Below are 72,089 nucleotides of genomic sequence, written 5' to 3'. Positions count from 1 at the left end.
ATATCGTATGCACTCAGTATTTACTTTTTAAAATAAAACTGAATAAGTATGTCTCCCTGACAAAGAGATTTAGACTTTGGGGGAAAGAAAACATGGTAGCTCCTCTTAAGGATTTAGAGTGCACATTTCCAAGTGGAGATATTTTGGGAATCAGGAAAACAGTGGGAGGTTGCTTTATCTGCAAAGTAGTTGAAAAACCATTTTTCTTTGGGAACAATTTGACTTGGAACCTCCTGAACAATAGAAGTGCTAATTGGAAGTCATAAACTGACACAGATGAGCCTTTTCCTCCCTCCTTTTTTATACTTCAGAAGAGTTGCTAGAATTCTCTGAGAAGTACAGAGGGAGGGCTATTTAGGGGAAAAAAGGAAAAAAAAAATATCACTGAATTTTGTCTCCTGACAGCTTCTTTCAAGTTTGCTCATTACCCCTCTAAAAGAGGAAGTTCAAACCAGTGAACAGTCATTTACAATCATGTCTTCAAAATCGCCACAATGGGCTCACTGACTCTGCCCCAGCCCCAGGCACCCAAAGCAATGAGTAATCCTTTTGTGAAGAACACAGTGTCCTCACAACCTCATCTTATTCCCCTCAAAGATTTGAACATTCTGGTATTTCTGGGGCCTCACCACCCCAAAGAGCTGCAAACCAATACTTGTCATTACTGATTTTGGTATTCACATGTAAACATGGTGCTCTTGGGTTCAGTCAGTCTTACTAAGAACCTCACATATGTATGATGTCTTTGGGGGTTAGGTCCAAGAGGGGGCTCCTACTCATTGGTCACTCTAATGAGAGAGATGATGAAAACATATAAGAAAGAGTAGAGAAAAGAGCAAATGTGACCTGGTTCTGGATTAAGGGGAAGCTTCCAAGGATAAGGAAGTGATGGGCCCATTGTCTTTTACCCTGGAATATTATATTCTGTTCTGGTTGAAAGAGTTCAGGAAAGACATTAGCAAGTTAGAAAACATCTAGAGGAAGGCAACCAGAAAGGAAACAAGTTCAAAGCCTATGTCGTATGAAAATTTGTGTAAAATATTAGATATATTTAGCCTGGAGAAGAGTCAGTCAATAAGCATTTTTAAGGCACCTACTACATGCCAGACATTGTGCTAAGTACTGGGGATACAAAGAGAAGCAAAAGCCAGTCTATATTGATTCCAAAAAGCTCACGATCGAATGGACAAGAAGTTGGGAGTAGGGAATGATTTCTGTTTTTAATATTTGGAGGCTTTTTATGTGGAAACAAGGTTGGACTTTCTCTTTTTAATTTCAATGGGTAGAAATTTTGCAAGTTGTAGAGGGGTAAATTTAAGATTTCTGTCAAGGGGGGAAAGGCACGATTAATTAATCATTCTTAATTAACATTGAGATCTTTCCAAAAATGGTGCAGATGACTTTGAAATATGGTGACCTCCCCAGCACTGCAGGTTTTCAAGTAGAGTTTCTATACTCCCTTGTCAGATATTCCATGCTGGGAATTCCCCATGTGTTTGTTTTGGGCTAGATGGACAATTATGCTACTTCCAACTCTGAGATTCAGAGATTTGGAGATTCTGAAATTCCGTGATTAGTGACCTTCATTTTCTGTCCCAGCCTGGGCATGGTTCCATATATAATAATTTCAACACTGAAGTTTAAATTCCTATTTGTCTGGGGTTTAATTCTCTCTTCAAATTGATCTTGAAGAAATTTGAAAGAGGAAGGAAGTGTGTGGTCTTGAGTCTGCATTTTCCTATGATATTTTCTTAGGGTGCCACAGTGAACCTGCAGTCTTGAGTATAAGCTCTGTTAAGGCCCATCAAAGAGAAATGGCTTTCATCGTAGGTAATACATTTTTGGGTCACACTAATGCACACAATTAAATAAAGAAAAAATGGACACTCCTGAATAATTTCTTCTACTAACGTGTGTGTGTGTGTGTGTGTGTGTGTGTGTGTGTGTGTGTGTGTGTTGGAACTGTAAGTTTGTAATTTGTTGTTATATAGTTTGAATCCCCCTTCATGTTCTATAGGGCACCATGATGATGTTCTCGGTTTTATTTTATTTTGTTTTGTATTCATTATCTGTTTTTCTTTTTCTTTATCCTGTTTTTTTAAATAAAAATTTCACTCTAGACCTAGAGAGTTGGCAATCTGAACTTTATCCAAGCTGATGAAGATTCACATATTCTAAAGTATTATTGAAGGACTAAGTGATTCAGGCAACAAATGGAATAAATTGAATCAGAGACTCATAAGCTTTGAGCTAGAAGGAATCTTAGAGTCTATCTAAAGACCTAATTTTAAAGAGAAATACAGTGAGGTCCAGATGGGGCAAATAACTGTCCAGGACATAGTTAATAAATATCTCAAGCAGAACTTGAATTCCCTTTCCAACTCTAGTTCTTTTATTAATGGCGCATATTATCCCTAAAAGTCAGAGAAGATAGAAATAAGAAGGAACCAGTTGGAAGGAAAGCTTCATGGGGGAAGTTTGGGTTGCTCATTGAAAACCAAATACAATATAGCAGAAGAATGCTAAGAGTATTTCAAGTAGGAAGAACAACATCAGAAGCAGAACCACAAATTGTAGAATCTTAGAGAATTTGAAAGAACCCAAGCAATCCTTGGATTTAATGTCAATATGGAAAAAATGGAACCTCTTCATAACATCACTGACAAATCATCACCGAGCACAGGCTGATACCCCTCTAATGACAAAGAACTCTATGTAAGATGGAACCCATTCCATCTTTGATTGTCTCTAGTTGTAAAAAATTTCTTTTCACTGATTTGTGTCTCCCATAATATTTCCCTATATCTTCTATTCACTTGATTTTACTGCTGGGATTGAGGACTAAGCAAATTCAATCTTATTTTCTCCCACATGAAAATCATTGATATGTTTGAAATAAGCAAACTCATTTTTTTTTCAGGCTAAACTCATCCAGTTCATTCAATAGATGTTAAAGTTTTTCAAGCCCTTCTCTCCTCAAATCCTGGACATAATCACCAATAATTATCTTAAGAGTTAGCTTTAAAATGTGGCTTTTAGCACCCAGAATAATACTTTAGGTGAGGTTTGGTTATTGCCACATCACATATTAAGTGACTAAATAGAAATGAGCCAACAAGGGCTGGTAGTTTATCCTGCATTAAATCATGTAATTATATCCTTTTCTACCCACTTGACAAGTTAAAAGATATTTTTTTTTTTGTCTTTAGAAAAACTGGACTTTCTCCCTTGATTTGAATATTACCTTGATGTAATTGAATAATTCATTTCCACAAATGTTTATTCATGTCTAATATACTCAAAGCCCTGTGATAGGTGCTAGGGATATATGAGATTATAATAATAGTTTTTGGAGGTACGGGAAGGGAGGAAGCATTTATATAGTGCTTGCTGTGTACTAGGAACTGTGCTTAGTGCTTTTAAAAAAATGATCTCATTTGATTCCTCACAAGGATCCTGTGAGGTAGATACTATTGTTATCTGTATTTTACAGATGATGAAACTGAGGCAGAGATTAAGTGATCTACTCAGGGTCATAATCAATAAATATCTAAGGCTGGGTTTGAACTCAAGCTATCTAAAGTCTGAGTCTCGCAATCTATGCATGATGCTACCTACTTAAAACAGATCCATCCTATTAGGTAGATTATTTATGGAGAACATATGGGTGGACATGGGGAAAATGGCATTGAAGAAGATGCATAAATAATGGTGGAGGCAGTAACCTCCCACAGATCTATGGAAGCACAGAGAACATTATGATTTCAACTGCTTGAATTGAGAAAAGATGAGAGACGTGTTCTGGGATATTAGTTGTGCAGAGAGCAGAAGGGAGGTCATCTCCCGAGTCGAAATGCATTGTCGGACGCCAAATTGCTTAACTCGTTTTTGGCTACTTGGGCTTGGTAGGGCCGAAGGACTAATGTCTTTTTACTCTAAAGAGGAGGGGAAAAAAGAGGAAGAAAAATTCCTCCAGATACAAATTAGCTCTTGGGAAAGAAATGAAGCAATTAACAAGTTTTCTGATTAGGATTTGGCCCAGATTTCTTTCCTCCTGGATTCTAAGATCTTGAAATGTTTGAGTGGTTGATGAGAGTTACTTGGCTTTGAGTTTTCTCACGACGTTTTCCTGACTTTCTGGAAAGATGTGCTCATCGGGGATGTTCAGAAGAAGACATGGTGGAATCCTCTCTTCACCATGTGTGCAATTACCCAGATCTGCAAATACTTCGAGTCACACAAAACTCACCTCCTGCAGGAAAGCTGCATTCAAAAAAAGGATAAGCTTAGAAATTGATTCCCAACACCAGTATTATTAAATGGGTTGAGGGAATAGTTTGGTATAAAAGGAAGTCCGATGTTTTTTAAATGGGGCAATCCAGATACTCTTCTCAACTCTGCCATTAACTTGCTTGTGTATCTATATGCAAGTCAATTAACCTTTCTAGGAGGAAGCATCATAAATGGAGTCACTCCTGGACCCAAGAAAATCTAGCATCAAACCCTGCCTTGGATACTTACTAGACATGTGAAAGGGGGTACATTCTTTTTGTCTCACCCTCAGTTTTGTAATCTGTATAATGGGGATAACAATAGTATTCATGTTACATGGTTGTTTTGAAGATCCAGTGAGAAAAAAATATGCACACAAATACGTGTATATATATCCATATATATATATCCATATATATCACTTTGAAATACTTTGTACACATATATGTATATATATATATATATATATGTATATACATGTCAATTATTACTATTCTCACCAATATTGGATATATGGAAAGGTAAGCAAAGAGGTAGAGAGGTTTTTTAAATTTTGTTTTTGGTATTAAAAAAAATCCAAAATTTCTTCCCTGCTTTTGGCATCTTATCATCTTCAGATACCTTTTGATGAGTTCCTCTGAGCTCTTACAACTATATTTATTCAAAAAACTAAAACAGGCATTTGTTAAATTTATTAAAGTAAAAAACAGGCATTAATTAATATAAATTAAATATTAAAAGAAGTCAGATTCCAACTCAGGTCTTCCTGACCACTGGCCCAGCTTTATCTACCCTACCATGTCGCTTCCTCTTGAATGAATCTCATTGAGATATAAAATGACACAGAAGATAAGGCACTGGACATAGATTCAAGAAGATGTGAGTGCAAATTGCACCTTAAACTTTCAATTTAATCTTCCTCAGTTTACTTATTGATAACATGAAGTGGTTAGAATTAATTGCTTCAGAGGTTCCTTCTAGCTCTACATCTGTGGTTGACCCTCTGTGTTCACTGGGTCTGACCCAAGTATTTTTCCTGTTCTTTTTTCTTCTTCGGCACCACTTTTGTATCTTCCAGAAGCTCAGTTAGAGCTGAGCTATCAGAACCACAGTCAAAGTCCTGAACCTAAGCAGGACCTTGGGGATTATCAATCCCAATCATTTTCTTTGAAAGATATAGGTCTACAATCCTTTCATTTTATAAATGAGGACACTAGGATCTTGGTGCTTGAATGACTTGTTTGTCCCACAGAGTTCCTGTGTTATATTAACAAAAATCATTTGGTTTCATAATTATTTGCCATTGTATAGCCGTGAGTTGTGGAACACTACAGTCCTCAAAGAATTCAAATTAAAAACAAGTGTGTAAGAGGAGAATTGCATGGTAGACATTAGCAGGCTGCCACATATAATGCATAAAGAACTTAGGATAATGGAGAAAGGATAGCAAAGTATGGAAGGTATGAATTGATGGGAAGATGGACTAAACACATGATGAGAATGAGGAATAACAGGTTCATAGCATGAGTGTCACACTGATAACCTTACGGTGTCAAGGAAAGTAGGGAGGGCTCATGTGACATTGGGTAGACCATCTACTCCATCCCTCTCCTTCATGGTGAAATTATGAGAGGACATGGTTGAGAGTAATACAGATTAAAAAGCTTGTGATCTAAATAAATGGAACTAATACACAAATCCCAGACTCACTTGGGTTTCTGAGTATTATTTTATTATTATTGTTAGCACTAGCACTATTATTATATGTAGAACTCAGTGATCATGTATACAGGAGCATGTGGGTGAAATGGTCTCCAAATTCACTTCCAGCTTAAATATTCTATAAAATCACTTTGGTGCTGCTGTTTTGAAAGGTGTATGAATATAGACATCTAATTGGTGCCATTTATCATTATAAAGAATGAAAAATCCTCAATTCCAGAACCAATATAATTATATTCCATATGTCAAATTAATGTGATCTGGTGAAATGCAATGGGAATTTCTCAATTTTTTTCTGCCAAAATTTTCATGAATTAGAAATATAAAAAGTTCCCTAATGGGCCACCTCATTCCTGGACCTCATCTAGTATTTTGCCCTCTGCAGCACTGATCCCACTTGTATCCATTGGTTTTGATATGACTTTCTCAGATCGAATTATATTTTCATATAACAGTAAATAGTGCCAGAACTTTAATTTTTTCCCTCCTTATTTTTTATTTGAGAAAGATAAAGTTAACAAAAATTGAATTGATTTCAAAGGCCTTGGGACTTGGAATCAGAAACCCTGTATTGGAGTGGAGTTTCTTTCAGCAATAAGTGTGTACTAACTCACAGACTAGTCAGCTAGTTACTTGTGGTCTTCTGTTGGTCACATTTACCTTAGGAGGGAGACTATGTTACATATGGGGTCAAAAGATCTGGATTAAAATTGGGTGACCTGCAAAAAGTCATTCATTTTAAGTCTCAGTTTTCTTAAGTGTAAACTGAGAGCATAGAACTAAATCTTATATTCCCTGTTGCTCTAAATTTATAGGCTGTCAACATCTCTCTGAGCCTCCACTCCCTCACATATAAATTTAAGAGAACAGACAATAATTTTGGTATCTGAGATAATAGTTCTGAGTTGATAGCTTAAGTATTATTAGTAATCATGGACTTGATGCTCTCTGAGGTCCCTTCCAGCTTTAGTTCTTTGGAAATATGATCTTTCACTCAACAATTGTGTCTCACATAGTTATTGTCATGTGAGATATATAATGGTGATGATATAGTACTTGAAGCTTTACACAAATCTATGGATCTTGTTGGATATGCAGAATGATCCTGTGAAAGAATTACTTTTATTAGTCTTCTTTTTCAGGTGTAGAGCTGAGTTTAAAAAAAAGTTAGACACCTATCAAGCTCTGATAAATGGTTTTTAGCCCATATTCATGTAGCTTGGATAGAGGGCATGCAAAACAGAATTGAAACTCAAATCTTCTTGATTCCATGTCAAGTGCTCAAGACACTAGATCATTCTTCAATAGATTTCCTTTCCTTTCCTTTCCTTTTTTATTGAAGCTTTATATTTTCAAAACATCTGCATGGATAATTTTCAACATTCACTCTTGCAAAATCTTTTGTTCCAAGTTTTTTCCTTCCCTTTCCCCCAACCTCTCCCCTAGATGGCAAATGGCAAATAACTAATCTGTTAAATATTTTCTATACCTATGTCCACAACTATCATGCTGCACAAGAAAAATCAGATCAAAAAGGTAAAAACTGAGAAATATAACAAATTGCAAGTAAATGACAACAAAAAGAGTAAAAATACTATGTTGTGATTCACACTCACTTCCCACAATCCTCCCTCTGAGTGCAGTAAGCTATCTCCATCACAAGTCTATTAGAACTGGACTCAATCATCTCATGTTGAGAAGAGCCACGTCCATCAGAATTGATTATCATAGAATCTTGCTGTTGCTGTGTACAGTGATCTTCTGGTTCTACTCGCTTCATTTAGCATCAGTTGATGTAAATCTCTCCAAGTCTCTGAAATCATCCTGCTGGTTGTTTCATACAGAACAATAATATTCCATAACATTCATAAACCAGAATTTATTCAGCCATTTCTCAACTAAGGGGCATCCACTCAGTACAAAGAGGGCTGTGACAAACATTTTTGCACATGTGGGACCCTTTCCCTTCTAGCTGATGTTTTTGGAATACACGTCCAATAGAAACACTGCTGCATCAAAGGGTAGGCAGAGTTTGATAGCTCTTTGGGCATAATAACAAAATGCTTTCCAGAATGGTTTAATCAGTTCACAGCTTCATCAAAAATGCATTATTACCCTAGTTTTTCCACATCCCCTCCAATATTTGTCCTTGTCTTTTCCTGTCATTTTAGCCAATCTGATAGGTCTGTAGTAATATCTCAAAATTGTCTTAATTTGCATTATTCTGATCAATAGTGATTTAGAACACCTTTTTATACAACTAGAAATAGTTTTAATTTCTTCACATGAAAATTGTCTGTTCACATCCTTTGATTATCTATCAATTAGAGATTGGCTTGAATTCTTATAAATTTGAATCAGTTCTCTATATATTTTAGAAATGAGGCCTTTATTAGAACTCTTGAAACCCTCCCCTCAGTTTATTGTTTCCCTTCTAATCTTGTCTGCATTGTTTTTTTAATACAAAAACTTTTTAACTTAATATAATCAAAATTATTTATTTTGTATTCAATAATATCCTCTAGTTCTTCTTTGACCACAAATTCCTTTCTTCTCCATAGATCTGAGAGTTGGACTATTCTTTGTCCTTCTAATTTGTTTATAATATCACTCTTTATGTCTAAATCATGAACCCATTTTGACCTTATCTTGGTATCTGGTGTTAGGTGTGGGTCAATGCCTAGTTTCTGCTATAGTAATTTCCAATTTTCCCAGAAAATTTTGTCAAATAATGAGGTCTTATCTCAAAAGCTGGGATCTTTGGGTTTATCAAACACTAGATTGCTATAGTCATTGACTATTTTGTTCTGTGAACCTAACCTATTCCACTGATGGACTACTCTATTTCTTAGTCAGTACCAAATGGTTTTGATGACTGCTGCTTTATAATATGTTAGGTCTGGTACAGCTAGGCCACCTTTACTTGCATTTTTCATTAATTCCCTTGAAATTCATGATCTTTTGTCCTTCCTGATGAACTTTGTTATTATTTTTCTAGATCTATAAAATAATTTCTTGGGATTTTGATGTTATGGCACTGAATAAGTAGATTAATTGGTAGTATTGTCATTTTTATTATATTCACTTGGCTCTCCCTGAGTACTTGATATTTTTCCAATTGAGTAGATCTGACTTCATTTGTGAGGATGTAGATGATGTTTTCCATCCAAAGTTTATTGGGATTACCTTGGATTTTCCAATAAATGTTAAAGTTTTTGAAGCAGGAGCCTTGCTATGGTTATTTGTCTTCCTATCCCTCACCATCCTCTTCATGGTACCCAAGGATATAAGTCAAAACTTGGGATCTACCTAGTGTGAGAATTCTCTCCTCTAATGTACATGTTAAACCCTCTCTGAGCTTAGGTCCTTGAGCTCTTTGTGACTGATGTGACTTGTCCACAGTCGTACAACTTGCATCAGAGGAGAGATTTTAACTCAGATGTTCTTGATAGGAAATCTATCACTCTTCCAGTACATCACCCTGCCTATTATACCTGGGGCATAGTAGAGACTTAATAAAGGTTTATTACATTTAATTGGCTCAGAAGTTGCCTTTCCACATAGCATATATCATTTTGGGTTGATTTTCTATGACTCCCCCAATGTCTCTCAGCCAGACCAAGATTCTCTGTCAACAATGTTAATAAGCAAGCCCCTCCTCGACTGTTTGGAAGCATCCATGCTTTTGGTTTCAGGACAAGGCAAGGCAGTCCAAAAGCCATTTTATGATATTTATTTTTAAAGCATGAATGAAGAAAACATTCCAGATAGTGCTGACGAGGCTATAATTCTCTAAGTGGACCTTAGAAAATAGCAGTTCTGCCCCCTCCTTGCTTCCAATCCAGTGGGGCCTGATTCTTACAGGCTTTGGCAGGAAGGGACATTTGTTGAAATGCTGTAAATTACAGTTAATGTGATCTTATTCAGTTTATCTTTGGCCAACACTGTTGGATCGACCAATTCCAACCCCTCCCCTCTCCTGGCTTCTCATGAATTAAGGCAACTAGAGAATAGCCAGTTGGAAAAGTAGACTATTTTATTATCCAGTCAAAGTAAAAGACAGGAACACACAATTTCACATTGAAAGAAATGGTTTTGATTTTTGAAATGGCAAGATTTTGTGAAATTCAGGAGAAAAAAAAAACAGTCTTGACTGGCACGATTTTATGGATATGGCCACTCTCGTCAATGATGCAGACAGTTGGCAAAGCAGGTTGATTGCTGGAAGTGAGTCAGAAAGATCTGGATTTGAAATCCTTCTTTGACATTTATTAGTCATGTGACCATAGACTTAACTTATGATTCCCTGAGTTCATCAGTTCTAGACTGATTGCAATCTATGTCAGGGAAGAGAACTCTCTAATCAATGAAATACCCTGTTCGTTGATCATTCTGCCACATTCTGAGAGAAAAACTAAATCAACAAGTGAGACAAAATCTTGCTTTCAAAGAAGTGACATTCTAGTAAGGGAGAAAACCATTTATAAACGTAAACTTCATATGAAGAAGAAAATAGGGACTATCTCTGATATTTAACCTACTGTTCAGATATGTGAAAATTTGATTTAACTTCTGAGTTTTGGTTATTCTTCTGTTAAAAAAAAAAAATCAAACAACAGGAATAATAGCACCTAAACTCTCAGGGTCCTTATCCCAGCTAAAAGATTTTATATCTTTAGATATAAGTTATTTCTCCTGAAAGATTTTACCTTGCAAAGGACTGATCACACCTTCCCTAGGTCCTAGAAGTACCCTGAGAGCAACTGAGAATAGTTTTCTCTAATGTTATGAAGTCTACATTCTTTTAAATTCTTCCCCACCACCAGTGATTAAATCTCAATTTCATTTCAAAACAATTCATACCAATTAGCTTCTCTAAAAATCATGAATTCAGAAGATGAAGCAAAAACAGAAATATAAAATGTCTCATCCTTCAAACATAGATGATATATTCCCTATAGTATTTTGTAATATAGTTTCTCTGTAGCATTTGTCCTTTCTCCCTCCTTCTCACGCAGCTTACTTCCAAGTAAGATGGTGGCTTGGTAACTGGATGAGTTACTTACTTCTTGACCAGGTCTTTTCATTTCTAGGCTGAATTCTTATCCTTAGGCTTGCATTGATCCTTCCCTAGGTTCAGTTGGCAACACATACTAATATGGCTTCCAGCTTTTGAACACCAAGTACTTCTCTAGCCTTTGGAGGCTCCCAGTGTTATAGCCATCTCTAACACTCCTTCACCTGAAAAAGAATGAACCATCCCATAGAGGAAAAAGCCCAGAGACCCGTATTCATTACATGTTGGCTCAGGTCAGGAGAGCCTGAGGATTCTCCTCACTTAGAGACTTACGTCATGTCTTTCTCACTCCAACGTGCCAGGAAGATGGAGCGAGTTTCCCCCATTGGATTCATTTGCCTGCTTCTCAGTTCCAGTTCAGCAGCTCCTTTTCACCTTGTGGTAAGAAACAAAATACTTACTTGTGCTCTGAATTCTGTATGAAGGCCTTTCCACTGCATGCTGTCCTACCTTTTTCTATAGACTCTTCCACATGAGCTAATGGCAGATATAATATTCTGCAGAAGCTCCGGGAAGGAGTTCCCGCTGCTTTGTACCTCCATTACATGTGGTTCCTCTCGTACAAGATTATATAACTTACAGATGTAAAATGTTGTAAAATCTTTAAAATTCTAAATACATGTTATTACCATTATTATAACATCCCCTCCAACCTGAATAGAAAATATTCATGAATTGCTGTGACTCTTTGAATTCATCCTGTGACAGCCACTAATGGCTTGTTCATAATCTCCTGAATTTCTTTAGGCATAGTGATGGATGGTTGAATGGCACATATTCCACCCCCTGCTGATCCTGTAGTCAAAGTGTTTCCAGCTTGGAAGGCCCTTCCATAGAGAGCACATTATTGGAAAAGTCATTGAGAAACCAGGACCATTTTTATGCCCTAATAAGGCACTTAATGAAGATGTGAGTGGAATAACCTAGGTTATGAGAAACTAATCTTTCTTTTTCATATCTTTGTCTAAAATATATAAACGGGAGAGATTTATGATATCGTTGGGACAAATGGAATTTTCAAGAGACAGATACTCTTTTAAAGTTTCTTATTTACAAATGGATGATCCATTCGTTTAAATATTTTCAGTGGTCCATGAAAGAACTAATTATACTCCTGCCTCAACTGAATTCAGTAAAACTGCCACTTTGTGTGTGTGTGTGTGTGTGTGTGTGTGTGTGTGTGTGTTCTTGTATATGTGTTTCCTTTTTGATGGTAAATAATAGTACATCAGTGGAAAGAAAGAATATTGGATTTTGAGCAAAATGATCAGGATTAAAATCTGACATTAATTATTAATCATTGACCTTTAGATAAATCATGTTACCTTCTACTGTCACAATTTTCTAATCTGTAAAAAGAGCGGCTAAATCATGACCTCTTGAATCACTTCCAGATCTATATCTTTGATACTTATGATCTTATCATGTAGATTTCAATCCCAACTTTGCCACTCACCATCACTTGTGTGACCCTGATTAAGTCACTTCACTTCAGTTTCCTTATCTACAAAATGAGATCAGACAAAATGACTCCCTAAGTCTCATCTAGCCTTATGCTTACTTGAGTATTTGAAGATTAGCTCATCTTTATTTTCTCCCTTTTTACCTGTGGTTTTAGTATGTGTAATTAATCCCCAATGAGATTTTAGAAGAGTGAAGAATTAATAGGTTTTTTGTTTATTAGAGTGGGATTTATAGCCAACTATTTTCTGCATAATTTCCCACACACTTGGTCAGAATCAGCTGTTTAGAGAGTTGAAAATAAGCAGATTGAACATTTTCAGGCCCGGAGGGTTTTGTATATTACATGGCTCCAATCCAGGCCTGCTTAAATTAAAAAGAGGACAAAAACTGGTTATGGGAATGTATGTAAATTAACACAGGGAAAAACCAAATTGTTAACTTTGCAGCTAATAAGATGCTCCTTTGAAACTAGAATTGGGAAAACTGGTTCTGAAAAAGTGTAGACTCTAGGAATGGAGAAAAATGAATTACTTTCTGCTAGGACCCAAGGAAGCAGATGTAGATGAGGTACCTGTTTTGATTGGCCCCATAAACTAGAACTAAGAACAATGGGTGGAAGTTATTAAGAGATAGATTTAGGAGTGACGTCAGGAAAAGCAAACATGGCAGTCATTAGAGCCATGCCATAGTGGAACTGGCAACCTCAGAAAGAGGTCTTTATCAGATGGTCCACATTTGAAGGTTTTCACACCTACCTCAAAAAGTGATAAGTTCCCTTTCGTTGGAGGTTTTTAAGCAAAGGCTGTAAGCCCCCTTCTCAGATATGTTATAATGGGGAGTCATTTTGTTTTTGAGTCCTTAGCTGCTGAGTTCTCTTTTATTTCTCAAATTCTGTGGTCCTTTAAATCCTCCTAATCCTAGCTAGCCAGATGCTACAGTGGGTAGAGTGATGAGCCTGGAATTCTTACTTCCAATCCAACCCCTGATACTAGCTATATATTTTTTCATGAAGGCAAAGTAATCCATCTTTTACCTCAGTTCTTACCTAGCCTTTACCTACTGGGTGGATGTTGCCTTAGACAAACCAAGACCTGCAAAAGACCTTAGATTAAAAAGGCTGAGGTCTCCAACTGCATCTTGGGCCATCGCCACTTATCATGACCTATGTCTTACCCATGGATTTCAAAGACTCTAGAGGAGAGAGTGAGGCTGATGATTTTGTATAGCTCTGTCTCACTTAAATCCAACTCACTTGAAAATTAAGACATTATCTTCCTGATGTCATTGGTCCTCTTAAAAACAAAGGACAAACAATAAATAATAAATAATTGAGCAAATTACTTTTCCTCTGTCTTCCTCAATTTCCTTTTTTTTAAAAAAATCTTAATAGTATTTTATATTTCCAAATACAAAGAAAATTTTCAACAATTTTGCAAAAAAAAAAATGCAAAACCTTGTGTTTCAAATTTTTCTTTCTCTTTTTCCTTTCCCCCTCCCAAGCCACTAAGCAATTTAGTAGAGGTTAAAAATGTGGACTTCTTCTAAACATATTTGTGTATTCATCATGCTGTGCAGAAAAAAATTAGATCAAAAGGGAAAAACTCACGAGAAAGAAAAAAAATAAAGGAGCAAACAATCAACCAAAAAATAAGATGAAAATACTGTTCTTTGATCCTCATTCAGTCTCCATGGTTCTCTCTCTGGATGTGATTGGCACTTTTCATCACAAATCCACTCAATTTCTGTAACCGTAAAATGAGGATAATACCAGCATGTGAAAATCAAATGAAAATATATGTAAATTAGTTAACATGTTCTTGGCACATAATAGGTACTATATAAATGCTTATTCCATTCCCTTTCCCTACTCTAAAGTTTTCTGTTTCCTTGGATATAGATATCTACCATATTTATTTCCTACCTACTTTTCTGTGAGGAGAAGAGTACAAGACTGAATGTGAAAAAAGTTCTTGGTTAAATTCTGCCTTTTGCAGTTGCTAAAGTTACTAAATCTCTTAGAACCTCAATTTCCTCATCTGTGTATAAATGTAAAGCCTGGCATCAGAAGGACTCATCACACTAACTCTCTGGAAGACCCTAGGCAAATCAGATAATCCTGTTTGCTTCAGTTCTTTATCTGTAAAAAGAGCAACCATCTGTAAAATGGCAAATCATTCTAGTATCTTTGCCAAGAAAAATTCAAATGGAATCATCAAGAGTTGGATTTAACATGAACAACATTTAATTGCCACCAAGCACTCCTGGAAAGTTATTTTCTTATGGACAACAAAAGTACCAGGCATTTTCACTTATTATATGTTTCACCTAAATTCAGAAGATACTAGAGGAAACCCCAAGGTCTCTGTGCTTCTCAGCTAGATGGATGTCTCCAAGCTCTAGCTCGGCCCTGTGTAGATGACAGTGTTAGTCTCTTTAGCCTAGGAATATGGTCTGTGTGGAGTGATCCAATTAAAATTTTGGTTAGACATCCATCAAAGAAAACTTTATCATTTTCCTTTTGTGCATTTCAAAGAAGTCTTATTGACAGTGTTAAGAAGTTGACTTGCTAAGCCCGCCTTAATGACATAACAGTTCTTTATATATAATCAAACATGCAAAAAAATAAAACCTAATATTTTAAAACTATCATACTACCCCCAATATCCTTTAATCCAAGGTAATCCTTGACCAATCTGTAGGTATACCCCAAACCCAGAGTTCTGATACTAAAGGCTCTGATCATCCTCAATCTATTTCTTTGGGGAGGTAAGAAACTTTGCCTATGCAATTACACTCACACACTCCCAGAAGGTTTATGACAAGTCAATTGTGAGAACTCAGGATCCAGACATCGATCCAACCCCTTCTTATTCATCCTTCTATTATTACTTGGCTTCTCTTCTGTCACTGGATTCTGACCAAATTAATTCATCTGAAGAACTGGATCTAGTTCTCAAGGTGATGATCAAGACCCCTGATCATCACCAGTAAAGCAAGACAATAGGTTCAAAAAGTGAAAAAGAAATGTTTTTCTCTTCATTATCCATCTCTCTTCTACTTCATCCTATATCACTTCATGATTGTATCTTTTTTGTATGAAGCCATTTTTATTCCCCTGATTGCTGCTGTTCTCCCTTAGCTTTCCCTACTCTGAACCTTCTTGGTTTACTGGTTATAGATGTCTACTATAATCAATGCCTACCCACTTTTTGTGTAGGGAGAAGAGTTCAAGACTTGGGGTGTAGAAAAAGCCTACAGAACAAACAAAGCTCCTTTATATAAGAGATATTTTAAAATTTTAAAATTGTAGATTTAAAAATGTATCTAGCTCATGATGATTACGTAACAAGAATGATCTTTTTCTTCTTACCTCTGTTGCTTCCCTGCCCTCAAGTTCTAAGAGCATCTAGTTATTTCCCTCCATAAAATATATCCACTTCCAGAAATCCACATCTTCACATCACCATACAAGATAGTTTATTCCATTGCAGGGGACAGGGAGAGGAATGAGTTCTTTAAATCTCATAAAAGTAATTGGCTTTAAATATATAGTGTTGGGGCAACTAGGTGGAGAAGTGGATAGAGCACCAACCTTGAAGTCAGGAGGACTTGAGTTCAATCTGGTCTCAGACACTTAACACTTCCTAGCTGTGACCTTGGGCAAGCCACTTAACCCCAATTGCCTCAACAACAACAACAACAAATATATATATATAGATATATATAGTATTTTTATGAATTTGTAAAGATATGACATGCAAGATGATCACACGAATAAAGTAGTTTTGGAAACCATACTGCACCAAGATCTAGTCATAGACATAGCTCAAAGAAAGCTTTTGAGTTTTAGGTCATCATGTTTCCTGATATCTAGTCTCTCCTCAGCCACTCAATGCTTTTGGACTTCGAGCACAAACTCCTTACAAGCATATTAAGCTTCCCCCATCTGTGACTGGGCTATTCTTCCCCTGATGGACTCAAACATAGAACAAAGAAAAGAGGCTATTTACCCTGAATCCCTTCCTGTGGTCTCTCTGAAGAGTCCCACGGCACTGGACCACACTTTGGGTAGCTACTGTGGTTGGTCCAGTGCCTCTGAGGAAGGGGTCTGACTGATGTGATCCAGCTGTGGCCCTCAAAAGGAGACAATGATTTGAGCTATTTTACTGAAATTGCTCCCAAGGCTGGGGGACAATTGAAGCAAGCAAACGATTCTCTGGTTTTGATGTAATATTTAAGAAAACATAAATCTCAAAGCAAATGTTAAAATCATAAAATGGTATCTACATAAATCTATGGAGTGTGTACCACAGTGTATTTCACTGGAAAGGGTCCAGAGTCCAGAGAGTTTGGGGCTCAGTTGCTACTTCTGACACCAACTTGTTTTACTGGAGGCTAGTCATGGAACCTTTGTGAACTTCAGTTTCTGAAAACTTCAGAAAACCTTTCATGGGTTTGTTGGAAAGTACTTGTTTTTCTGAGAGGAAAGAAAATAGATTCTTTACACTATAGACCACTGTTTGACATTAATTCCTAAGCAAAATCAAGAAAAAAATATTAAGATGTTTAATGAAAAGAAAAAAAGGAAGTCAGCATCACAGAGTTATTGCAGTTTCATCAAAAATAAGTTATACCAGACCAGTCTTATTTCCTTCTCTGTCATTGTTACTAAATTGTACAGCAGGGTAATTTGAAGATAAAGTTTACTAGATTTTGGAGAAATGTTTGTTTAGTGAGCTCATGCTATTCTAGTGAGGGAAAAAGATGGTCCCAGAGATGTGAGTTGAGTTAAGACTATAATAAGACAGATTTGCTGATTAACATCAAAGAATGGTCATTAATTGGTCGTTGTCAACTTAGAAAGAGCTCTCTGGTGAAAGTGACAGAGAAAGCAAAATGGAATCTTTGTCAGATTTGAAGATGACAGGTTCATTTGATTAACAGGGTCATTTCTCCAGTCAATTCCTCTACACCAAGAAATAAACTTAAAGCAAGAATACCATAACAAGTCAAGGTAGATCAGCAAAGGTTCTGAACAATTCACTTCCACATGAGATCAAGCCTTTTCTAAATAACAGCAGAGAGACAACTGATCACTTCCAACCCTCATAGTGCCAGGTACACAGTCAGTACCAAGAGATGAGCAATCATTTGCTTCAAAATCTGGCTGTGGTGGCCTCTATTTGATTCCCTCATAGTTGGGAACCAGGGTAATATTCTCTCCCCACCCCATCTCCAACTTCACTGGCATTAGAACAAATGACATCTGCTCAACTACAAGAAACAAAATAAGGGGTAAAGTTAAGTGAGGAAGAAACACTGTCATGTAAAAATGGCTAAAAAGAAAGAGCCTCTGTATCTAAAGCAAAATTTGGCTAGAACTCTAGCTGTCCTGTCCTCCCCAGGTGGGATTGCTAAGAGTGGGCTCTAAGCTGGATACTTCTATCTCCTCTATCAGATTGGTTCAGGCTGCCCATTCTTGGTGATCTGTGCAGGAGAAAACATCTAACAGAGCAGTTGAAGGGTGAGGAGCAAAACTGGGAGGGAGGACCATTATAAAAGAAGTCTGAAGACAAAAAAGCCAATAATGAAAATTCTAGCCCCATAGGTAATACAAAGCAATATAATTCACAAAAGGAAGGGAAAAATTACTAAGAATTAAAAAAAAAAACTTATAATACAATAAACAGGTATTATACTTTAAAAAGATTTTAAAATTTCATAATGAAAAAGAACACAAAACAAATTCATGAAGTTCCAATAAATAATGGAATAACAACTAAATACCATACCTTGGTTTAAAAGAGAATGAAGTGTTTTACTTTAAGGAAATAATAGAATGACAATTGGTTCAGAAATCAGAATTTTCAAAGAAAGGATGAGCCAAACAACATATCAAACAATTTAGACCATGCAAAAGAGAATCTTTGTAAAATAGTATAAGTTCTGAGAAAGAAATTGAAGTTTAAAAAAAAAAAACTAAAGTGGAATTTTTTTTTGGCAGAAGTCAAGCAAGACAAATTGAAAAAGCATGAGTTTTATGTTAGCCAAAGTGCCCAACTGACCTTGAAATTAGAAGGCATAGAGGTGATTTAAGCACTGGAGGTTTCTTCAGGAGAAAAAAAAGATGAATCAGAAAACCTATTATAATATAACTGAAAATATTCCAAGAAAAATGTCCAGAACTTTTGAAAACTGTCAGAAAAGTTGTGCTTAATAAATGCTTATTGATTGACCAATTGATATAAGCCACAGTTTGCCAACAGAGGAAGAAAACTACACTTTAAATTCAAGAGCATTTAGGACTTAAATTTCAGAATTTCAATGCCAAATAATGAGTTTTTCAAGCAGCTTAGTTAGAAAAGAAAAGCAATTAGAAAAGCATAGGATTATTCTACATCTATGAGAAGTCAGAGAAGAAATTGGAATGTGATGTTGCAAAAGGAGATTGGGATGTATACAGAAACAAATTATTCCACAAAGTTTGATATTGTAATCAATGAAAACATATGGTACTTCAGCAAAAGAGAAGTAAAGAAATTGGCAATGAGGAGAGCATTCAATATTCAAATATTCCAAAGAAGAAAAACAGGAAATAGGTCAAGTACTATTATTAATGTGATAATATTAGATAAAGACTACTAAATGGCATAATGGCTAGAGCATAGGGCCCACAGTTCAGAAAACTTAGTTTTCTGAGTTCAAAACTGATCTCAAAATCTTTACTAGTTGTGCAATTCTGGACAAGTAACTCAACCCCTACTTACTTCAGTTCCTTATCTGTAAAATGAGCTGAGGAAGGAAGAGACAAATTATTACAGTATTTTTGCTGAGAAAACCTTTCTATTGGGTCACAAAGAGCCAGGCACGATTGAGATGACAATAACAACAACACATTAAGAAATCACCTTTCTCACACTTTAAAAGAATGATAAAATAATTTTAGAAATAGAGAGCTTATTGATAAATAAAACACGGCTTAGAATCAGCCAGTGAACAAGAATTTACTAAACACTTACCATATGTTATGGAATTATGGGGATAAATAAAGATAAAAAATATTTTCCCTGTCATCAAGGAGCTCACATTTTAAAAGGGGGAATTAGGGGAACAACATGCAAATAACTATATATGAACAAGAAATGTAGGGGATAAATTGGGAGGTAATCTTAAAAAGAAGACCCTAGTACTGGGGAATGAGGAAGATTGGGAAAGGCTTCCTGCAGAAGGTAGAATGAGAAATGAGTCATGAAAGAAGCCCAAGAAGCCTGGAGACAGACAGAAGGAGGAAGAGCATTCTAGACATGAGAGATAATCAGTGAAAATGCCCAAATCTGGGAAACGGAGTGTCTTGTGAGAAAACACCAAAAGGGCAAATATCACTGGATTACTGAAAATATGGACGAGAGTAAAATATATGGAACATTTTTTCTCAAACAGATGTTGGCCTAATACATAACCAAACAATGTATAAAATTAAGGATTTATTATCCAGAATCCAGAATTCATTATCTAGATCCATTATCCAGAATCATCAATAAATATTAATATAAATTTTTAAATATTCTCCCAATATCACAGTGATGGATTTAGATGTTGTAAATTGTGGCTCAGGGAGGTTTATATATAGAATTCAGGAATAGATGGGACTTTTGGAAAGTCATAAGAAAATTAATCATATTAAAAAAACAATAAAACTTGAATGATCAGTTTAGTAGGTATCTGACAAAAAAATTCAGCATTTACATATATTTAAGAAAACACTATGAAAGTATAATCACAGAAAAGCCACTTTAAAATATTAGTCAACCAGCAAATATTAAAAATGATTTATATGCTGTGTCAAAGATTTTTTAAAAAATGCACAAATACTGTCTTTTCCCTCAAGGAACTCAGATTCTAATGAAGAGAATATGTAATACATTAGATGAAATCAAGTCTAGCCCACAAGCATTTTAAAGTACCTACTATGTGCCAAGCATTGTGCTAAATGGTGATGATATAAAGAAAGATAAAAGACAGTCTTTCCTTTCAAGAAGCCTAATTGAGGAAACAACATCCAAACAATATATGGACAGAATAAACTGAGATCATCTCAGAAGGAATCAATCTGCGTTTATCTTACTGTATTTTAAAACTTACATAAATTTAATTTAAAATTAATCTTTATAGAAAGAAGGAAGAGTAGAATATTCATTGCTTATGGCTAGGACATAGCCATAAAATGAAACTGCTGATAATATCTAAATGAAAGATCTGATGCTGTACCAAATGGTTATAAATATTCAGTGAAATGATGAAGTGGTTACCATATTTCCAGATTGGAAACTATGTCACAAAGCAGGAATTATCCAAGCTATTTGGTTCTGGTTACAAAAGTGGAAAGCTAAGAAGTGCAGGAAGTTAGGTCAATAAAAAGCAGAAAACACTTAGTGATTTAATATTTGACAAACTAAAAACACAAACTTCCTAGGAAAATGTTCCCTTGCTGAGGGAACTAGAAAGTGACTTAAAGGAAAATAAGTTTAAACCTTGGACCATATGCCATGCAAACGTGCAAATGCATTCATCATTTATATAGAAAAGAGCATATCATTTTTAAAAATGCAGTTGATAAAGCAAAACAAACTAGGGGGAACTGTTAATACATAAGTCAACAGAATCAGGATCCCAAAGAGAAGTTAACAGCTAAGAACCCTAGGTTAGATGTAATAAGAATAACAGGGATAAATCATATGGCTTCATAAAATGGATGTCACAGTTCTCACCAAACAACTGAAGGAGATATTTTTAGAGAGCAGAGTTGAACTAGATATGATAAGATTATAGAATAAAAGCTAGAAGGAATCTTAGAGTTCATCTAGCTCAACTCTTTATTTTACAAATAGGGAAACTGAGGCTCAAGGAGATTAAATTGTTCTTGTTCACACAGGGATATAACTTAAATCCTTTGACTCTGAATCCCATCCTCTTCCACTATGAAAGTAGAGTGCTAGCTCTATATTGTTGTTCTTCAATTGTTTTGGATATGTCCAGCTCTTCATGATCCCATTCAAAATATTTTTGGCAAAGACACTGGAGTGGTTTGCCATTTCTTTCTCCATTGCTGTATAGTAAGTACTTACTAAATATTTTTCTATCCATCCATCATGCCATATTTCCTCTTTAGGAATTGTTTTCAAACATATTATTTTTGTGGGCTGCCATTTTGCTTTGTGACTCATAGTAATGAAGTGGTCCACCAAGGCAACTTTCTTTCCACATGAAGAGCACTTTCCTCTATCCTGCATGTCAGCATTAAAAAAAAATCAAAAGCCATACTAATCTTTATATTAAACAACAACAACAATATCTTTGATCCATTATTCCAACCCATCAAAAGCTTTTGTAAACTTGATTTAAAAAAAATAACTCATGTTTATCATCTTTCTCATCTTCTTGTCTACTCTGGACTGGACAAGAATTAATGAATATGCAATGATAATAATGAGAAATTTGTTAAACAGGACATTTGAAAGATGAGCAAACTGAAGCTCAAATAGAAAATAACTTACTCCCATTACACAATGAATAAGAGGGAGGAACAGGAGTAAGACTCCTGAGTCTCCTGAGTTCTGAACTCATAGTTTTGATATTATGACACACTTTCCACATTGATTATTAGGGACTCTCCCCACCCATCTTTTTTTTTTTCCTGAAGAGATTTCTGTGAAAGTGGAGAAACAGTTGGTCACAGGATACTATGTAGGAAATGTTTCAAATATATTTGCTGAATGAATTTAAATGACTAGAGCACATAAATTAAGATCTCCAAATTTCAGCTCTTATGAAGTAATATACAATAAAAATAACTCCATTCTCAATTAGTTAGCCTTTATGTCACTTTAATTATCTATTTTCTTCTTTCTAATTAGAATACAGTTTGCGGAACAAAATCTATATATTTGTATGATTATAAAAAATAAGAACTTTTGGAGATATCTAATAGTCTTTTGTTTGGAGAAGGCAAAATCTGGACTGAAAGAGGTGACTTCTATCTTCAGGCATTTGGAGGGTGGTGATGTGGAATAGGGATTAAACTTTTTCTGTTAAACTCAAATGAAGGAACTAGGACAAATGAAAAAAGGAGGAAATTATAAGGGAGCAGATTTTTGACTCACTATAAATAAAAATTTTCTAATAATGAAAACTCTTCCAAAGTAGAATGGTAGGCCACTTTAAGAGGTCATGAGTTTCCTGATCAAATGAGGTAAGAGTTGTAAAGCACTTAGCACTGTCCCTGGTGCTTAATAAATGCTTATTCCTTTTTCCTTCCCCTGTACGCAGATTTTCTCCATCAGAGACTGAATGATTGCTTATTGGGAATGTGGCAACACACTGCTATGGAAACCAAGTATGGGTCTACCACTGTTTGAATATCTTTTTGAGGACAGTGACCATATCCTCAGGTCTCAGCACAGTGCCTTGCCCAGAATAAGTGCTTAAGAAATTTTCAGCAACCAGAATAGAATGGTAGAATAAGACTGCTCAGGTATGGGTCAGAATCAGTGGTTTCTGTAATCCATTTCCATTCTGAGATTCAGTTAGTCTAGGATTTGAAAAACACCTGGGCAATGAAGGAGTAACTGTATTCACTGGCTTTTTCATCAGACATCAATCATTTGCTAGTGTGGAAATGACCTATGAGTCATTATGGAAACCTGGACTCACATTCCGGACAAGAGGAAATTGGCCTTCCTAAATCCCAATGTCTTTCTTTATTTTTTAGTCATATTTCTGGCAATAGGAAAACACAAACTTTCAAAAGCCATTTTGTCATTCCAGTGTATCTTTTAAATTTGGTGGGAAGTAATTTACTTTTTTGAAAAGAGTAAAAATTTTATTTGCTATACCAAATGACTTTTTAAAGTATTTTATTTTCCTACAATTATGTATAAAATAATTTTAACATTCTTTTATAAAAATTTGAATTTCAAAGTCTCTGTATCCCTCCTGTATCTTCTCCTCCTCTCCCTCCTTTCCCGAGACAGCAAGCTTTCCATATCAATCACTTTGTGGAAGAAAATTTAAACAACAACAACAAAAAAAAAAACCATGAAAATAAACAAAAAAAAATTGATATGCCATTTTCCTTTCTACATATATCTGACAGGTAAACTACTCCTTGCTCTAGTAATTTGCTTATTGTATTACCCTTTATAAACCATGTGCCTATTTTGATCTTGGTTTGTTATGTTGTTTAAATTGTCATTCTATACCTAATTTCTGCCATATTGTGTTCCTAGAAATGATGAGTTCTTGCCCCAAAACTATGGCCTTGGCTTTATCAAATGCTAGATTACTATGGTCATATATTATTGTCTCCTATGTACTCAATCTATTCAACTATTCTACTATTCTACTTCTTAGGCAGTTCAGATTCTTTTGATGATCACCACTTTATAATACAGTTTGAAATCTGTTGTATCTATGCCACCTTTCTTTACCCCCCACCCCCCCATTAATTCCCTTAATATTTTCCTTTTTAATTTCTAGGTGAATTTTGTTACTATTTTTTTTTTATTCTTTATAAAATAACTTTTTGGTAGTTTAATTTTTATGTCATTGAAGTAAATTAAATTAGATAGAATTATCATTTTTATTATATTGACTTACCTATCCATGAACAGTTGATATTTTCCCCAATGTTTATTTGTACTTTATTTGTATGAAAAATATTTTGTAATTGTGTTCATATAGTTCCTGACTCCCAAGTTTTTTTTTTTTAATTTTTTATTGTCTACTGCATTTTAAAATAAATTTCTTTATCTCTTGCTCCTGGACATTGTTGGCAATTATAGAAATGCAAATGATTCGTGTGGATTTATTTTATATCCTGCAACTTTGTTAAAGATGTTGATTATTTGAAGTCATATTTAGTTGATTCTCTAGAAATGATCATTTTATTTCCTCATTGCCTATTCTAATCTCTTCAGTGTCTTTTTCTCCTCATTTCTATAGCTACCATTTCTAGTATTATATTGAATAATAGTGTTGATGATGGGTAACCTTGTTTTACCTCTGATCTTATTGGGAAAACTTCTAGATTGCCCCCCTTATGGATAGTACTTGATTTCTCATCTTCTTGTCTACTCTGGACTGGACAAGAATTAATGAATATGCAATGATAATAATGAGAAATTTGTTAAACAGGACATTTGAAAGAATGTTTTCTTTCAATGTTTTAAATAGATACATGTTATCATTCTAAGGAAGCCTCCATTTATTCCAATGCTTTCTGGTGTTTTTAATAGAAATAGAGTTTACGTTTTATCAGAAGCTTTTTCTGTATCTGTTGATACAATCATGTTATTTATGTTCTTGATATGGTCAATTATGCTGTTAATTTTCCTAATATTGAACCAACCCTGCATTTCTACTATAAATCCCACTGAGTTGTAGTGTATGATCCTAGCATTATATTGCTTATAATCTCCTTGTTGATATTTTATTTAAAATATACCAATATTCATTAGGGAAATTGTTCTATAGATTTCTTTCCCTGTTTTTCTTCTTACTGCACCATATTTGTGTTTTTTAAAAAAAGAGGAGTTTGGTAGAATACGTCTTTGCCTATTTTGCAAAATAGTTTATATAGTATTAGAATTAATTGTTCTTAAATATCTGGTAGAATTGAATTGTAAATCCATCTGACTCCACAACTCATTTCCTTAGGAAGTTCATTGATGGCTTGTTCATTTTCTTTATGTAAGATGGAGTTTTTGAAGTATTCTATTTCCTCTTCTGTTAATCTGGGAAATTTATATTGTTGTAGATATTGGTCCATTTAATTTATATTGTCAGATTTATTGGAATATTATTGAGAAAAATAGCTACTAATAATTGCTTTCATTTTCCCTTCATGGATGGCAAATTCATCCTCTTCATTTTTGAATTTGATTTTTTTCTAGTTTTCTTCTTAAAAAAATTAAATTAGCCTGTAATTTATCTTCCAACCCTCCCCCTACAAAACCATTTACTACTTTTATTTATTAGTTCTACAATTTCCTTATTTTCACTTTTATTAGCCTCTCATTTAATTTTCAAAATTTTCAATTTGATGTTTAATTGACAATTTTTAATTTGTTCTTTATAGATGCATATATATCTAAGTAGCTATGCCCAATTTATTGATCTTTATGAATTTTAGAGATATAAAACCAATTTAGAGATACAAAATTTCCCCTAAGTACTGTTTTGATTGCATTCCATAAATTTTGATATATCATCTAGTTGTTATTCTTTTTAATAAAATTATTATTTCTGTTTCTACCTACCCATTCTTTAGCATTAAATAATTTAGTTTTTAATTAATTTCAATTAATATTTCCTAAATGAATATTGAATATTTTTATTACATTATGATCTGAAAAAAGATGCTTTTAATGTTTCTGTCTTTCTACATTTGACTGTGATAATTTTATGCCCTAATGCATGTTCAATTTTTGTGTACCTTCCATGAACCACTGAGAAAAGGATGTATCCCTTTATAATCTTATTTGGTTTCCTCCAGAGGTTTATAATATCAAAAGTTTCTAAAATTCTATTCACCTTTTTTTTCTTGTTTATTTTGTGGTTAAATTTATTTATTTCTTAAGGAGAAAGTTGACATCTTTCTATTTTACTGTCTCTTTCCTCCTTTAATTCACTTAACTTCTCCTTTAACTATATGGATGTTATGGCATTTGGTACACAAATGTTTAGAATTAATATTACTTGAAATTATAATATATGTGGTATGATAATATAACAACATGATACCTTTTTATCAAGATGTAATCTCCCTTCTTATCCTTTTTAATGGGATCTATTTTTGCTTTTGCTTTCTCTGAGACTATGATAGACACACCTACACTTTTTAAGCTTCAGCTGAAGTATTGTAGATTTTGTTCCAATCTCTTACCTTCAAACATTTCTCTCTACTTCTAATGTGTTGTTTTTGTGTGTGTTTTTGTAAACAATATCATTTTTAAAAAATCTACTCTGCCATCTATTTCCCTTTTATTGGTGAATTGACTCCATTCACATTCACAGTTATGATTACTGTGGATTTCCTTCCATCCTATTTTATCCTCTATTTTTTTTTTCTTTTTCATTTTCCTTTCACCTTGTTCTTCACCAGTGTTTTGCTTCTGACCAAACCTTCCCCAAATCATGCTCCCTTTTATCAGCCTCCCCCGCCCTTTTTTTAATCTCCCTTCTTTTTAACTTCCATTTAGGGTAAGATAGATTACTATATCCAATGGAATGTGTTTGATGCTCTCTCCTTGAGCAAATTCTAATGAAAGTAAGGTTCAAGTGATGCCTGACCCCATCTTTCCTTGTTCTCCAATTAAGTCTTTTTTTTTTTTTGCTTCTTCCTTTGAGATAATTTATGCCATTCTGCCTATTTCCCCCCTTTTTTTCTCAGTGCAATTTCCCTTCTCACCCCTTAATATTGTTTTTTTTGGGGGGGATATCATTCCAACAAAGTCAATTTATACTCACAGTCTCTGCTTATGTATATTCTTTTTAACTGTCCTAAGAGTAATACAGTTCTTAAGAGTTATAAATATCATTTTCACATGGAATGATGTAAACAGTTTCACCTTATTGAATCCTTTATGTTTTCTTTTTCCTGTCTCTTTTTGGTAAGAGAAAATTAATTGAGGCCTTATATTTTATATTTAAAAATGACATTGTCTGCCTAGTTCTGGTGTTTTCAGCAAGAATGCTTGAGAGTTCTCTATTTCATTGGATATCTATTTTTCCCCCTAAAGCATTATATTCAATTTCATGAAGTAGATGATTCTTGATTATGATCCTCCTTTGCTTTCTGGAATGCCATACTCCAAGCCCTCCAATATTTTAATGTACAAACGGTTAAATCCTATGTAATCCTGACTATAGCTGCATGATATCTGAAATATTTCTTTCTGTGTACTTGAAATATTTTCTCTCTGATATGGGAATTCTGAAATTGAGCTATCATATTCCTGGGACTTTTCATATTGGGATTTCTTTCATAAGGTGATTGGTGAACTTTTAAAATTTTTATTTACCCTTTCATTCTTAGATATCAAGGCAGTTTTTTCTTGATAATGACTTGAAAGATGATATTTAGGCTCCTTTTCTGGTCATGATTTTCAGGTAGTCTGAAAATTTTAAAATTATAACTGCTTTCCATATCATTTGTTTTTCCAGTGAGATATTTCATATTTTCTTCTCTTTTGTTCATTCTTTTGATTTTATTTAATTTTTTCTTAATGCCTCATGTTGTAATTAGCTTGCCCTTAACCAGTTCTCATTTTTAAGGAAATACTTTCTTCAGAGTATATTTGTACCTCCTTTTCTCAATTGAATTCTAGTTTTAAGGAGGTGTTTCTTTAATTATTTTTAAATACTTCCTTTCCCTCTAGTTTTTGTGTTTCCTTTACTAAGCTGTTGACTACTTTTTCATGGTTTTTCTGCATCACTCTCCTTTCTTTTCCTCATTTTTCTTCTACCTGTTTGAGATCCTTTTCTAGATCTTTTCTAAGAGTTCTTTTTTGGACCAGAGACCAATTCACATTTTATTTTCAGACTTTTCATGTAGGCATTTTGATGTTTTTGTACTCTTCTGAGTTCCCTGTCACTATGATCAGGTTCTCTCCTCTCTCTCTCTCTCTCTCTCTCTCTCTCTCTCTCTCTCTCTCTCTGTATGTGTCTGTCTCTCTCTCTCTCTCCCTTTCTGTATCTTTCTGCCACTCTCTGTCTTTCCTTGGTCTCTCTCTGTCTCAGTCTGTCTCTGTTTCTGCTTGTTTGTGTTTCTTTCTCTATTTCTCCCTCCCCTTCTCTGTCTCTCTTTCTGCCTCCCCTCACTCTTTCTTCTCTCCCTTCCTATCTTTTGGGCTCATTCTATGGCTTATTTTGTGACCTTTATATTTGACTTCTGCTCCTAAGATAGAGGGGACACTATCTGAAGCTTTTTGTGCTAGGGATACAAGTTTGGAGAAAGCTTGAGGTGGGGAGATCATGAAGTCTCTTAGCTTGCTCTCCCTGGTTACTGGTGTGCTGTTCTGAAGCCTCAGCTGGTTTGCTGGAACAAGGCCTATTACTGGCTATTACTGGCCTGCCCTCTTGTCCTCCCACTTTGCTTGAATGAGATAGATAATTGTGTCACTCCATCCTTTTGCTGGTTCTACTGCTCCAGAATTCATTTTTAGATGTTATTTTACAATTGTTTGGAGGGGAATTTGAGAAAGTTCAGATGGGTTCCTACCTTACCTACCTTATATGCCCCCAAACAATTCATTTGCTTATTAAGATGACTAATTATTAGTAGAATACCAAAATGGTTGTTTATCTGGGGAAGAACATAATGCTACAGAAAGTCTCCTATCTGGCTTGTGGATTTCAATTTGAGTCATCTAAGATTTGAAGATATTTAACACTTGAAGATCTTCAAGTAGAGGCTGGAGGAATACTTTTTTAAGTATGCTAAAGTAAGGATACAATAAAAAAGCTGATATTTACAAAGTATTTTAATATTACAAAATGCTTTACAAATATTAATTAATTTTATCCTCTTGATAACTATGAAAAGTTAATGTTATTAAAAAAAAACTGAGGCCAACAGAGGTAAAATGACTTATCCAAGGTTATATAGATGACAAATATCTGAGTTATAATTTGAACTCAGCTCTTCCTGACTCCAGGTCTGGCATTCTATTTGCTGTAATAGCTAGAGTCAGACTTTTCTATAAACTTAATTTTTTTTAGAAAGTAATAAATGTCCACACAGTTGTTCCATTTATATCTGCTGAGTTCAGTCAGTCAAGGTCTTTATTAGTGTCAGTGAAATCCTCCTGACTATTCACTGTCCTATCCAGCTGGGTTGAACTATTTATTGCTAAGTTCCTTCTTCAATTCTAGGATATGCCAATCACAATTTGAGTTTGACATCACTTATGTAGACCAAAGCTTCTTAAATTGTGAGTTGTGACCCCAAAAGGGGGTAGTCACATAACCAAAGTTGGGGGTCACAAAAAATTTACAGCAATAAAAGGTTTCAAATATTCCACCAAGATTTAATTCTTTATTTAAAAATAAACAATGTGTTTGTACCTTTATGCAACTACTTTTGCTGTCATCTTTAATAAATGGTAAAGTTATAATAAAGATAAAGTTACACAAAATTATCTTAAAATGCTTTTTATGATTTATTACCAATAAATGTTTCATTTGCATACCTATTTTATGTACCCCTATGTCCAAGGTGGTGTAAAAATTTTGTTGTGAAAAGTGTTACTAATGGAAAAACTTTAACAATTGCTCATCTAGACTATCTGAGACCTAGGCAAAAATTCTTTTTATAACACAATTGAGAAATCCTCACTGAGCCTTTGGTGGAAGACTTGATGAAGAGAAATCTACCAGTGCTGTCTTGTCATGTTCTTAATTTATCTTGGGCAAGAAATTCTGGTTAGTCACTTTTGTTTGGTCATTTCCAGTATAAAGGACAAATTATTTTGTCAAGAAAACAAACAATACCATGAAGCATTTTTCTGCCTTCTCTTGTGGCAGCTAGGTGGCACAGTGGAAAGAGAGCTAGACTTAAGAGTCAAGAAAACCTGATTACAAATCCAGTCTTAGACATTTATTAGCTGTGTGACCATGAGCAAGTCACTTCATAACTGCCTGCCTCAGTTTCTTCAATTGCAAAATGGGAATAATAATACCATCTGTCTCTTAAAGCTATCTTTAGAATCAAATGAGTTAAAAAGTATAAAACACTAAGCATAGTGACTGGCAAATGGTATTATGTAAAATTCGCTTCATATCTATTATTAATATTATTATTCTCTATTTTCAGTTATTATCATTCCTTCTGTCTAAAACAATGGTCCCATTTCTTCCCCAATCCTCTTTTTTCTTCCAATAAAAAAAAAAAAAACAAAGAGCAACATTAAAAAAAAACCAACCCACTTTGTTGGTCTTATTATACATTTCTAGTCTCTGCTCATTTTGAGCTTTTACACATCTGACACTATTTTCTTAGGGAAAATGTCATTCCCTATCACCTGATCTTCCTTCCATATCTTGTACAGTTAAAAAAAATCAATGGCTAGTTCCCTTTGTCCCTTGCTCATTCCTGAGCATCGCCTATCCCTCCTAGGTTGCCTTCTGAAGCATTTTAGTCCTTGCCATCTTGCTTACCTTCCATCTGAGTCCTTTTAAGTCTGCTTTCCTAAAAGCTGAGCTGAATTTCAGACTGTGCCCTGATTTACTCTTTATGTCACAGATTCTAAGAAAGAGTGATTACTTCCCCTCAACCAGCTCCTCCACATTAGTGAGAATCAGCCCTAGAGAAGATCTTCCTCTCATTGCTTCATCCACAACTTGAAAGATGAAATTATCCCAGTGGGAAGTCAAGAAGATGTTAGCTGTGCTGCTTTGGGAAGAGGGGGTTCCAGCAGATGTTTGGATAATGTCAGTCATCACTACTATATCAAATCTCTGTCCAAGGTTTGTGATCTATTTCCCAAACTTCTCCTCTGTTTCCTCCTTCTGTCCAGGTAGTCTGTAGTATACTTGAGTAAAAAACAAACAAACAAAAAATCTTCTTTTTCACTCTCCTTTGAACTTCACTGAAATAAGCTCTATTATGATTCCCCTCTTTGGTTTCTAGATTTTCTTATAGGAGTAAATCTTTTTTTGTTGTTGTTATATGAAATCTTAATATACAGTGATACTGCCCCATTTTACCTATCTTGTTAACTTCTGAATCAGGATCCTCCATATTATCCCCACCTTACTTTGTACCAAGTTGCTTTCTACCAAGTCTTACTGATTTCTATGAGGTAAAATTAATCTTGCATCTGGACCACTAGGGTCTTTTTTATTTTCTGCCTAAATTTTGGTTATTTGTGACCATGAGCTATACTAATTGTTTTCTTTCTTAGAAGTCATTTTGTGTGAATTTCTGAGATTTTTTTCTTTCTTTGTGACTACTATCTATTATACAGAAGTAGGAGGAATACATTGTCAGGTTTCTCATCTCATCCTTCTTTAGCTTAAAGTCCTTTCTGTTTAGTATTGGAAAATACCTGTCAAATATACTCTAACCAACCTTTATTGAATATATTCTATTTCTTGTGAGATATCTGTCAGTCTTATGTAGTGAATTGTGATGGAGAAATCCATCTTAGACATGACAATATCAGGCAGCTGTTATACTTCTCAGTTTAATTTTCTCTTGTATATTCTTTGCCTTTGAAGGACAAGCAAAAAGAACATATGACCTGTAATCCTCTGGATTTCAGTTTCTTGCCCAAGACTGAATCCACAGTGGTAATAATTTTTGGATTCCTTTTGAAAGTGTAATTAGTACCCATATGGAAAATAAAAATATCAGTCCCAGAACTTATCTATCTTATCTTGAATACACATCATAGAAAGATAGCAGATCTCTGTTGTTACAGAGTCAACAACTAACTCATTACTCTTGAGTCAGAAGCAATGATGACCACTATTATTCTCTTCTGTTTATTGTATTACAACTTCCCTGGTAACCTCTGTAGTTCTATTCTACATTTCTTGGGAAGACAAGCGGCGTTTCAGAACACCCAGATGGCTCAGCTTCTTCTAGAAAACTCTCAAATCCAGTTTTAAACTCTAATAGTATAGCTAATTTTTGCCCTCTTTTGCATCTTCCCTCCTTAATTTTTCCACAAGGTTCTTCCATCCTCTACCTCAAATCTGCCCTTGTTGAATTTCTGCTTCTATTTCCTTTAGGAATACTTCACTTTTCCCTTTAGAGTATGGATTCTTTACCTTTTCTCTTGGGAGGAAAATTAGCCAGATAACAGTCACGTGGCTAAGCTTAAGAGCTAAGATGGCACATCACATCCATTACAAGGCAATGTATATTTTTGTTTTTTCTCTACTCTACATCAGCTTTCTTTCTTTGAATTCCTTGTGAGTATTTTTACCTCAACCCCAAGCAACTGGTTAAAACCCTTTATAGCCAATTTTCACCTCTTAACTTCACCCTGGTTCCTTCAGCTGATTCCCAAAGTACCTCAGCTCAGGTATCTTCTGTCTTCCCTACATATATGTTTTCTACTTTATCAAGGCCCTGTCTAAAATGCAGTGCTCAGAATAGAACAAAATATTTCAGATATGATCTGTACCTCCTGGATTGTCACTTCCATATTCCAGGGAGTTGTGCTCAGGATCACATTAGCTCTCGTGCTTGTCCTGTTATTTTCAGCTTATGCTCCACTCACATCCACAGTTCAGACAAACTACTGTCTAACTATGACTCCTGCATCTTAGATTGGCAAATTCTGTTTCTCGAACTATACACAAATTTATTTTTATCACTATCAGGTTTAATTAGATTTCTCATGATGCTCTAAGTTGTCAAGATCGTTTTGAATTATGACTCTGTCATTAGGATGCTATCCTTTTCTGATCTGTGTCACCTACTGGATGGAGCCACGTACAAGTCAGCCAATATCTTGCTGATAAAAATGCTAAGTGGACCTGAGCCAAACAGTGAGAGAATCCTGGGCAAGGGCCCTGGAGACACTGGGCTCTGAATTGACATTGGATGCTTAATGATGACTTTTTAAGACTGGGTCCTTGCACCAGTGGTGAATCTGCAGTGAGTGCACTGCTATCTAGGTAGGCAACCATGTCATCTCTCTTGGTGTTAGCTAAAAAATGAGGAAATGGTCATGTAGCTAGGTAATAGAAAAGCCAGGATTATAAGCTATCGCTGCTGATTCCACAGAAAGACTCTTTTTCTCTATACTTTGTTATCTCTAGTAATACCTTGGTGATTCACCATGTTAAAAAAAAAACAGAAGATAAAAGCTTGTGTTATTTCTTCTGGTGAGAATAGATTGATTTGTCGTTTGTTGTTCTGTTGATTTTAGACTTTGGGAGAGTGAGCAAGACATCATCTAGATAGGCTCCTGGAGACATCTAGATTTGTGCTTCAGAAGGCCATCCCTGTCCATAAAAAAGTTCTAAAGGGCTAAAAGAAAGGGCCCAATGAGGCATCAATCCAAGGTCCTATTTGTACCAGAAGCCAGGCATCCTTGGAGTCCAAGGTTGCTTTGTGTGTGGGAGGAGGAGGAGCCAAGGGGTGGTGGATTCATGAACTCTCTTCTCTATTTCTGACATCTAGGGAGGGTTGATTTAACCCCTCAGGGGTGTTGTGTACCTTCCTCCTTGAGGTGGCTTGTGGTTTGGTGAAGTGATATTTATAGAGTGTTCTGTGTGTTTCTTGGGTGAGCTTTTGGATTATAAATGAATGATCAACTTTATTAGCAATGAGTAACGAACCCTTCTACATTTATTTTGTTGATAATACGAATTTACAAGGTTTTAATTGCCAGTTTTAAACCCCAGAAAAACCCTCTACGTAAATACGTGGGTAATAAAATATCTTCTCACTGTGGGCTTGACTTCTGTAATTACATGGGGGTTCTGGGGAAAGGACCAGCTGAGGTTTCAGATGTATTCACAAGACAGGCATAAAAGGAGACAAGGGTCATTTGAAGCGAGAGAGGAGGGGTCCACAAGCAAATCTCCACCAGAGAGATTGCTTATTATAACCAGAGGTATTCACCTCTTGCTGCCACAGGTGCAGGGAACTTGCCACAGGTTTTAGCTGGAGAATGTGCTGGTGAGGATGGGGTTGATAAGCTTGGGCTCCCTACCTGGAGTTGGACTCAACCATTTATACCTAAAAACCAAGAGCTCATGTAGGGAACACTACTGATTTTCAGCCTCCAAAGCCTTGCTTCTGGGTGACTGGAGGCAGTCTGACTCCATGTGGAGGTAATAATATGTGTAATAATGACAATGGTGATGATGATGATGATGATGACGACGACGACGACTAACATTTATGGAGCTCTTGAAGATTTATAAGAGAGGCAGCATGGCATGAGGGGTAGAGAGATGCCTGATGGAGGGTGTCAAGCCCCATCTTTGTCACATCTTGGCCAAGTCACTTACTATCCCCTTTTCATAGTTATGGAAACTGAGGCTGAGAGTTTACACACAATACAGTTGAGCTGGGTTGTAACACAGTATCCCAAGCTCTGATCCTAGGGTAGAAGCCAAGTTATGATGAATGCGAGAGACCAACCCACCAATGGATTTGGGCCACCTTTTTAATTTCCCAGTTGATAGCCCCAAATATACTCAAAGTGTTTTCTTTTCCGAGAAATATTTTGTTAATTGAGAGAGAAATGGATGGAGGAAGAGGTGAGGATTTTTATGAATTACTACATAGCTCCTAAGCCAATTCAATATATTTGAGTACACATTTATCGATCCCTTTCCAGGATCCAATCACTGGAACAGAGCTTCTTTCCTTGAGTGTAAGTATTATTCAAAATTAAAAATGCATCTAGGAGAGGAAACATCAATCAATCATTGGGCACTTAAGTGCTTCCTATATTCTAGGCACTGTGGTGGGGGATATAAAGACACCACAATAGTACCCAGTGGGTAGATAGAAGAAAGATGATAGATAGATTTACAGATAGATAGATAATTAATAGATAGATAGATAGATGGATAGATAAGTTTATACCTGTAATGTGTTGAGCATGAATTATCTCATATAAACCTCACAATACCCTATGAAGTAGATTATATGAGGATTTTTAGTATCACTTGATCAATAAGGAAATTGAGACTCAGAGAAGTCAAGTGACTTATCCAGTGTTTCACAGCCATCCTTCTCTACCTCTGACCCCCATGTTGCTCTTCAGTCTGGCATTGTAGCTAACTTATCCACACTTCTACCAGGAAGAGAAAGGATATAAGTGAGGAGAAGGGGCTGTCCAGCCAACTTGCTTTGGTTACATATGGGGACCTGAGGGGAAGAGCTGGTTGTCTGCATCTGGGCCATTCTTCTTGAGTTCCAGGTTGTAGACCTGAATTTCCCCTTTTTCTTGAGCTGAACATATCAGTTGCCCACCTTTGTTTATCGAAGACGTTAATTCTTGATATTCTTAACCCCCATTGATAGAGAAGAGGGCAAAAAATTGAAAACGTCCTGTGGTCCATGAGGAGCCTGGAATCTTCATCTTTTGGTGAAAAGAACACTCACTGTCTTTGGAGGGCAAAAACCTGGGATCCAGTCCCACCTTTTTCCTTTACTGCTCGTGTGCTATTGGGCAAAATAATGGATGTCTCTGAGTCTGTTTTTTCATCAAAATTATGGAAATTTTCATTTCTATTCATAACTAAAGCCATGATCTATGGATGCTGTGCTTTATTCTCTATCACAGTCTCAGAAGGATAATAGGATCACATGTTTAGGGCTGGAAGGGACTTCCAATAACATCTAGTACAATATTGCCATTTTACAGATAAGGAAGCTGAGGCCCTGAGGTGGTGTCTTGCTCAAGATCCCACAGGTAGTAAGCATCAGCCACCTGCTAAATGGAGGGGAACCTCTTTCTGAGATCAAGGGGTTACATGCCCAGGCAGCTACTAGGGTCCCCTAAGGACAGAAGGGAGAATAAAGAATGAAGCAAGACTTCCGAGCCTCGTATTGTGATTCCTTCCACACCCCATTTCCCCCCCCCCCCGACCCCTTTACACACACCGGCTTGTTGTAGCAGGAGTTCTCTTGATATGCTTTCCTGGCGCAGCTCAGAGCCAAGCTCACTCAGAGACCAGAACTTTGGAAATTTATGACCTGTCATCTGGTATTTTCCCTCATGGGCACTCAGGGAAGTACTTGCTCTACAGAATGACATTTTCAAAGGCTTGGGGGAGAAAGTGGGATTGGTTCTGCCTGATTCTGTTGGAGACAATGAATGTCTCATGGGCCAAACCTCACACAAGGCTTTGAAAATCGAGCCCGTGGGGTTCTGATGAGGAAGAACTCAAAAACCTCCTCAAAATTTGTCTTTGTCTGATTTCTACCAATTTCATTAGGACATTTATTGGGATGCCAGAATGGTTAGGCAAATATATTTTCATCTCTCTGGGTGTCTCTCCATGGGATCATCATGGTTTCCCTCAGACTCAGGCTGCTCCATGAGAAATATTTCTTGGATGTCTTGATTTTGCCATTCTCCCATCAGGAATCATCTGGTTGAACTTAGAAGTCTAATCTTTGGCAACATTCACTTTAACACTAAAATGTGTGTGTACATGTGTGTATGCATGCCTACTTCTGTTTGTGCAGACAAATAGCTCACTTGTGACTTATAGTCTTACAGGATCTCAGATTTAGTGTTAGAATGGATTCCCTGGGTTTTCTTGTCCAACTCTCTCATTTTACAGATGAGGAAACTGAGGCACAAGGAGGTTTAGAGACTTTCCTAAATGATGAAGTTATTAGCTGTCAGTTATGTAGGAACAATGCAATAGGCTTCAGATCTAGTTTATTTGGATTTCTAGATCTGCCATCCAGCCACTGAATCAGGTGCAAACTAAGCTTTTTCCTCTTTTAATTGTGTGTAGTTTTTCTTCCTTATTTCAGGTGTCTTTGCCCCCCCCCCCAGTATAGTTGTAGTGTCCTAGAAGGCAAGACCTCACAACCTCTGGCCTAATGGAGCCAACCTTGACTTGTACCCCAGAAAACAAGCAGATTGTCTTGACTCCATTCTAGATGCAGCATCCATATATCAAGTTTGAAGGAGGAAAGGGCCTTTCCCAACTGGAGCTCAAGAGAAATCATACAATCAGCTAGATCTCTTCTCTTTTTGAATTTTTTATTAAAGCTTTTTAATTTTCAAAAGATATGCATGGATGATTTTTCAACATCAACCCTTGCAAAACCCTGTGCTCCAATTTCCCCTCCCTTTTCCCCACTCCTTCCCCTAGATGGCAAGTAAATAAGTATATTTAAACATGGTAAAAATATGTTAAATCCAATATATGCATACATATTTATACGATTGTCTTACTGCACAAGAAAAAAATAAATCAAAAAGGAAAAAATAATGAGAAAGAAAATAAAATGCAAACAAACAACAACAAAAAAGAATGAGAATGCTATGTTGTGATCCACTCTCAGTTCCTATAGTCCTCTCTGTGGGTGTGGATGGCTCTCATCATCATAAGACCATTGGAACTGACCTGACTCAATTTATTGTTGAAGAGAGCCACATCCATCAGAATTGATCACCACATAATCTTGCTGTTGTTGTCTACAATGATCTCCTGGTTCTGCTTATTTCACTTAGCATCAGTTCATGTAAGTCTCTCCAGGTCTCTATGAAATCATCCTGCTGTAGATCCTTTCTCTAACGTAGAATTACCAAAGGCAAACTGGTGGCTCTGTCACTTTCCCTTCAAAGTTGCCAGGTGTATTTACCGTAATAACAACCACCACCATCACCAGCAGCAACTAATATTTGATTGCTCTTTAAGCTTTTCTAAGCACTATAAAACAACCCTACAAGATAGATTGTCTTATTATTCCTAGTATTATTGTTCCTATTATACCAATCAGGAAATTGAGGCAGGCAGAAGTTAAGTGACTTGAGCAGATCACACAACTAATAAATGTCTGAGATTGAATTTGAATTCAGGCTTTCCTACCTCTTGGCCCAACATATTAGCTCGTGTACCACCCAACTGTATTTAATTTGATGTCGCCTTCATGTTCCTCCATTACTCAAATAGTCAATGGGATCTGCCATCTCCATGCTGGACTGATGCCCAATCAAACAGATCTGCTTCCATTCTCACCCACTTATCTTCTGTGACTCGAGTTTATTCCTTCCTATAAATTCACCACAGAGGCTGGGCTTAATGATCTGGGGCCTTCCTTCAGCCCTCTTTGAGCCTTATTGATGTCAATGGAGGAAATGGGTTGTCGGAAGTTACTTTTTGCTCTGACACCATGAGTCACACATCTTATTTTTTTTTACTCAGACTTTTTTGAATGACAGTCTTTGTCCCATTTGTTCTTTGTAATTACCTCTATGTATATGTTGTAGCCTGCTTACACCCATCACACATCTCTCCATTGACCTCATTATAGACTAGAGATAATTATGGGCTTTCAAAGACTGCAGAAGTCAAGGGAAAGGCCTGGCAGGTTCTACAAGCTGGAAAGGCTTTGAATATTTCCAGCATCTCAGTGTAGACCTGCCATCTGAGATCTCTAACCTACCTCACCCTATAGGTACTCATGACCAACCAATCAGTCAATCAACCAGCATTTTTGGGTCTTTTTCTATCTACTGAAGACATAAATAAAATAGGAGAAAGTTCCTTATTATATGGTACTGACATTCTAATAGGAGAGACAAGACATTCATAAATATATATATATATATATATATATATATAAATACACATACATATATATGTATATATATGGAGAGAATGAATTCAAATATATACAAAATAGTAGAATTCTAGACAATTTGAAAGGAAAGACATGAATAATTGAGGGGACCTGGAATAAAGACCAGCAACTGAATTGGGAGAGTAAAATTCATTTAACTGTCTCTCAAAGGAAATGAGAAAATACTCACAAAATACTTAGTACAATGCCTGGTGCATAGTAGGTCCTTAATAAATGCTTGTTCCCTTTTGTTTATCTTTGTAAGGTGAGTAGGGTTTAAGTGACCTATATGTAAAGATGTGTATCTAAATATACAATAAAAAGATCTTCAGAATGATGAGCAGGATGCTCTTGGAAAAAGCTGGAAAGTCCTCCATGACCTCAAGCAAATTAAAATTTATTGTGTACAAAGTAATAGCCAAGCTGTGGGATGATCAGCTGTAAATGACTTTGCTATTCTCAGAAATACAATGATCCAAGACTCCTCTGAAGGACTTATGATGAAAAATATATCCATACCCAGAAAAACAACTGATTGTATCTGAATAGATTGAAGCATTTTTTTTTATTTTATTTTTGAGGTTTTTTGGGGGGAATCTATGTTTTCTTTCACAACATGACTTTTATGGAAATGTTTTGTATAATTTCATATGTGTCTTCTTAATGGGGGATGGCGTTGAGAATTTGGGAGAGAATCAGGAACTCAAAGTTTTAAAAACAAATGAAAAATCGTTTTACATGTAACTGGGAAAAATACTAATTAAAAAAACGTACCCACAATACATGTTCCTATTCAATCTGCCTTACTAGTAATTTCAGTCATTTTTTTTAGTCTGGGCAATTAAAAAAAAACAATAAATCAAGTCATGATTTTTTGAGGTGTAAATGCTCACAATGAAATGTTCCCATTTGTCTCTCCTGAGGCACAAGCAGCTGGCTTCAGCATGCCTCTGAATCAGGGGAGGGAGTGAAGATGACAAAGGAGAAAAGGGGGTGTGGTGGGATACAAGAAATGTTATGAAGGAAGAACTGAACAAGCCTTGGCAACTGCTTGGATATTGTGGGGAGGGAGTGTGAGGAACCAAGGACAAGAGCAGTTGAGAGTCTGGGGACTGAGGGGATGGTGTTGACAGTAATGGGAAACTTAGGAAGAAGGAAGGGGGGAGATGCAATACCCAAAGAGGATTGGGGGGAAGAAAGATCCTTGGCTCATTTTAAATATATTAAATATTACATGGTGGCCACTTTGATTTAACTGATGTCCTTAAGAGGTGGGACTCTCATTTTTCTTTCGTCATATGTGTATTACTTAGCACAATGGCTGACCCATAGAAGATATTTAAAAACATTTCCTTTCTGACTAAGTGACTAAATATATGATGTTATGACTTGCCTACTTCAGGAAGAGTCAAAGGTGGTTTTCCAGACTTTCAGCTTAAACCTTTACTTTATTATTTTGCCTTTTGCATTTCTTCGTATCCCCAACATTCAGCACAGTGCCTCACTAATAGTAAGTGCTTCATAAATGTTTGTTGACTCACTGACTGACCACCTACTGAAATGCTTTGGGTAACCTTGTTGGGAAAGCCGACAAGAAAGGCGTGCAAAGATGAGTGAATAAATCCCCAAATTCTCCTAAGAGACTTAAAAGCTGAAACAAACAAAGCAGATACATGTTTTCATTTGTTGTCAACGTCTATATGATATGTTCCATTCACCTGATGAGAAGCAAACGGCTCTGAGACCCCGACCTCCCTCCGGAGTCAGCTTCCATAGTGTCCTCAAAGTGTGGCAAGAAATCCTGAGGCAGGAAGCGATCATGAGACCAAGAGGTAGAAAGATTTATGTTTCACAGCTTTTTTTTCCCCTTTGTAAAATCAGTACTGGAGTGCCTTTTCAGTGCTTGTTCTTCACCAGAAGTGAGGTGATATAAATGGCACCTTGACATGACCTGGTTCTCAAAACTGCTTTAAACAACAGCCTCTGAGCCAACTTCCTTGTGTCACTGGCGGGTCAGGCTGGATGGAGGACGCCTCGCTCGAGCATACTCCTGTCAAGTCTTATCTCTTAAAAACAACATCCCTGCCTGGCAGCAGGCGAGACTAGCCTGGATCCAGCTAGCAGGCAGAAAGGAGATTCACATTCCTGGCAGCCACCCCGAGCACAGGTGGTGGGATGGGGCTGGGGGAGCCCAGCAGGCTCCTGGCTCCCACCAGGTGGGGACTTAGCGAGTTCTCAAGGGAAGACTGCAATAACAGCTCCCTGGATGCCAGCCTCTTGTTGAGTGGGGAGAAAGAGCATCGAGGGTTCTGGAAGTCAGCTAGCAGATGTGGAAAGGCCATATTTCAGGGAGACTTCCCTTAGACTCTTGGTGTGGCAAAGATCAGGACTGTACTCAGTTCCTCAACTCAATAACGAGGAAAGACATGCCCTTTATTGGGAAAAAAAGACTGTTCCTGGAAATGTTATACTTTAGTTAATTGGTGAGAGACTGACCAGTGCTGATTCATGACTTCCAAATAGCAGGATAAACTTTCCCCTGTATTAGAGAGGAAAGGTTATGATATTATTTTCTGTTTCAACTTGCTGGTCTAAGTTGCTAACATGGGTGCTGAGTCACCGTGGGAGAATTCTGTACAAGCTACCAGAACCACACATGCTAGCTCGCCGAGTTTTCCGATTGAAGGGAGCAAAGGAAATACACAGATCAAGGTAACTAAAAGGAGTAGTGAAAATCTATGAGGGGAAGCCTTGGAACCAAAGGAAGTCTACCAAGCCACTTTCAGTGTTTTCCCCATAGGTTGGATTGGTATATTTGTCAAAGGTTTTAACTTTATCTACATCATTCAAAGCAATTACAGAGATCCTAACAGCCATGGGCCACTCATTGATCGGGCTATGGTTAGTAAGGTAGATCTTATCTGAAAGCAATTTCATGTTCAGTCTCATTTCCCAGAAGCCAGGCAATGATGATGATTCAGTAAATATCAGTGAGGTTATTCAAGGGAATAATGTCTCCCTGTATACTATTTGTATAAATAAGTCCACAAGATATGCAGCTCTGTGAGAAGCTTGTGCTGGTAGAGATGACTATTTTTTTATCCTTGAAATCCTGAACCTATAAAACAAAAATCATCCTTTAAATTCTTATTGGAACCAGCAATGTGTTGGAAAAGTTAGACGTAGCCAATAAAACCCAGTCTGATCTAAGTATTTTGATGGGGAACAAATATACTGCGATGGAGAGCAGGATGGATGCTGTCACCCGGTTATCTTAATGAGGACAAAATGTGTTTTGGATCCATTTTGATAGCCATAATCATATCCCTTCATTAACCTTGGTTGAGCTATTGAAATAACTTTTCTTCCTCCCCATCTCCCTCCCTCCTCCTTTCCTTTTTTTCCCTCCTTCTCCCTCCCTCCATTTTCTCCCTTCTTTCTTCCCTTCCCTTCCTTTTCCTTCCTTTCCCTTCCCTTCCCTTGTCTTCCTTTCCCTTGCCTTCCTTCCCTTTCCTTTCCCTTCCCTTTCCTTTTGTTCCCTCTTCCCTCTTCCTTTAACAGTAGAATCCTGTTTGCATGTGCTGCCTTGCCTGGTTTCAATGCCAACATGCCAGCCTGAGTATCCTCTGGGCTACCTCCCCAATCCTTTTCTGTTTTTTTTAAGATTATAACCTCCTTGAGGTCAGGGACTGCCTTTCTTTTTTATTATTTCCTGGTGCTTTGCACAATAGTGTGGCACATAGTGGATGTTTAACGAGTGTTTATTGGATTGGATTGGGTACAGACATGGCAGACTTTTTAGATTCCACCAGTACTTTATTTAAGTCAGCCTTCCATGTCCCCTTGGGTGGATCATGCGTTTGCCTTCCTTGGTGTCTCCTATGATCTGATGTGTTTTTCTGAAATCAATATGATATTAAGTCATTCAACAAGCATTTGTCATGGGCCTCCTACATAGATGGTCCTGTGCTAGGCAGCGGTGAGAATCGCCCCAGAAAAGGCCCTCTGGTTGCAATTTCATTTCATTTGGTACTTATAAAGAGTAAGAAACAATCAGCTTGACTGTCCTTTCCCAACTTGAATAGAACCAAAGAGCCTAAATAGGGAAGCTGGTTATCAATGCATTTAAGCACAAAGAGAGATAATTTGCCATGCCAATGTATATTTAAAATGCTATTTAATTAGAAAGTGGTGATATTCAATTCTGACGGAAGTGGGGACCTCAACAATGAGATGATTCAGGCCAGTTCCAATGATCTTGTGATGAAGAGAGCCACCTACACCCAGAGAGATACCTTTGGGGACTGAGTGTAGGTCACAGAAGAATTATTTTCATTTTTTGTTGTTGTTTGTTTACCTTTTGTTTTCTTTATCACTTTTTCCCTTTTTGATCTGATTTTTCTTGGGCAGCATGATGATTGTGAAAATATGTACAGTAGAATTGCACGTGTTTAACACATATTGAATTGGGGAGGGGGTGGGAAGAAGGGAGGGAGAAAAATTAGAACACAAGGTTTGGTAAGGGTGAATATTGGAAATTACTCATGTAATTTTTTGAAAATTAAAAAGCTTTAATACAAAGGTAACTCAGAAAAAAATAACTGACATTATTATAATATTTATTTTAGATATGATTAATAAACTACAAGAATACAGAAAATGATAGAATTCTACTTTTTTTTTTGCTGCCAAAGATCATTATTTTCATGGTCTCAGATATGACAATGCCATCATTCTCCTATCAAAATAAACATTCTTTGGATTAATTATGTAATTCAAAAAAAAAAAAAGAAAATGATTCATGTATATATTTTGAAAATAAAAAGCTTTAATTAAAAAAAAAGAAAGTGGAAATCTTGGGGAACAAAGCTTTCTGTTCGATTTTCATATGCAATCCATTATTTCCAAAGAATAATAACGTGATTTATAGATCCTCTTTCTACAAAAAGTATGGAAATTATATAAAGATCACATTCCAATCATTGTTCCAATCACAAACAAAGGTCCCTGTGAAATGCCATTATCTGGGTGACAAAGGACTCGTCATGGAATATCTTTCTTTGTCATTTCATACATATAACACATCTTGTTGGTGATGCATATTATTTTCAGGACAAGTATTTGAGCTTATTATATTTCCTATCCTCATTTTCTGGGAAGAGCATTGATTTCTTCATGTAGTACCAGATGGAAGTACCTTCTCTTTGAATAAATTAAAGAATGAATGAAGGAAACAGGAGCCTGGGAAATGGCAGAAACCATCACGACCCACTTATAATAGAGGCCTTTTTTTTGAGGTTATGAATCACATCCTTTTATTACCTTCAAGGTTTGGTACAGTATGATTTAAAACACAAAGGAATTAGATTCCTTAAGGTCTTACTTGCTCACAATTCTCATTCCCCCATGTTCTTTGGTTAGGGTGGGTCACAGATGAGAGAGAGTATTTTGTTCTCATGCCTCTGACATAATTTGTGGTTTCCCTGAAGCATTCACTCGTATTGAACAACTTCTCTCAAATATTTCCTCCTTCCTGACATCATTCTTTCCTGGATCCCTTCCTCTTTTTCTGATTGCTTCTCAGTCTCCTTTGCTAGGTCGTCAATCATATCACATACTCCTAACTGTGGATTTTCTTCAAAACTCTGGACTTTTCTGTTTCTCTTTCTCTAGTTGGGTTCACATCATTAACACACAGGAGTCTAGTAATCATCTTTATACAATTGACGTTTTGCGTGTGTTTTTACTTTAACATAAATTTAATAATAGTTTTTTACTTTCAAAATACATGCAAAGATAGTTTTCAACATTCACTCCCGCAAAACCTTTTGTTCCAAATTTGTTTTCCTTCGGGTCCCCCAAACCCTTCCCTTAAACATCAAGTAATACAATACAGGTTAAATATATACAATTCTTTGAAACATATTTCCATATTTATCATGCTGTACAAGAAATATCACATGAAAAAGAAAACAAAAAATGAGGGGGAAAAAAAAACAAGGAAGCAACATCAATCACCACAAGATGAAAATACTGTACTGTGATCCACATTCAGTCCCCATAGTCCTCTCTCTGGGTAAAGAGTCTATTGGAACTGGTGTGACTCACCTCAGTGTGGAAAAGAACCTCATCCATCATAGTTAATTATCACATAATCTTCTTGTTGTTGTGTACAATGTTCTCTTGGTTCTGCTCACTTCATTAAATATCAGTGCATGTAAGTCTCTCCAAGCCTTTCTGAAATCATTCTACTAATCATTTCTTGTAAACAATAATATTTCATTATACTGTTATATCATAATTTAGTCATTCCCCAACTGATGGGTATCCACTCAGTTACATTACCATTACAAAAAGGGCTGCTACAAACATATTTGCACATGTGGGTTCTTTTCCCTTTTTTATAAGCACTTTAGGATACAGACCTGGTAGAGACACTGTTGGATCAAAGGTACACACAATTTAACAGTTGATTTTAGCATAGTTCCAAATTTCTCTCCAATATGGTTCAATAAACTCACAACTCTACCAAAAATGTGCTAATGTCCCAGTTTTCCTACATCCTCTCTAACATTTATCATTATCTTTTCCTACACAGTTTACTCTTATTAAACTATGTTATCTTAGCTTCAATGTCACATCATAATTTCCATTTCCTATTTCCAACCTGATTTTATTTAACTATTGAAAATTCAAATGTTCAGGTTAAAATTAACTACAATTTGCCCAAGACAGCCCAAATTTTCCAATTTTCTTATTTCTATTGAAGGCACCTCCATGCTTTGAATCATCTATATTCACAGCCTTATCTTTGCTTATTCATTCCCCTTCGTTGCTCAAATCCGTCAGCTTCCAGGCCTTTTTCTTCAAAAGCTCTCAAATTTCTTTTCATGCCCATTTATATGGACATAATTTATGATTTTTATATGATGACCTTTCTAGTTCAAGCCCCCATTAGTTCATTACTCATGAGTTCATTGCTTTCTAGCTGCACTGTTCAACTAGTTTTCTAATTGGTTTTCTTGACTCAAATCTTTACCTCTCTAATCTATTCTTTCTACAACTAATGAAATGATATTCTTAAATCATGAATTGAACAATGTCACTCCTGCTCAAAATGTCTTTGCATCTTTCTATTGAAATCAGAATAAAATGCAAACTCTTCTATTTTGTATTTTGAGCCTTTTAAAATGTAACTTGAGTTTTTTTCCCAGACATATTCCACATTACTTCCTTTGATGACTTTTACATTTTATCCAAACCAGCCTCTTTGCTGTTTTCCATAATTGATATTCCATCTCCCATCTCTTTTGTTTGCCTAAAATGGTCTTCATCAATGAAAACTGAGTGGATACCCATCAGTGGGGAATAGATGAATGTTAAAGGATATTATTCTATAAGAAATGATCAGCAGGATGATTTCAGAAAGGCCTGGAGAATCTTACATGAACTGTTCCTAAGTGAAATGAGTTAAAACAAAAGAACATTTTACATAGCAAGAACAAGATTGTGTGATGATCAACTCTGATGGATGTGGCTCTTTTCAAAAATGAGGTAATTCGGGCCAGTTCCAATATACTTGTGACGATGAGAGCCATCTGCAGCCAGAGAAAGGATTATGGGGACTGAATGTGGATCACAACATTGTATTTTCACCTTTTTGTTGTTATTTGATTGCTTTTTTCTTTTTTTTCTTTTTTTGATCTTATTTTTCTTCTAAAGCATGATAAATGTGGAAATATGTAAAGAAGAATTGCATATGTTTTTAAAAAACAAAATAAAATAAAAGTCTTCATCCTTATCTCTACCACCTAGAAACCCTCGCTTTTAGAAAGGCTAAGTTCCAGGATTCTACAACTTTTTCTGATCTCTTTGATGACTAGTGCCCACCCATCCCTAAAATATACATGCTTTACCTATACATATATATTCATATAAATATATTAATTTTGTGTCACATATACAGATATTGTGTGAGTATATGAATGTATATATGTTTGTAATATCAGCTTTAATTATTTTCAGAATAGAAGCCTAAAAGTAACAGTTTAATTGTCATTCTGGAGAGAATGATGTATAGAAAAATGAGAGGATGAAGAGGATTCTTTTTCTGAAAAAACATTTTTGATTTCTTTCTTATGAATAATCCTAAGAATTCTTTAGAAAAGACTCTAATTGGTATATTAAAATAACTGAATGAATGACAGGGTTATGAATCTAAAACTGAAACGAAGTCAGCTATCATGATACCTAAGAGCGATTGACAAGGATCATATAACATATATTGTAAATAATTAGTTGTCATTTTTGTTATTAATTAGGCTGCCAACAAATAGAATTTAAGTATTTTTTTTGCCAATTATCTAAGTCTGGGTGATAAAGGAATTTGATATTTTAAGAAAAATGAGCAAACACTTAAGAGAATTTTCTCTAATTTATTAAATAATTAATATTTATAATAGTCAGGTGGGAGCTAATGAACTAATGAGTTATTTTAATTTAAACAACAGCATGATAGCAAAAAAAATACCATTTCATTTTCTTAGGATTCAGCATGAGAGGTCTGTAACAGGTATAGAGAGATGTGATCATTCCCCTATGCTATTTAGATGAGAGTATCAGATTTCTTATACACTGCTATATGTACTATTGTGCAAATTTGCTACTTTTATGTGGAAACTTGATGATTAATTAAAGATAATTCAGCTGAGCTCTCACAACATTTCCCTTCAAACAAGCTCAAAATATTGTCTCAAATCAAATTTTGGGGTGGCAGAGTGTAGCATTCATGATCTCAGGAAAATAAAAGCAAAAATAGACCTCATTTGAAGGGATATTCATGGAAATGTCATTTTGGTAAAAGGCACCATAGACACTGGTGATATCAAATTTTTTTGCAGCAAGTTTCTCTGGTAAAGGATTCCTTTCATATGAAAGTATATATTTCTTACATACTGACTATAGAACTGACTCAAATTAATAAAAATTGATCATTTTGAATTGATAAATGGCTAAAGGATATGGATAGGTAGTTTTCAGAAGAGGAAATCAGTTATCTATAATATGAAATGCTTTAAATTATTATTGATTAGAGAAAAGCAAACTGAAATAATTCTTAGGTTCTACTTCACACTTATCATGAAGGAAAAAATAGGTACATTAATGGACTGTTGGTGAAATAGTGAATTCATCTAAGTATACTGGAAAACAATTTGGAACTATACTCAAAAGACTATAAAAATGAGTATATACTTTGACCCAGCAATACCATTTCTAGATCTATATTCCAGAAAGATCAAATCAAAAGGAAAAGGACTTATACATACAAAAACAAAAAACAAACAAACAAATAAAAACAAACAAACAAAAAAACCCCAAACAAAACCAAACTATAGCACCTTTTTGTGATTGCAAAGAATTTGAAATCAAAGAGAGACTCACCAGTTGGGGTTGAACATGTGGTTGCGCCATATGATAGAGTACTATAGTTACTATAGTATCTATATAGATACTATATAATATACTGTAGATAATATAGTGTCTACATAGATACTAGAGTACTAAAAGGAATGATAAGAGAATGGTTTCAGCAAAAACATGACAAGGTATAAATAAAGTGATACAAAGTGAAAAAAGTAGAATTGGGAGATCATTGGACACAGTAACAGTGATGGTATAATAATGATCTACTGTAAAAGACTTGACTACTCTGACCAATAAAATGAGGCAAGATAATTCTAAAGAATTTGTGATGGGGGAAAAAAATGCTACCTACCTCCGGAGAGAATTGATGAACTCTGAATGGAAATTGGCTTATAATTTTCTCACTTTATTTTCCATCCTTTTCCCCTTAACAATCATTAGTGTATGTATATGTGTGTGTGTATATTTTCCACACTTTTACAGCTATAATTGATATATTGGTTGCCTTCTCAGTGTGAGGGGAAAGGACTAAGAGAGAAAGAAAGAATTTGGAATTCAAAATGTAAAAAAAAAAAAATATTAAAAATAAATAAACAATACATTGAAAAACTATATTAAAAAGAGAGCACTAGAAATTCCTTGTAAAGAAAACTTTTCATTTTCATCTTTATGTTCTCTTGGTGCTTTCACATGATAGACATTTAATGCATATTAACTTTGGTTGATTTCATTGATTTGAATGAGTGACATTTTATTTTTAATTTTATAAATACCAATCCCTCTGATTCCTGTAACCCTCAGTGACTCTCCAATGTTGTGAGGTTATGGACTATTTTGGTGTGTCCATTTTAGCATATCCTGATGATTAATCCTTTAAATGTAGAAAAAAAATTGTGGTACTCTTGCTGAGATCATAATGAGGCAAAACATAAGCAAATTATCAATTCTTAACAGAGAGAGGAAATGACAACAACCGCCCAAAAATCCAAATCCTAGAAATTGTCATTGCCAAAGCATGCTCATTATGCAAGAGCTGCCCACAGACCTCCTGGAGGCTGCTTTCTGACCATCAGTGGTCCCAAGCCCACCCACAGAGAACAGCAAAAGGGGAAGTATTCCCTGTAAACCAATCTTCATGGTCCAGATTTTCATTAGGAAGTTAGTCTTGCAATATCTTCCAACCAGACCAATAACATAACACAGAATTAAACTATTTCTCTTCCCTCCTTGCTTTCCAATTACAAAGGGTAATAACTTACTGCATTATGGTCATCACAGGACTAATTGAGAACCATTTATAACATTTGGTAAACAATCCCAAGTGTTTAAATGTGCGTGTATACACATAGACACATGGAGGAAGGAAGGAAGAATCCCGTTTTAGTCATACAGTGTGGCTAAGCATTTCATCCATCTCCTTGATCATATTGAGGTCATTTGTTATGTATGGGGCTTCGGCAAGGGGCCAAGACTTTGGAAGTCAGTGGTCTGAATTTTTTTTTTCTCACTGGCAAGTTGGTTACCTTGAATCTAAGCTACAAAGTGTTCTTCTGCATTGCACTTCAAAGATCCTGAGGAAAACTTGTATTTTATCTAAGAGGCAGAAAGGAGCTATAGGATAATTCTTGAGCAGGGAGTCATATGATCAAATATGTGTCTTGGAAAATCACTTTTGTTATGGTGATGGTAGTGAAATTGGAAGCAAGGAGAGAAATAGCTGAGGAAGCTATTGCGTTAGTTTAAGTAAGAGAAGATGAAAGCCTGAGCAAGGATGATAGTCACATGAATGAAGAAAGGAGGACTCAAAAAGAATTGGGAGGTAGTAGATATTTTCAAACACAACATATGAAGAATATAAAGAACTTCAGTAATTGTAAAGGTGATCAATGCCTCAGATTTTGGATAACACAACTGATAGTTTTAAGGATAACCTCTACTTGTCACCTTGAAAGGTGAGAGGTTAAATGAAGCTCAGACTTAAGAAAAATATAAAAAGAGATGGTAGAATTAAGTGATGCTGAGTAAGTTTTTAAAGTTGGTTCTAAATGTGAAAAGAGAAGTTAAATTAAGGAATAAATATTAATGTCTTTCAAATTTGTTGGCCCATTTCAAATATGAGTGTTTTGACAATTTTGAGCTAAACAATTATGAGTAGTATGATGCCTGGTAACTGCAAACCATGGCTGCCCAATATTAGTTGGAGAGCCTTTTGTTACTGATACTTCTGAAGAGATGAAACAAACAAACAAACAACAATAAAGGAATATGGGAATAATGGTCTCTTTAGGTTTCAGCTTCTGTGAAAAGGTCCTACACAGATTTTGAACATGGGTTGTCATTTATTGAGATAGTATTGTCATTAAATATTTCAGCATCCAAAGCTCATTCATCTATTTTAGTATCCACAGTGTTCTTTCAGAAATACTTTTATGATTGCAAGTCCAAGAAAATGTTGATCTCCAAAGAATCAAAATTTGTGATTAACTTGTAGGGCAGTGAAAATAATGTGGTGCAGTAGATAAAGCACTGGTTTTGCAGTTAGGAAGTTATAAACTCAAATTGGACTTAACAAACTTGTTAGTTTAGCTAATATAGCCTCAGTCTGAGTCAATCTGAGTCAATCTCTTAATCTGGGTTTTCATATTTTACAACATCCTCATATATTATTATGTAACAAGTTCTGTTATTGCTGATTTAATAGTTGACGAAAACAAGGCTAAAAGAAAAAAAATTCTATAAGTCATGTAAACAGAATTGCTTCATTTGAACAAAATCACCTCCCTCTGTGCTGTAACAGTTTCTGTAGAGAGTGAAATGATCAATGCTGAAGATAAAATAGCATATTTATTTAACCAGATCGCCGATGGTATATACAACTCTTATCTAAAGGTATAAACAAGATGGGGCAATTGGGACTTTGTACTTAGGCACTGAAATTTAACAGATGCAAAAAAAAAAAAAATCCAAGCTCCAGTGCCAACTTGGTTCTTCTTCAGATGGTAGCCTCCAACTAAGTCTTTTACGGTTTCCAGTGTCTTTATCAGGGACTAGTGTGGAGTCTACTGACTCCCACTCAATTCCATGGGTATTTTGATGGAAAATATGGGCTACTTGTAGTTTTGGTAACAATCTCCAGAACAATTTGCAATTTCGAATTCTTTTTGTCAAGTCCTTTGATGAGTCTGCAGTTGGCTGGGTTCACAATGATGAGCTTCGTATTGGGGACCTACTGCTTTGATAAAGCACTTGAGAGAGTCAATCCTGTTTCTCAATGAAGATATGTGTAGCCAGTTCTGTTTATTCCTTCCCAGAGCATTTGTCCTCCCTCTTGAAGACTTGACCTGGGTCACTTGAGTGGCTTAGTGGGTAGAACTGAAAATAAGGAAGCATTTATTGGGAAATGGCCATTTGGAATGGAATGTAAAGCATTCACCTTGTTTGTTGATCAAAGGCAGCAAGAATGTCCAGAATACCATTGCGTTTTAGGGGAAAATGCATAATTTGGGACCATTTTTAAAAGTACTATTTGCTTGTGGGAATAGTGATGCAGATTATCCCAGTTTTAGGAAATCACCACATCTTCTTGAAGAGGGGAGTGGTTAGCCCAGTGGAGTATCTAGGTCTAGGATTCCATTTGGTTTCAGTCAGTTAGTCAGTAAATATTTATTAAGCATCCAATTATATTGTAGATACTGTACTATATACTGGAATATAGATTAAGACAAAAGGTAGTCTCTGCTCTCAGCGTTATGTATACATACAAGCTATAGACAGGATAAATTGGAGATAATTGATAGAACAAAAATACTAAGATTTTTTTCCCTGAGGCAATTGGGTTTAAGTGACTTGTCCAGAGTCATACAGCTAGGAAGTGTTAGGTGTCTGAGGCTAGATTTAAAGTCATGTCCTCCTGACTTCAAGGCTGGTGCTCCATCTACTGTACCACCCAACTGCCCTCCCCTTCCCCCAAGATTAAGAGAGATTGGGGAAAGTTTCCTAAAAATGGGATTTTACGTGGGTCTTGGAAGAAGCCAGAGGTTAGAGGTGAGGAGATAGAGAATTCCAAGCACAAGGGACAATTGCAAAATTGCCTCAAGTCCAGAGATGGAGTGCTTTGTACAAAGAATAGCAAGGAAGGCAGCTTCATTGGCTCATACACCATGTGGGGTGGGGAAAGTTTTAAAGTATAAGAAGATTGGCAAGATAGGGATTAGGAAGGGCTTTGGACACCAAAGGATTTTATATTTGATCCTGGAGGTGATAGGAAGCTACTGGGATTTATGAGTATGTGGTATAACTGGTATATTAGGACACTTACTTGGGAATACATGAACTAGATCCAGGGAGAGGCAGGGAGACCTGCCAGGAGTCTGTTGCAATAATTCACACTAGAGGTGTTAAAAACCTGTTTCAGGCTGGTGGTAACTTCAGAAGAAATGAGGGAGCAGATTCAAGAGATGTTACAAAAGTCAAATCAACCAGTCTTGTCAATAGATTGAATATGAGGTATGAGAAACACTGTATGGGATGAGTGTTAGACCCCCTTCCCCAAATTAATTAATCAGAGACATCATCAGGTACAAAGAGAAAGCATTTATTTAGTCCCTGAAGGGAGAGGCCCAAGCTTCCAGCTTGTCAGGAATTAAATCCAAGCCGTTTCATTGGATAGACTAAAAGGAAGTAGCCATGCTTGACCAGTGGTCACCAATGTTGACTGCTTCTTGTGGGTCATGGTCACTTCCTGTAACTTCCTGTCACTGAATTGGGTCTGACCTTTAGAGACCTAGGCCCAGAGATCATGTGACTTCTGCAACCTGAGGCCCAAGACCTCATCTTTTGGCTCTGAGAATAGGGATCATGTGACTTAGGCCTAGCCTCATAAACTGAAAAAACTTCACCCAGTCAGTCCCATTCAACACCGAAGAGTAAAGAATAAAATATAGGTGGGAAGACTGGAACACTGGAAAAATGATGGTGAACTTGACAATAACAGGAATATTAGGAAGAGAGGAGATTTTTGAGGGGGAAGATCATTAACTCAATTTTGAACAAGGTAAATTAAAGCTGTCTGTATATGGGACATCCAGTTATACAACTGACAATTGGAGATGCAAGTCAGAGAGATTAGGACTAGATAAGTATGTTTGGGAATCATCATTATAGAAATAATAATTGAATAAATGGGAACTGATGAGATGGCCAAGTGAACAGTATCAATAGAGAAGAGAAAAAGAACCCAGGGCAGGGGCCAGAGTGAAACCCACTAGATTGCGATCTAGGAAAGGTCATTGATAAGAAGCAGTTAGGCAGAGAGCAGTGTTCTGAAAACCTAGAGAGAATAGAGTATCAAGCAGAACAGAGTGATTGACTGGAAAAGTCTACAGAAAAAGTCAACATAGATGAGGACTGAGAGAAAGCCACTGGATTTGACAGGCAGGAGATCATGAATAACTGGAGAGAAACATTTCATTTGAACGATGAAAGTGGGAACCATACTGTAGAGAGTTAAACAGTGGATGAGTGAAAGGTGGTGGAGATACTTATTTTAAAGGCAATCTTCTCGGGCAGTGGAATGGAAGAAAGACATGGAATTTTAGGTATAGGAGAGGGATAAATCGAGCAAGGGTTTTTTGAAGATGGAAGAGTGAAAGTTTTGGTTTTTATCAAAGCAATCAGTAGACTGGGAGAAATTGAAAATTAGTAAGAGAATGCATAATAGAAGGGAATTTTAATGGAGAAGCTGGGAAGGAACAGGCTCCTTTGTGATTGTAGTAAGTTTTGCTTTGGCATGAAGAGCTATCACATGGGAAACAGATGTGGAAAAGATAGATGGAGAAGATATCTCAAAGATAAGTTAAGAATGAAGGGAGAAGATGGAGGTCTTCATGAAATGCCTCAAATTTTTCAGTGAAGTGAGCCAATGTTTTCAGCTGAGAATACAAAGTGGCTGAGAGGAATGGGATATCAAGTCCATTAGAAAAGTACAAATAAATTTGTTTAGAAACAAGGAGATTATGTCCCATAAATTTGTAATGAATCCAGGTAACACAGTGTTGTGATTTCCTCCAGCTTTATTTGGATATGCATGACTAGGAATGAAGACAACAAATGGTAAGTGTAATTTTGAGCTGAAAATTATGACAGTAAGGTTAGGGGACAAGGGACTTGAGAAAAGGACACCATAGTTGAACTGACAAACATGGAATACAAGAAAAGTGTAATGGGGTGCAGAAATGATGGATTAAAAAGGATTAAGATGTCAGGGGATTGGAGGTCATATTGTGGAAGAAGAATCAGTTTGGGGGTTGTAAATTAGGGGGGGAGATATAATGACAATAAATTATGGGCACGTAAAGAAGCTGATGTTTCTTCCATTTATAAGTGGAACATTTGATGGTGATGCCCTTCAGAGATTAAAGTGACTGAGATGTTCCTACAACTAAAAACTTTCAGCCTGAAATCATATAAATTTTAAATTGGAAGGAATTTCAATGACCTGCCCTAGTCTTACCCATACCACAAAACATCAGCCTTCTTGAAGACACTCAAGAAGAAATCATCTAGTCTTTGCTTGAAAAGCTTTGGTGAGAAAGAACTCAATATTCCAAGGGAGGAAGCACTTGCTACTTAGGCAAGCTACTTCCTTTTTTGCAGAGGGAATGTTTTGCATTTTTCTTTAAATCTAGATAAATATATTTCTTTTACAAATTTTACCTCCTTCCTCTGACTTCACAGTCCAAGTAGGACTGGCTACATTTTCTGACTCCTACCCATTCCTATTGACATCCTTTAATATATTCAAAAATAATTCTCATCACTACTCTTCTATGTCCTCACTTATACTAAAGTCTTCCCCAAGATAAGCACTTTGAGCTATTCTGTCCAATCCATTAAAAAAATGGATTCTTTATATATATAATCTAGCTTGATCCTCATTTCCCACCTCTTGAACACTAGACTTTTCTTGATGGCACTCATTCAATGTTGACTCTTTTAAGCCTTGCGGTTCACTAAAGTCTCATATGCTATTTTCCAAAAAACTAACAAAATCCCTTTAAAATCCTGCCATCCAAGAAACTGGAAACTGAGTGGATGCCCATCAATTGGAGAATGGCTGAATGAGTTATGGTATATGAATGTTGTGAAATATTATTGTTCTATAAGAAACGATCAGCAGCATGATTTCAGAAAGCTCTTGAGAGATTTACATCAGTTGATGCTGAGCCAAGTAAGTAGAACCAGGAGATCATTGAACCTGGCAACAGCAAGATTACACAATGATGAATTCTGATGGATGTGGCTCTTTTCAACAATGAGATGATTGAGGCCAGTTCCAAAGATCTTGTGATGAAGAGAGTCATCTATACCCAGAGAGAGGATTGTGGGAACTGAGACACACACATAGCATTTTCACTTTTTCTATTGTTTGCTTACATTTTGCTTTCTTTTTTATTTTGTTGTTTTTTAATCTGAATTTCCGTGTGCAGCTTTATAATTATATAAATAGGTACATACATATATATATATATGTATATATATTAGATTTTAACATATTCAACCTATATTGGATTATTTGCCATCAAGGAAAGGGGGTAGGGGGAAGGGAGGGAAAATTTGGAGGTTTTGTAGGTTTTAAAATTTATCCATGCATATGTTTGAAAATTAAAAAAAACTGCAATAAAAAATAAATAAAATCCTGCCACCTCCCTATTCCCCATCTTCTACTTGGGAAATTGACATAAAAAAATCTTCTGTGTCTATCCCTACTCCTTGTTCTTGAAACATGAAGAACTTTCTGATTTTTATGCCTAACGCTTGATGGGACAGTTCCTTCCCTGGCTCTACTCTGGTTGGTGTATTTATTAACATGTTATGCAAACAAGCAATCAAACCAGCAATATTCCTTGAATTGAATCCAATATTCCTTACTCTTTAATTCTACTAGTGGCCAAACCTTAGAAATTGGCCCAACTTTAAATACTAGAGGAATGATTATAGTATGGTAGTGCATCCTCTGACTTAGTGTCATAGGATAATGGGAAAGGAAATATCTGACAGAGATAAGAGTGGGCTATATGAGGAAAAGGCCAGGATGCATTTGCAAATTTTATCTCAAGGTCTTGAAAAAAGGGTGTTCTAGCATGTGGAAGACAGAATAGAAATTATTGAGATACTGATTTCGGCTTGGTAGAAAATCTTTTGTAGCCAGGATTTAGGCATCACTATCACTCCACATTTGGCTTGTTTGGCAAAATTACTCCCTTCTCCACTAGCTTCTGACTCATTTTCATTATTCATTCTCATCTAAAATAATCACTAAGATTATCTGCATTTGGCTCCAGGGCAGGCCATCGGCCTCACTGAACATAGTTCTGAGTGACTGGGCTTAAGAATGACATTGATCATTCCTCATTATGAATCATTTGAGTTGTGACTTCATTGGTGTAGGTAATTCCCAATGAGGAAACTCTTCCAATGCAGGTCCCAGTCTTCTCTGTCACTTTGAGGATTAGAGAATTGCTTAAGGACACTGAGATCTAGCTAGAGTTACAGAGGCAGTATGTGTCAGGTGGTAGGACTTGAACTCACTTTTTCTTCATTCTAAAGTTAGCTCTCTACAATACTTTATTTTCCATCAGCTTCTTTGTTTATTTGCAATTCCAGGAATATACTTGCTTCTCTAAGATAAGCCCATCACCTGAGATCTCATCACCATGGGGATTTATCCAGCTTTGATGCTCAAAACCTTCTCAGCCTTCTATATGGTCTCACCCTCTCAATGGAGGCCTAGAGGACAGAGAAATAAATTCTTCCCCAAGTCTTCATTCAGAGAAGGCCTAAAACTTTCTTTTTTTTTTTTATTTAATAGCCTTTAATTTACAGGATATATACATGGGTAACTTTACAGCATTAACAATTGCCAAACCTCTTGTTCCAATTTTTCACCTCTTACCCCCCACCCTCCCTAAATGGCAGGATGACCAGTAGATGTTAAATATATTAAAATATAACTTAGATACACAATAAGTATACATGACCAAAACATTATTTTGCTGTACAAAAAGAATCAGACTCTGAATTATTGTACAATTAGCTTGTGAAGGAAATCAAAGATGCAGGTGTGCATAAATATAGGGACTGGGAATTCAATGTAATGGTTTTAGTCATCTCCCAGAGTTCTTTTTCTGGGCATAGCTAGTTTAGTTCATTACTGCTCCATTAGAATGATTTGGTTGATCTACGATTGCTGAGGATGGCCTGATCCATCAGGACTGGTCATCATCTAGTATTATTGTTGAAGTATATAATGATCTCCTGGTCCTGCTCATTTCACTCAGCATCAGTTCGTGTAAGTCTCTCCAGGCCTTTCTGAAATCATCCTGTTGGTCATTTCTTACAGAACAGTAATATTCCATAATTTTCTATATACCACAATTTATTCAGCCATTCTCCAACTGATGGACATCCATTCAGTTTCCAGTTTCTACCACTACAAAAGGGCTGCCACAGACATTACGTGCACATACTGGTCCCTTTCCCTTCTTATAATCTCTTTGGGATATAATCCCAGTAGTAACACTGCTGGATCAAAGGGTATGCACAGTTTGATAACTTTTTGAGCATAGTTCCAAACTACTCTCCAAAATGGTTGGATTACGTTCTAACTCCACCAACAATGAATCAATGTCCAGTTTTCCCACATCCCTCCAACAATCATCATTATTTTTCCTGTCATCTTAGCCAATCTGACAGGTGTGTAGTGGTATCTTAGAGTTGTCTTAATTTGCATTTCTCTGATTAATAATGACTTGGAGCATCTTTTCATATGACTAGAAATAGTTTCAATTTCTTCATCTGAGAATTGTCTGTTCATATCCTTTGACCATTTTTCAATTGGAGAATGGCTTGATTTTTTATAAATTAGAAGTTAATTCTCTATATATTTTGGAAATGAGGCCTTTATCAGAACCTTTGACTGTAAAAATATTTTCCCAGTTTATTGCTTCCCTTCTAATCTTGTCTGCATTAGTTTTGTTTGTACAAAAACTTTTCAGTTTGGTATAATCGAAATTTTCTATTTTGTGATCAGTAATGATCTCTAGTTCTGCTTTGGTCATAAAAACCTTCCCTTCCACAGGTCTGAGAGGTAAACTATCCTATGTTCCTCTAATTTATTAATAATTTCATTCTTTATGCCTAGGTCATGAACCCATTTTGACCTTATCTTGGTGTACGGCGTTAAGTATGGATCAATGCCTAGTTTCTGCCATATTAGTTTCCAATTTTCCCAGCAATTTTTATCAAACAGTAAGTTCTTATCCCAAAAGCTGGGATCTTTGGGTTTGTCAAAGACTAGGTTGCTATATTTGTTGACTGTTTTATCCCTTGAACCTAATCTATTCCACTGATCAACTAATCTATTCCTTAGCCAATACCAAATAGTTTTGGTAACTGCTGCTCTATAGTATAGTTTTAGATCTGGTGACAGCTAAGCCACCATCATTTGATTTTTTTATTAATTCCTTGAAATTCTTGACCTTTTGTTTTTCCATATGAACTTTGTTGTTATTTTTCTAGTCATTAAAATAGTTTTTGGGAGTCTGATTGGTATAGCGCTAAATAAATAGATTAGTTTAGGTAATATTGTCATCTTTATTATATTTACTTGCCCTACCCAAGAGCATTTAATATTTTCCCAATTAGTTAGATCAGACTTAATTTGTGTGAAAAGTGGTCTGTAATTTTGCTCATAAAGTTTCTGATTTTCCTTGCAGATAGATTCCTAAATATTTTATATTATCAGTAGTTACTTTAAATGGAATTTCTCTTTGTAACTCTGACTGTTGGATTTTGTTAGTGATATATAAGAATGCTGATGACTTATGTGGGTTTATTTTATAACCAGCAACTTTGCTAAAGTTGTGGATTATTTCTAATAACTTTTTAGCAGAATCTCTGGGGTTCTCTAAGTATACATCATGTCATCGGCAAAGAGTGATAATTTGGCTTCCTCATTGCCTATTCTTATTCCTTTAATCTCTTTCTCAGCTCTTATTGCTATAGCTAGCGTTTCTAATACAATATTAAATAGTAACGGTGATATGGGCAACCTTGTTTCACTCAGATCTTATTGGGAATGAGTTGCAGTTTGTCTCCATTACATATGATGCTTACTGATGGTTTTAAATAGATGCTGCTGATTATTTTAAGGAAAAGTCCATTTATTCCTATACTCTCAAGTGTTTTTAATAGGAATGGATGTTGGATTTTATCAAATGCTTTTTCTGCATCTATTGAGATGATCATATGGTTTTGTTAATTTGGTTATTGACATGGCCAATTATATTGATAGTTTTCCTAATATTGAACCAGCCCTGCATTCCTGGTATAAATCCTACTTGATCATAGTGTATTATCTTGGAGATGATTTTCTGTAGTCTTTTTGCTAATATCTTATTTAAGATTTTAGCATCAATATTCATTAGGGAGATTGGTCTATAATTTTTTTTCTCTGTTTTCAGCCTACCTGGTTTAGGTATCAGTACCATGTCTGTGTCATAGAAGGAATTTGGTAGGACTCCTTCATTCCCTATTTTATCAAATAATTTATATAGCATTGGGGCCAATTGTTCTTTAAATGTTTGGTAAAATTCACATGTAAATCCATCTGGTCCTGGGATTTTTTCTTAGGGAGTTGTTTAATTGCCTGTTCTATTTCTTTTTCTGAAATGGGACTATTCAAGCAATTTACTTCTTCCTCTGTTAGTCTGGGAAGTCTGTATTTTTGGAGGTACTCATCCATTTCACTTAGGTTATCAAATTTATTGGCATAAAGTTGAGCAAAATAACTCCTTATTATTTCTCTAATTTCCTCTTCATTGGTGGAAAGTTCTCCCTTTTTCATTTTTAAGACTACTAATTTCATTTTCCTCCCTCCTTTTTCTAATCAGATTTACTAAAGGCTTATCTATTTTATTGGCTTTTTCATAGAACTCAACTCTTAGTTTTATTAATTAGTTCAATAGTTTTTTTACTTTCAATATTTTTTAATTTCTCCTTTTAATTTTAGAATTTCCAATTTAGATATTTTTGATTGGGGTTTTTAATTTGGTCTTTTTAGTTTTTTATTTGCAAGCCCAATTCATTAATCTTTTCTTTCTCTGTTTTATTCAAGTAAGCCTCTAAGGATATAAAATTCCCTCTTATTACCGCTTTGGCTGCATCCCACAAATTTTGGTATGATGTCTCATCATTGTCATTATCTTGAGTGAAATTATTAATTGTATCTATAATTTGCTGCTTCACCCAATCATTCTTTAAGATGAGATTGTTTAGTTTCCAATTACTTTTTGGTCTATTTCCTCCTACTCTTGTTGATATGAGTTTTTATTGCATCATGATCTGAAAAGAAAGCATTTACTATTTCTGCTTTCTTGCATTTAATTTTGAGGTCTTTATGTCCTAATATATGGTCAATTTTTGAATAGGTTCCATGAACTGCTGAGAAGGCCTAAAACTTTCAAGAGAGTCTCATTTTCTATCTGCAGTTATGCTTTGTTTTGACTTCAGGGAAATCATACCTGTCCCGGTACCTGACCCCCCTATTGTGACTCACTCCCACATCCACCGCACAACCTTTTCAGCTTTTTTTTTTTTAATGTATTGTCACCCTCATAGAAATATAAGCTCCTTGAGGTCAGGGAAGGTCTTTCTTTTTCTCATTTGTAACCCCAGTCCTTAGGACAATGCTTGCCATGTAGTAGATGCTTAATAAATATTTATTTACTCAACTATTGATATTGTGTTGCCTCCTATTGCATTATTATGTCATTGGTTTGTTTTATATATATATATATATATATATATATATATATACATACATATATGTATATATATATATATATCTGCATATATAAAATGCAGAGGATACTATATAAAATGTTGAATTCAATTTTTGTTCAATATAAGAACTACTTTCTAAGCACCTACTATGTGCAGGGACTGTGCTGGGTGCCAGCAATACTAAGACAGAAACAAAATAGTTTCTGCTCTTAAGGAGTGCTTCTTTTACTAAATATATATATATATATATATATATATATATATACATATGTGTGTATGTGTGTATGTGTATGTGTATGTGTGTGTGTGTGTGATGATTTGAATTGAGTAATATTCAAAGAGCTGTTGGAAAGCCTTTTCCCTTTGGTATACATCCCAGAAATCCATTTCTTTGAAGGCAAACTTTTGATAGTCATTAAGATACAATTGTAACCCGGTGTAACCTCATATTTTGCATTTAAAAAGCTTGGCACATTTTCTCCGTCTCATTGCTTAAAACAAATATTATAGTTCACGAAGAGAAAGAGGCAAGAGATAAGAAAGCCCTATAAACAAAAGATCTGAGCCTGATGATAAAGAGGAGGGGACAGATGAATGTCTGCCCATGGAAATTCCCCAAAGCACTGAGTTGGACAGGTCAAGAGGCACCGTCTGGGTGCTGAGTTTACTGGAAATAGAACTAATGTCCATCAGTCCTGTCAGCGACACCCCATGCCTCCCACAAAACACATCAAATTCACGATTCTATTTCATTCAGTTGACATCAGAAAGCGGTATTTCCATGGCCACTGAAGTCTTCTCAGGAAGCCTCAGTCAAATTGAGTCAAGTCAACAAGGATTTATTAAGTGCATAATGTTTACCCAACATGTAAGTGCTTCTCCCAGTGGCACACAAGGGCTGAGAGGTATTACTAAATTAGAAATGCATCAATCAATCAACAGCCTTTATGAAGTGCCCATTTTCTCTGGAGATACATAGTTTCTGTGGATACAAAAAGCTAAACAGTTTCCACCCTTACTAGAGACAATATGAACACAGATAAATCAAAATAAAATGTATAGAAATAGAAGTTAATTTGGATTGTGATTGGGGAGGCGCTAGCAGTTGGGGGTATCAAGGGAGGCTTTTTTATAAGAGGCGATGATTGAGGTGAGCTTTTAAGTACCTTAAAGGTTCTAAGAGGTGCAGGTGACAAGGCACAAAATTCCAAGTATAATGTTAGAACTTCCTGCAGAGGAGGACTCAGCAGCTGAAGCATCATCCTTGAGCAACAGCCAGTAGGTCTAGTTGGTGGGATCACATAATTCATGAAGAAGACTGATGGATAATAAGCCTGGAAAAGTAGGGTATAGCTAAACTTTTTTTTAAAAATTAAAGCTTTTTAACTTCTAAAGATATGCATGGATAATTTTTCAACATTAATCCTTGCAAAACCTCCTGCTCCAATTTCCTCCTCTTCTCCCCACCCCCTCACCTAGATAGCAATCAAAATATCTTAAAGCCAATTAAAGTCATATTTATGCAATTATCTTGTAGCACAAGAAAAATCAAATAAAACTGCAAAAAAGGAGAAAGAAAATAAAATGTAAGCAAACAACAACAAAAAGAGTGAAATTGCTATGTTGTGATCCATAGTCCTTTCTCTGGGTATAGATGGCTTTCTTCATCACAAGATCATTGGAACTGGTCTGAATCATCTCATTGTTGAAGAGCGTGATGTCTATCGGAATTGATCATCATATAATTTTGCTGTTGCCATGCACAATGATCTCCTGGTTCTGCTCACATCACTCAGCATCAGTTCCTGTAAGTCTCTTCAGGCCTCTCTGAAATCATCCTGTTTCTCATTTCTTATAGAACAATAATATTCCATAGCATTCATCTATTGTAACTCAGCCATTCTCCAATCAATGGGCATCCACTAAGTTTCCAGTTTCTTGCCACTATGAAAAGGGCTGCCACAAACATTTTTGCACATATGGGTCCCTTTCTTTCTTTTAAGACTTCTTTGGGATATAACCCCAATAGAAACACTACTGGGTCAAAGGGGATGCATAGTTTGATAGCCCTTTGGGAGCTAAACTTTGAAGGCTTGAAATACCAAATAGATGAAGCTATAATTCAGAATCACTAAAATTTAGTGAGTCAAGGATGTGTCATGGTCAGACCTATGAAAAGTGGCAATAGTGTGAGGGATGGATTAGAGAATGAAGGGATCTGATTCAGAGAAACCAATGAGGAGGTCATTGAAATAGTCCCATTGAGAGGTGATGAGAGTATTAATGAAGCTTCTGGCTGCATGAGTGGAGGCCAGCTTTGGAGAGAAAAATGACCAAATTTGGAAACTGAGCAGATATGGAGTTGAGAGTTATTGATAACTTTTATTTTGAAATCAGTTTCATTTTTGTAGACATAGACAAAGGTATAAATATATAAAGACAAAATTCTTCAGGCACCTGCAACAAGCCAACTCAGGGTCTTAAAAGCACCATTTAGAGAAAATGAAGAAAAAGAAGGGCACGGGAAAAGTTTTTTTTTTCTTCTTTTCTTCATCTTTGTTGATGACCAAAAGCAGAAATCACTTTAACTGCTTTAACTGATGCTTATCTTGTGCACTTCATCTTCTAACCTTAAATTTGATTATCTCCTTTTGTTTCAGCTTTTCAATGCAGTTTTCATTGATAATATCTTAATTATTCTTATTCCCATTGTCACCCCCTCTGCCCTACATGTGTGATCATGGCTTTTATTTTTCACTAAATATTGCCTCTACTTTAGATGATTATTATTAATGATGGTGATAGTGTGAAGATTTCCAAAGTACTTTTTATGCATTATGGCCTTTGATGTTTACAATGATCCTGTGAGTTATGTGCTATTATTATTGTCTCAGTTTTAGAAATGAGGAAAATGAGGTTGAATACATGGGGAAAAGTTTTTTTGCCAAATTTATGAAATGTTTACTCTGTGGCAAGAACCAGAAATATAAAGAGAGGGTAGATACAATTCCTCTTTTCAAGGAGTTCACATTCTATAGTGGTCACTTGTCAAGAATCTATATATAGGGAAAATTTTAATCCAGGTGAGAAAACTAATTTCACACTCAGTTCTCTACAAGTGATCAACTGAGTTGTGAAGTAATTTCTTCCTAACTAATGCTAATGAAAATTCATTAGCATTTTTCCCTTTTCTTCTTAAAGAAGAGAGTTAAAGTAAACTTTGGGAATCCAAAGAAATACCTTTTCTTTTTCACCACAGCAAAAACAGTTCTTGTCTAGTCAAGCTTTGGCAAATTGAAAACTTCAATCATTGGTGATATTTGGGACAGAATGAGTAGGAGAAGAAAGAAGATTAATGAAGTATAACTCCATGGTAGTGTGGATAAATCATAGATCCTGGAGTTCAGGAAGAGGTTCAAAACCCAACTCAAGACAGTAGCTGCTTAACACTTAGAAGTCATTTCACCAGTTTCTTCACCTGTAAAATGACTTAGAAAGTCAGATCCAATGAACTCTGAAGTTCTTTCCAGCTTGACATTTGTGCTCCACTGATTTCTAGGCAATGAGGCAGGAAATCCTGCCCATGAATATCCTTGCTGCTCATGCTAGCACTTGATCCAGCAGGAGACAGAGAAGTAGGATGGCTGGTATTGGAATAGGTATGACCTTTTGGCTCCTGGATCCTTTTGTTTTTGCTCTCTAGAATTGATGAAATGGCAGTTGTGTGGGCATGTGTGAAAAGAGCTTATGCAGAGAACTCATGTCTTAGAACATGCATGGGGTGTTTTTACAGCAAAAATAATGTTGGTTTGCAAGGTCTATACAGGTATGATTTTACTAGAGCTATGAGAGCTTGGAAAAACCCACCTACCCAGAGAGCTGATGTTTTCTTTTCAAAGAAACACTAACCCACTTTAATTTAAGTCAATAGGGAAAGCAAAGGTGGAAAAGAAGTTATGCAAGCAAGATAACCAAAGGGAAAGTGGCAAAAAACACAAGAGACAGGGGGGAGGGAGCAATGATGGATCCAATGGCCAGGATTAGAAGAGAGTTACTTTCCACTAACAAAGTGCCTCTGAACTACATGCCTAGGGATGGCAATATGACACAGCAGTATGTCTATAGTATTTGGAAGGTGGAAAGATCAAAATTCAAATCCTGTCTTTGACACTTACTAGCTAGGTAAGCATGGACCAGTCACTGAAACTCCTGTAGTTTTCATTTGTAAAATGGAGAAGATGTTAGCTACCAACTTTGGTCAATTTTAAGAAGAAACAATGGTGGCTAGGGAAAATGAAATATGAAAAAGCATAGATCACAGATTTAAAGATGGAAGTGATCTTTTTGTGTGTAAATATTATTTTATTTTTCCAAACACATGCAAAGATAATTTTTAGCATTCATTTTTAGAAGATTTGAGTTCTAAATGTTTCTCCCTTTAGTTCTTTCTCTTGGTTTGTATAACATCTTCCATCATGAGTCTTTTGGGATTGTCTTGGATCACTGTATTACTGAGAAGCACTGTATCGTTCAGTCTATTATAGTTGATCACTGAACAATGTTGCTATTGCTGTGCATAATGGTTTTTGGTTCTGCTCACTTCATTCAGCAATCAGTTCATTAAGACTTTCCAGATCTTTATGAAATCTACCCACTCATTATTTATTATAGCACAACAGTCTATTACATTTCTTTGTCACAATTTTTCTAGCCATTCTCTGCTATAGAGTCATTCCCTTAATTTCCAAATCTTTACTACTACAAAAAGAGCTCTATGAGTTCTTTTTTGTATGTAGGTCCTTCCCCTACTCTTTGGGATCCAGATCTTGATTGCTTCATCAAAAGGGATGCGGTTTTATTGCCCATTGAACATAGTTCCAAATTGCTCTCCAGAATGGTTGCATCGGGTTGGTAGCTCTGTCAATAATGCATTAGTGTTCTAATTTCTTCACATCTTCCAAGGGAGTGAATTTAGAAGCCATCCAATTCAAACATTTCATTTTATAGATGATGAAACTGGAGGCCAGAGAAGAGAGATGGCATCATTTCTTTTAGATCTGAACTTAACAAACATCAAACACAATACCCAGATGCACAGTAGAATGGGAAAAAAAAGACTATTTTCTGGGGGCAGAATCAAGATGGTGGAATACAGGAAGCATTTAGCCAAGTTTTCCCAACATTTACCTCCAAACAACTTTTACAAACTCCTCAGATCAAATTCTAGAGTGAGAGAATCAACAAAACATCAGGGTGGGACCTTCATTCAGCTTAAAGCAACTTGTGGGTTTAGGAAGAATAATCCATGGCATTTGTGTCAAAGCTGTTCTGCAACCTATGCGTATGAAGTACCAGTGGTAAGATTAGGTAATCGTGGCAGAAACAGTGACAGCTTCAGAAATTTTTGAGCCAAAGAGAACAAGGGATAACAGGTCAGAAAGAGGTTACAAAATATCCCTGTAGATACAATTCCAGATGCAGATGTTCATCCACTCTAAATTATACCCATTATCTGGGTCATAGTTCAATGACAGAGAGCAGTATTTTTAGTCAAAAGGGAGCAAGATCCTACAGGAGCAGTATATTTTTAATCACTAGGGATTAGAGACTCTGAGAAACAGTATTATTTTTGTTTCAATCAAGAAGTCCAAAAGGAAGAGCAATATTGAAGGAATTAGGGATTCTTCCTCTGGTAAGGACCAGAGTGCACACCAGAAGGGCAATGACCACACCTCTTCCCAGATCACATCACCCCAGAAAAGATGAAATCTTTCAGATCCCCAGAAATAACTTTGAAAATATCAATACAAAAAAGCCTGAAGTTTAAGGCCCTCACACTTGTGCATTTGTAAACAGAGTTCAGTTTTAATATGAAGTTCAAAATCAAGAAATAGATGTAACTCATGTGTAAAAAAAAATGAACAAGCAATCACAACAATGAAACCATAAAAAATCTTCTATGGCAACAGGGAATATCATGACACAGACTCAGAGAAAGACAATGAAGTCCAAACATTGTAAGCAAAGCCTTAAATACAAATGTAAATTGAACACAAGAACAACAAAAATTCCTGGAAGAGCTAAAATTATTTTCAAAATTGATTAAGAATGTAGAGGAAATATGAAGTAAATAAATGGAAGTGGAAAAAGACAAAATATGAAAAGACAATAGGTTAGCAAAAGAAATGGAAAAATATTGAGGAAACTAACATTTTTTTGTTTCCTCAATAGCATTTAATTTTTCTAAATGCATGTAAAGCTGGTTTTCAACATTCATTTTTGTAAGACTTTTGGTCCAGATTTTTCTCCCTCCCTCTCTTGCTTCTTCCTAAGACAGCAAGCAATCATATACAGCTTAAACATAAGGAATCCTCCAGATTTTTCTCCCTCTCTCTCTTGCTTCTTCCTAAGACAGCAAGCAATCATATACAGCTTAAACATAAGGAATCCTTTTAAACATACTTCCATATTTGTCATGTTGTGCAGGAAAAAAAAATGTCCGAACAAAAAGGGAAAAGAAATACAAAAGAAAAAAAACCAAGCAAACAAAAAAAAAAGGTGAAAATACTTCATTTTCACATTCAATCATGCTTCAATCCACTTTCAGTTTCCATAGAATAAGTAACTACCAATAAATGAAACAGAAAGTTTAAAATATGACATTCCAGAAGGCAAAACATCTGGTATTGCAGCCAAGAATAATCTACCAAGCAAGAATGAGTATAATTTTTCAGGAGGAAATGGATATTTAATGAAATAGAGGAATTTCAAGAATTTCTGATGAAAATTTTGAATAGAAAATTTCATTTTCAAATACAAGACTCAAGAGAAGCATAAAAAAGGTAAACATGAAATATTTCATAAGGGACTCAAATTAAACGATTTTAATTTCTCAATAGGAAGATAATACCTGCAATTTCTAAGAATTTTATTGTTATTGTAATTCTACATGGAAAGAGGGAATGAGATTGATTAAATTATTTTGGAACGGTGAAACAATGATTATATGAGAGGGTTGCCCTGGAAAATGGCAGAAGAAAAAAATGAGGACAATTATTTCACAAAAAAGAGACATGCAAGGAAGAGTTTTACAGTGGATGGAAAAAAGGTGGTGAGGTGGGAAACAGTTAAACTTCACTCACATCTAAATTAGGGAAATGCATATACACACAAGTGTGTTTGTGTGTATGGATTTGTGTTCAATTGGTATTAGAAATCTATCTTATCCAAAAGGGAAGCAAAGGAAACAAGAAACCAAAAAAGGAGAAGTAATAAAAAGGACAATGGGTTCTTTAAAAATAGGACAAAGGCAATATCCAAAGCAAAACATTCTTTAGAGGAGAGTCAGGATAAAAAGAGTGAAAGAAGAAGAAACAGAAAACAATAGAATAGAAGGAAATACACAATTAGTAATCATAAATATAAAAGTAAATAGTAAGAACTCACCCATTAAAGAGAAGCAAATAGCAAAATGGATTAGGAAAAAAAATACAATAACATGTTTACAAGAAACAGTGGAAACACAGAGTTAAAAAAGAGGGGGGTGCAACAGGATATATTACTTTTTTTGCTGAAGTAAAACAAAAGCATGGGTAATAATTATGATCTTGGACAAAGCAAAATTTTAAAAAATGTACCAAATTAAAAGGGATAAACAGGGAAAATACATCTTGCTAAAAGGTAACATAGACAATGAAGTGTATCATTACTAAATATATATGCACCAAATGGCATAGCATTCAACTTCTTAAAGAAAAAATTAATTAAAAAATAAAGAAAAAAAGGAATTGTAGGAGAAAATAAACTATAAAACAATACTATTGGGGAAATTCAACTTTCCCCTCTAAAAGCTAAATTAAATTAACCATAAAATAAATAAGAAAGAAGTTATGGAGTTGAATAGAATCTTTAAAAAGCCAGACAAGATAAAGCTCTAGAGAAAATTGAATGGAAATAGAAAAGAGTATAACTTGTTCTCACCTGTCCATGGCACCTTTGCAAAGACTGGCCATGGATTAGGGCATAAAAACCTTACACCCAAATACAGAAAAACTGAAATATTAAATATATATTTTTCAGCTTATAAGGCAATACAATTTCATTAAATAGCTATAGAAGACTAGATTAAAAATTACTTTGAAACCATATAATCTAATCCTAAAAATGAATGAGTAAAAGAACAAAAAGAAACAATAAATTATTTCACTAAAAAGAATGACAACAATGAAGCAATTTATCAAAATGACTAAGATGCAGCCTAAGCAGTACTTAAAAGATAAAAATATATCTCTAAATATGTCCATCAATAAAACAAAAAAAAAAAACCCAGAATCGATGAATTTTAATGCAACTAAAAAAAATCTGGAAACCAAATGAAAAATCTTCAATCAAATACCAAAGTAGAAATCCTGACAATCAAAGGAGAGATTAATAAAATTTAAAGAAAAAAAAGTCATCAAACTAATGTAAACGTAGTTTTTTTTAAAACTAAAAAACCAATAAAGTAGATAATCTAAAGGTTAAATTGATGAAAAACATAAATTACCAAAAAAAATGGAAAGGATAAATGCATCACCAATGAAGAGGAAATTAGAACAATCATTAGGAATTACTTTGTTCAGTTATGTGAAATTAAAACTGACAATCTAATTGAAATGGACAAATACTTACAAAAATATAAATTTTCAATATTAACAGAAAAGAAAATAGAACACTTCATCCTATTTTAGAAAAACAAATTGTGCAAGCCAGACATGAGCTACCCAAGAAAAATCCCCAGAAACAGATGGATTTACAAGTGAATTCTACTAAATATTTAAGGAACAAATAATCTCAATGACTATAAATTATTTGAAAAAAATGTTTAGAAGGAGTCCTAACAAGGAAGGAAGGAAGGGAAAAAAAGACAGAGGAAGAAATGATGGAAAGAAGGAAATAAGCCCTTGCAACAACTAGGTATCATTAAGTTTAAAAAAAAATCATGTTGGCAGTGTCTGAATGTAATTGTCTTATCCTGCATCTTTGTTAAGAAATGGGTAACATACATTATAATTAGACCTTGAAATAAGTTAATCCTTATCCTTACATTGAGCAGAATTGTCTGATCTTTAGCCCAATTGTTCTCTGTGTTGCTATTATATAGATCTTCTTTCTAGTTCTCTTAACTCACTCTGCAATACAAGTCTTCCCAAGTTTCTTATGAAGCTGTTCATTTTGTCATTTCTTAGAGGATAATGATATTCCGTGACATTGATATAGCATAGTTCATCTAGTCATTGTTCAGTAGTTGGGCATTCTCTTAGTTTCTAATTCTTTATATCACTAAAAACAGCTGCTATTTTTGTATATCTGAATCCTTTTCTTCTTTCTTTGAATTAATTTTTGACAATAGCATAGTAGTGCTATCATTGAGTCAAATGGTCTATATATAGCTTACCAATTTTGGGGGCAGAGTTTAAAAAGACTTCCTATAATGGCTGGGACAATTCACAAATCTATGAGGTCAAAAGCTTTTATTAATTGTATATTATATGCCAGGTACAATATTAAGTGGTGAGGATAAAAAAGATAAACTAAAAAGAGTCCTTGCTCTCAAGAAGCTCAAAATTCAGCAGTGGTTGGGGTGGGGGTGGGGAGACAACATGCAAACAACAATATGAACAAGATGGATATAAGACAAATTGGGGTAGTCTGAAAGGTAAGGCAGCAAGATTAAGGAGGGAAGGACTTCTGGTAGAAGATGAGAATTTATGTGAGATTTGGAGGAACCCAGAGAAGCTAGAAGGAGGAGATTAGGTGGGAGAGTAGTATATGTATGTATGTATACATCTATCTATCTATATACTATCAATATATATATATATATATATATCCATATATATGTGTATGTGTATATATATACACATATTATATATATCCTATATATCTATATATACTATCTATACACTATATATTATCTATCTGTATATATACATATATGTATATATGTATAATACATATACACATATATACAAATAGACAGTATATATAGATATATAGGACACATCATCAACAATGCCTCAGTATACCTCTTTTATCGCATCTTCTACAACCTTTATCATTGTCTTTTTTCTTATGTTTTCTTTGCCAATCTGCTAGGACAGATAGGTGTTCCAGCAGATAGTGCCAGCTCTAGAATCAGGGAGATTCATCTTCTTGAGTACAAATCTAGTCTCAGAAACATAAGACCTATGTGACCCTGAGCAAATCACTTAATCTTGGTTGCCTCAGTTTCCTCATCTGTAAAATGGCAAACCACACCTGTGTCTTTGCAGGAAAACCCCAAATGGGGTCATATTTTGTCAGACACCATGAAAAATGATTGAACCACAATTGCCATGCTGACAGGAGGAGATTGAGATACTTTCTTTTGCACTTCTCTAATTAATGGTGATTTGGTGTATTTTTCATAGGAAATTTGTTGATAGCTTGAATTTCTGTTTGGAAATTGACCGTTCATATCTTTTGACCATTTATAGATAGAAGACACAGATGATTTGCTGAAGGTCACAAACCAGTAAATAGGAAAGGAAGAATTTGAATCTCCAGCCCTCTGACTTCAGATTCCTCAGTATTGTTTTCTCCTTTAGTGAGAGCCGACATACACAGTCCTTTGAAGCTTGTGACATACTTTGTATACATTTTCTCATATGAAATAGCAATAAGTCTATGAAATCGATGCTATTATTAGCCCCATTTTATAAATGAAAAACCTGAAGCTCAGGGAGCTTAAGAGGCTTTCTGAGTCATAGTTAGTAAATGTCTGGGTAAATGGGGTGGGGAGCTGAATCCTAGTCTGCTTGATTCTAAAATTGGCACTTAATCCATGATGTCTTCTTGCCTTTCTAGAAATACTAATTAAGCAACCAAGGAAGCTGTATTCTACGACCATTTTCCCAACACATAGGC

Source organism: Sarcophilus harrisii, chromosome 1, assembly GCF_902635505.1.
Source record: "Sarcophilus harrisii chromosome 1, mSarHar1.11, whole genome shotgun sequence".
In the NCBI taxonomy this organism is placed as follows: Eukaryota; Metazoa; Chordata; class Mammalia; order Dasyuromorphia; family Dasyuridae; genus Sarcophilus; species Sarcophilus harrisii.
Note: the sequence above shows the minus strand (reverse complement) of the source record.